At 35.8% G+C, this 60948-nt stretch overlaps 8 protein-coding genes across 9 annotated transcripts; 2 read left to right on the top strand and 6 right to left on the bottom strand.

The window, feature by feature from the left end:
• Positions 1 to 6948: 6948 nt before the first annotated feature.
• Positions 6949 to 13648, top strand: LOC132299073 (glyoxylate/hydroxypyruvate reductase HPR3-like). 2 transcript variants are annotated; one of them, XM_059795523.1, is made up of 2 exons: positions 6949 to 7640; positions 12918 to 13648. In XM_059795523.1, exons 1-2 carry the CDS (start codon positions 7188 to 7190, stop codon positions 13440 to 13442), a joined length of 978 nt encoding a protein of 325 aa, XP_059651506.1. In that variant the 5' UTR covers positions 6949 to 7187; the 3' UTR covers positions 13443 to 13648. The 2 variants fall into 2 exon arrangements, with proteins under 2 accessions (XP_059651506.1, XP_059651505.1); XM_059795522.1 differs by lacking the exon at positions 6949 to 7640 and adding an exon at positions 11392 to 11961.
• Positions 13649 to 15735: 2087 nt separating this feature from the next.
• Positions 15736 to 17993, top strand: LOC132299076 (glyoxylate/hydroxypyruvate reductase HPR3-like). Its single transcript, XM_059795525.1, has 2 exons — positions 15736 to 16638; positions 17296 to 17993. The coding sequence occupies exons 1-2, from the start codon at positions 16117 to 16119 to the stop codon at positions 17818 to 17820; spliced, it is 1047 nt and encodes a 348-aa protein (XP_059651508.1). The 5' UTR covers positions 15736 to 16116; the 3' UTR covers positions 17821 to 17993.
• A 602-nt stretch (positions 17994 to 18595) lies between these two features.
• LOC132299074 (UTP:RNA uridylyltransferase 1) lies at positions 18596 to 26378 on the bottom strand. The gene is made up of 6 exons (XM_059795524.1): positions 25014 to 26378; positions 23410 to 23778; positions 21678 to 21901; positions 21523 to 21586; positions 19114 to 19310; positions 18596 to 18995 (listed from the first exon to the last, which is right to left on the bottom strand). The coding sequence occupies exons 1-6, from the start codon at positions 26160 to 26162 to the stop codon at positions 18785 to 18787; spliced, it is 2214 nt and encodes a 737-aa protein (XP_059651507.1). The 5' UTR covers positions 26163 to 26378; the 3' UTR covers positions 18596 to 18784.
• A 2000-nt stretch (positions 26379 to 28378) lies between these two features.
• Positions 28379 to 29420, bottom strand: LOC132299077 (probable carboxylesterase 9). Its single transcript, XM_059795526.1, has one exon. The coding sequence runs from the start codon at positions 29418 to 29420 to the stop codon at positions 28464 to 28466; it is 957 nt and encodes a 318-aa protein (XP_059651509.1). The 3' UTR covers positions 28379 to 28463.
• Positions 29421 to 30771: 1351 nt separating this feature from the next.
• LOC132299078 (probable carboxylesterase 8) lies at positions 30772 to 32105 on the bottom strand. Its single transcript, XM_059795527.1, has one exon. The coding sequence runs from the start codon at positions 32008 to 32010 to the stop codon at positions 30991 to 30993; it is 1020 nt and encodes a 339-aa protein (XP_059651510.1). The 5' UTR covers positions 32011 to 32105; the 3' UTR covers positions 30772 to 30990.
• Positions 32106 to 35486: 3381 nt separating this feature from the next.
• LOC132299079 (receptor-like serine/threonine-protein kinase At2g45590) lies at positions 35487 to 37881 on the bottom strand. The gene has a single exon (XM_059795528.1). It carries the CDS (start codon positions 37672 to 37674, stop codon positions 35656 to 35658), a length of 2019 nt encoding a protein of 672 aa, XP_059651511.1. The 5' UTR covers positions 37675 to 37881; the 3' UTR covers positions 35487 to 35655.
• A 2977-nt stretch (positions 37882 to 40858) lies between these two features.
• Positions 40859 to 54212, bottom strand: LOC132299080 (calcium-dependent lipid-binding protein). Its single transcript, XM_059795529.1, has 12 exons — positions 53970 to 54212; positions 53764 to 53893; positions 52110 to 52211; positions 51625 to 51675; positions 48462 to 48582; positions 47187 to 47308; positions 46940 to 47038; positions 44125 to 44205; positions 43937 to 44019; positions 43107 to 43332; positions 41567 to 41731; positions 40859 to 41359 (listed from the first exon to the last, which is right to left on the bottom strand). The coding sequence occupies exons 2-12, from the start codon at positions 53866 to 53868 to the stop codon at positions 41003 to 41005; spliced, it is 1512 nt and encodes a 503-aa protein (XP_059651512.1). The 5' UTR covers positions 53869 to 53893; positions 53970 to 54212; the 3' UTR covers positions 40859 to 41002.
• A 2027-nt stretch (positions 54213 to 56239) lies between these two features.
• On the bottom strand, positions 56240 to 58000 carry LOC132299081 (early nodulin-like protein 18). Its single transcript, XM_059795530.1, has 2 exons — positions 57605 to 58000; positions 56240 to 56920 (listed from the first exon to the last, which is right to left on the bottom strand). The coding sequence occupies exons 1-2, from the start codon at positions 57804 to 57806 to the stop codon at positions 56490 to 56492; spliced, it is 633 nt and encodes a 210-aa protein (XP_059651513.1). The 5' UTR covers positions 57807 to 58000; the 3' UTR covers positions 56240 to 56489.
• Between the last annotated feature and the right edge of the window lie 2948 nt (positions 58001 to 60948).

Consider the following 60948-nt stretch of genomic DNA (forward strand, 5'->3'; position numbering starts at 1 on the left):
TCTGGAATGCCAAGAGCCGGCTCCCACCTGTTTAGAGCCGGCTCCAAGGTGGTGGTAGAGCCGGCTCTATGCTGATTTAGAGCCTGCTCTATTTTTCTAGAGCAGGCTCTTTCATTTTTTATGCATATAGTGTGTTTTTTGGCTACTGTTTGGGCACTTGTGGTTCTTGAACAGTTTTAAGAATTTAATGGGCTTTTTAATAAATAATTTATGATGTAATAAAGGTTTGGAATTGCATCAATACCCTCTTTGTAATAGTGGAATTAACAGTGCATTATTTATCAACTTTGCGTACGGTTAACGGCTGGAAGGAAATTTATTGTCTAATTTTGATTTGACAATTTAAGGGGCTATAATATGAATCTAAATTAAATTTTAGATGTATGATGAAGTCTTTTAGTTAATAATTTGAACTTGTGGCTTAGTGTGTGGCGCGGTGCTAAAAGGTAAAACAGAAAATAAATATACAACTTAGTACGCTGTTACCGGATGGAAGGAACTAAATCGCTTAAATTAATTTAACGATTTATTGGACTATAATATTATTATAGAACTGATTTTAAAAAAAAAAACATGATAGGGTCATTGTTATATCAAATTTAAACTACGCATGTTTTGGATGTTAATTGTTAGAATATTAAATTATTCAATGCAGTTACATGGATTAATACTGGATTTTAATTGCTAGATTGTTAAACTTTTTTCTGCAATTATTTGGTTATTAGTTTTGGATTGTAAATTACTAAAATGTTATATATGATGTAATTTATAAGGATATGGAGGATTGTATGTACCGGTATGGGACGGTGACATACTAGGGACGGTTTAGCTCAAAACGCCTAAACCTAACCTAACGGATTAAAGGAATGGGTTTATAAATATTGAATCCTAATTTTGTTTAAGTCATGTCAACTGCAACTAAGTTGAGTGGCTTCCTGGAGTAATGGATTGTAGTTAAGTTATAGCAACTGAATAAGTTGAGTGACTAACTAGTTGGTTTATTGTATGTCAGTTTAATAAATAGTTGAACTATATACCCTGGATGTGGACGGACTTTATATATATGTTTATGGTACCACGAGTTGAGCTTGTGTCTCAGACTCGTTGGTTAGGGTGCGTATATGCAGCGGATGCGTAGCTGGTTATAATAGGTAGAGGTGTACCCTGTTAGGTCTAGGTACTCATGCCCACCTTTGGGTGCGTATTCGCATGTTGCCTTCTATTCAGGTTGAGACCCCTATTATAGACTAGTGAATGTCCCTTAGTGTGGATATATTTATACGTATGGACTAGATAGATATTGTGAGGTGTCTACGGTGTATCTGCGTATCGGGTCACTGTATGGATTGCAATTAGATTAGAACTTGCTCGTGGGTCTGACCCACTCCTTCATTATTCTTTTCAGGTACAAAACGGTTCCAGCCTTAGAGCTTGATCGTGCTTGTCGAGGACAGTCTCACCTTCATCTGATTACGTAGGACTTCTCTCGATGTTTCTAGCATTATCTATTTTCAGTTTTCAGTTTCAGATGAACTTTTGGTTAGGGGTCCATCAGTGGATTCCCAAGTTGTAACCTTGAAGTTTTGGAGGATTGGAGTTTCAATTTTCAGTTATACATGGAGGGTTTTATTATTATTATTTCTTTCAGCTTTATTCTATCTTTATTGTTTCTTTTTGTCATCTGTGTTCGTTTTAAAATACTTTAATTGTTTGATATTTCCTCGGGTTTGGGCCTGGGCCTGATCAACCCGTGTCTCGAATCTGAGGGGTATCACAACAACTCTATCATGCATTTAAATAATTTTTATAATCAAGTTATAGTCCAAACAATCACTACATTAATTTAAGCAATTTAGTTATTTCCATCTGCTAACATGATTCTCCAATAAGATTAAAATACAGAGAATAGGTATAATCCATTATGTAATCCACTATGAGCATATCAATAACATTATTAGAATTAACATGCTCACTTTAAACTATTCCAAGATATTCGGTAAGTTTATAAGACACAATACTGTATATTTAGCAACTAGGTTCCCATTAAGCATAACAGAGCAACTAAGTACCAACAATTGATCATTCATGTCATACATATAAATATCAATTTAAATCCAAGATAGCATAACAGAATATACAGATTCATATGCTTACTATTATACCAAACCAACACTAACTGAAGCAAGTCGTTAAATTATATACGTCAGTTAATCCGTAGCTAGCAGTGATTAGAGTTTAAATATGATTATTCCTACCACTGTTCCATGACTAGTATGGTGTAACCATCCACTATAAATTGCAAATTAAATCATAGGCAATTAAACCTCTACATCTCCAAAAACGGTAACCAGATTTGCATCTAACAATTTATGCATTGTTTTACTATAAACAACAGTGTTTTAATCCACGTTAACCAACCCTTGGAAACTTTAATATGGCCTTAGAACATATTGAAAACCCCAATTATACCTTCTAACAGGATCTGAAATCTCCAAAATCCAACCCTCGTAGCCCAAACGGTCGCCGAAACATCAAAAACTGGAAAAACCTTGAACGAGCAGGCTCCAAACAAGTTGGAGCCACCTCTAAACAAGATTGAGCCGGCTCCAACTCACTTAGAGCCACCTCCAAACAACTTTGAGCCGGCTCCAAAATATTTTGGAGCCGCCTCCTTCTTCCTCTCCCCCGTTCCGCTTGTTTCCTTCAACTGTGTCCTCTCCAGCGACGTCCAGTTCATCCATCCTAAATTACTAAGGCTGCTACTAGTTTAAGTTATGTCTCAGTATGATCCAGAAATAGTTTAATGCCTTAGTCATTCACCGTCAACAATCGGAACAAGAATTATGCAACGAGAGGTTAAAGCGAGCAGTTTATAATTCAAGAACATGCACTGTTCTAAATAATTCAGTCATGTGAACCAGAGTATTATTAAGGCTTCTCAGAGTGTTATAAACTAGTTCAACTCTCTGTACATCAGTTTACATGACTTAGATTAAGAATTTCATAGGAAAGTATGTAAAACAACAATACACAACTTATGTCCACATTCAGTTTAAAAACATCAAAGACATGAACACCAGTTTAAGTTTGATTCTTATTTATTCCTGGAGTTGAATTAGACATGCAAAGAACACAAGTCAACGGGATAGAGTTAGGATTAGAACTTGCCTTTGAGATTTTGGTTCAAAAATCCCAATGTCGTCTTCTAAGTTTCTCCGGCGAACTAGGAAATCCTCCTCTGTTCCTTCTCTGCCTCCACCATCGTGAATAGGGTTCTAAAACCCTAGGCAGAACTCAATACCTATATTTATAGGTTTACATAAGACCTAGGTTCAATTCAAACCCTACACTAAATCCTAGTCGGCCCATAGAAAACCCTATTTAAAATCTACGTTGGCCAACATACGTGACTTTTCAAAGAACCCTAAGTACTGAATGTATTTAAAAAAAACTCATTTAACTTAATTACCTAATTAAACAATTCCTTACAACAGTGAGATTAAAATAAAACAAAATAGTGAGATCAAAATAAAACAAATAAACAAGTAAGCCAATTAAATACAAATTAAACATATAATTAAATTAAACCAACCGATCAATTTACACATCACGTAATTCAAATTTCACACATAGCCACATAAGCACTTAAAAATAATAAAATAACTACTAAAAACAATAAAATAAATAATAAAATTCTAATTATATCCTTTTCAAAACCAGGGGTATTACAACAGGGATCAAGTCATCACGTATTTATTTATTTTTATTAATTTTTTTTTTCTTGGGAGAGTTTAAACTTGTGTCAAAGAGTGTCATTTTTTTTTTTTTTTTTTTGGAGATAGTTTAAACTCGTATCAATGAGTTCTTGATTTTTTTTCCAGATAGACAGTTTAAACTCGTGTCAAGGAGTGTCATTTTTTTTTTTTTTTTTTTTTTTGAGACAGTTTAAAACTCGTATTAAGGAGTTCTTGATTTTTTTTTTTCTTTTCTTTAGGTAAACAGTTTAAACTCGTGTCAAGGAGTGTTATCGACAGTTTAGGCTCGTATCTGGGAGCATTCCAACTTTAATTATTCTTCAACTTTGCAAGAATCAAATGACAATCCAAGCTTATACTGGAGGGCACGGACTATCTCGTTGTCACTTTGAGGATTTTCTTTTTTGTTTCCTTGCCTTAATGCCCCTTTTGATTTTGCACTTTCGGTTGAAGTCATTGTTGTAACATGGTGCGTTTCTTGATGTAAGTTTTTCGAGATGATGCTTATAATGAAAGATGAAGCTATTTCGTTATCCGAGTTAGGAAGTATATTGTCTTCTTCTTCGGACTCACTTTTCTCAACTTTTTTAAGGTTGTCGAATATATCAGGAACATCTTCTCTAGCACCATGATTTTACATGCTAAGCTCCAAATTATGGGCTCGAGTAACAAGCTCTTCAAATGTGCGAGGCTTAATCCCTTGTAGGATGTAAAGAAGCTCCTAGCGCATGCCTTGCATACATGTTTCAACTGCAAAAATTTTAGACAAACGATCCTTACAGTCAAGACTTAGAGCTCGCCAATAGTTGATGTAGTTAACCACAGGTTCACCCTTCATTTATTTTGTGTTTGTAAGCTCTAACATACTTACAATACGATAAGTGCTATAAAAACGGTTGACAAATTCTAGTTCCATCTGCTCCCAATTGTCAATATCTCCAGTTTTGAGGTCTGTGTATCAATCAAATGCATTCCCTTTGAGGGAACGAACGAATTGCTTGACAAGGAGATCTCTGTTTGTATCATCATTGCCGCAAGTTTCTACAAAGTGTGCGACATGTTGCTTGGGATTGCCTTTTTCGTCAAGTTATTGAAACATTGGAGGTTAATACCCAACTGACATTTTTAAGATGTCAATTCTTTCCGTGTAAGGCTTTGAGTACATGCGAGCACTTTGAGAAATGCCACTGTATTGTTCTCTTATGTAATTTACTATCATGTCTTGAAATTGTTAGACAGAAAGTGAGGTGACAGAGGCAGCATCAATTGTTGGATTGGCAGACACGTCATTTTGGTCATCAATTGGAGTGTTCCCTGGCATGGAATTAGAATAAGGAATTCGGCCTTTGCTTGACTCAGCATTGTCGTCACGCAATTTTAACTTTTCTGTCAGTGAGGCAATTTTCAGATCTTGCTCCTTGAGAGAGTGTTGTAATCTTTCAATTGCATGGGCTATAGTCGTCAATTGCTCTTTGTATGAAGTAATACTCATCATTATGACTGGCATAGTGATGGAGTCAGAAAAAATCTTTGGCCTTGAATGGACCAACCTTGAACTTGAACTTATGACTGGAGCAACTTTTGTGGTTGTAAGAACCTTCCTCCTTGCCCCCAGCGAGGTGAAGGCAGTATGAGTTTGAGTTGTTACTTTGACAGATTTAGCATAATCGACTCTCATTGCATCATACTATCTTTTGGCAGGAACAGATGCTTTGACCATGTTCCACATCATTAAACTTACAGAGTTGTTTGTACCACTTGACGAAGTTGCAACCTTCTTGCCACCTTTTGTGGTGGTGATAATGTTACCTGTCATGACTGCGATGTCCTTAGTGTTATTCTTGCTCTTCATCTGAATCTTATTAGAAGTCATAGAATCTGACGATGAATTTGTTGAGGATTTGATATAGGAGAAAGAGATGAGAGGCAGAGGATGTCCCACCGAGCATGCCAGAAATTTGTACACACAAATTTTGTTGTCTACAAACAAATAAGAACAAAATATAGAGCAAATAATAATATTTTATTAATTTATAAAATTGGAGTACAATCCTCTGTAATAATATTATTTACAAAGAATAAGGTTCTCTAATTCGATCTTCTTTTTTGTTGGTTGGATCCAAGGGCTACACGAGCTTGATCTTGAATTACCGTGAAATTTGATGAAGAATGACACGATTTGATGTGCTTGTTGTTGATCACCGTGGAATTTGATAAAGAATGGCACAATTTGATGTGCTTGTTGTTGATCACCGTGGATTTAATGAAGAACAACACGATTTGATGTGCTTGTTGTTGATCACTGTGAAATTTGATGAAGAACGGCATGATTTGATGTGCTTGGTGTTCTTCACTTTTGGGCAGAGTTTCTGTATTTCTATCTGGAATTCTAGATTTCTGGTCCTCTAAATTTCTGGACCTTCTGGATTTCTAAATCTCTGGATTTCTGGACTCTGAATTTGTGTACCCCTTCCTTCTCCTCCAGGCCTCTATTTATAGGCTTCTTGGATCCATAGGATGATCACACGTGTCATCTCCTGATAAGGATAAAATCATAACTGAGTCAGGTATATTATGATAATTATCCTTAAAGACAATTATTCCATCAGGGCTGGACTAATTAAATAATTTAAGTGGACCAAGTTTGGGCCAATTAAGTAACTTAATTAAACATTGACCCATATTTAATGGGTTAATTTGTCAAAATTAAAGCCCACTAAAATTTTAGTGTCTACACACGTCTTGGCAAATGAACCACCACCACCATCTCCATCCTTAAAGCCACCACCAACACGACCATCGTCTCCATCACCGAGCTCCCATTATCGTCCAAAGGGTATCTCTCCCCCGCCATCATCGACGCCACCTCCGACAGTAACATACCCACTTCCAAATCCTACCAAATCAAATTTGGCATTTACAGTATACATATAGATATATGCATATGTATAAAAATGTATATTATATATATTTACATAGAGGTATAATGACTTTATAAGGGTAAATGTGTTATTTAAGAATTTTGATATTTTATAAATTAAATTAATAAAATATTAAAGGGTAATGTGAACTTTTTACGATTTATAGAGATTTTTGGATTCAATTTTTGACAAGGAAATGTCATTTTTAAAAAATAGGACAACTTGCATTTGTCTATACTTGTGTCAAACGGTGTTATTGTACTTTACGCCCCATTTATCGGTGAAATTGAAGCCATAAAGTTTTGCCTCACCTTGACGCTATCAGGTCAAGTGAGAGGCATTTTCTTTGCTTCCTCCGAAGAGGAGCTGGTGTTATTGTACTTTACGCCCCATTTATCGGTGAAATTGAAGCCAAAAAGTTTTGCCTCACCTTGACGCTATCAGGTCAAGTGAGAGGCATTTTCTTTGCTTCCTCCGAAGAGGAGCTGAGCTTTCTCAATCTTCTTCTTCAATGGCTAAACAACATGAAGAACAACTCCCACAAGTTCTGATCCTCCGACCACCACCGGTTTTCACACAATTTCAAGATGAATTCTCCAAAAAGTTCCAAATTCTCAAAGCTTGGGAATCTCCACTCTCCACCCAACTCTTCCTCACCACTCACGCCCAATCCGTCAAGGCCATTCTCTGCTCCGGCCAAAGTTCGGTCACCACCGACGTCCTCCGCCACCTCCCGGAGCTCCGGATCGTCGTTACCGCTAGTGCAGGGGTCAACCACATCGACCTGCCGGAGTGCCGGCGGCGGGGAATCGCCGTCACCAACGCCGGAGCTGTCTTCTCCGAAGACGTGGCTGACATCGCCGTCGGGCTGTTGATCGACGTACTGAGAAGAATCACCGCTGCTGACCGGTTCGTTCGCGGCGGACTTTGGCCTACTGTCAGCGACTATCCTCTTGGTTCCAAGGTCTTCCCTCAACAATATTCCTTACACGTGTCAAATTATTTATGATGTCACATTTTTGTCCAAGTCAAAACCTTTGTTTTTTTTAAAGTAAAAATTTAGGAGTACAAATAGTCAAATTATTAGTGTCACATGTTTTTCCATACTGTTAGTACCCTAAGTATTGCCACCAAGAAAAGTTTTACTTAGATATCTTGATTTTGTGGTTAAATATGGAAAAGTTCATAAATTTTATTATAAAGAGTGTTGTTGATAGCATTACTTTAATATATCATGGTTTAACAATAATTATGTAATTGTTACTAATAAAGTTACTTCAATACTTTATGTTAATCAAGCTACGAATTTCTGCTTTTTATTATTAAAAAAATAATAATAAAAATAAAAAATAACATTTGTCCCCATTGTTACCGACTCTGTCAATCATTGAAATGAACATCCAAAAAGAGAGAGGTCATATCCTTATGTAATACTAAGGATGCGTCGAAGATACATAACAACATCGTCAATATTTGTAACATTACTCTAATCACAATAATACACATACACGAGAAGAATGTACATGTGTGCATGTCTATCGTATATATGTGCACAAACATACATGTATCATTTAGGAAAAAGTACAATAACACTCCCTGAGATTTGGTATAAGGACAGACATATACAAATTATCTTATTTTTTGACGATGCCACCTGCTTAAGTTTGATAAAGTTGACAAAGATATCCCGACAATGATGAATTGACTTTATTATCCTTTGACACATTAAATTCTTAATTTAAACAATGCAACTTTTTTTTATTGACTTAAATACCCTTAGATCAAATAGGTGTAAATGGGTTACCGGGTACAACCCATATGAGAAACCCAATTTTTCTCTCCTCACTCTCTTCTATTTCCTTCCTCAAACCCTAACCCAAACAAGCCGCCATTGCCCCTCCCTCAAACCCACCACCATCGCCAACAATAAAGTTGTCGTCGTACACCTCTTTGCGAATGAACCACCACCACCATCTCTATCCCCAAAACCACCACCAACACCACTATCGTCTCCATCACCGAGCTCCCACTATCATCTAAAGGGTATCTCTCCCCCGCCATCACTGGCGCCACCTTCGACGGCAGTAGACCCACTTCCAAATCCGACCAAATCAAATTTGTGGTTTACAAATATATGCACATGTATACATATCACTTACCTCTTTCGAGGTTAGGTCTAATTACACATAGTACCCCTAACGTTTCAAATATTACACTAACCTCCCTTAAGATTAAGAAAAGCATACTTACTCTCACTCATAGTAATCAAACCCAGATTAAAAAAAATTTAGAGAGAGGAATATAAAATTAAAAAAAATTAAAATTAAAAGGGCTTTCTGGGATTTCATTGTGTGAAGAGCTTGAGGATCACAACATCCCCAAATGGGACTCTCCATCACTGGCGGCAAGCTGTTTTCATGTCCTTTCCCGATGAATTCCAGACATACTGGTAATCAAACAACAGTTAATGCATGCAATCAGTGGAAAACCATTACAAAAAATAATTTCTAAGAAGTAGATCAAGTCGAAGAAAATAGGAGAATAAGAAAAAAAAACAATTTACAGAAAATGTTTAGAGAAGAGGAGAATAAGAAGATCCATGCAAAAATTGAACTCACCGGAAAAGAGGTAGATCCAGTCGAAGAGGTCGCGCAGAGGTCGCTGTTGCTTAGAATCTGGTGAACGATAGTTGAAAGGTGTTGGATTGAGAGGTCGAGATTGGGAGGCGAGAGATTGAGAGGCGAGTGGAAGACAGAGGAGAAGAGTGTCACAGACTCACAGAGGCGAGAGGAGAAGACTAAAAAGAGTGAAAAGAAAAGGAGCGGCTGAAATGAGATTGGAATAATGAATAGGCGAGGCTGAGTTAGGGTTAGGTTAACATTAAAAGAATAATGAAAAAAGAAAGAAAAGAAAAAAAAAATACGGTATATTGTATAATATAAATATATAAATATATTATTTATTTAACGGTTCGGTTCGGATTGACTAACGGTTCGTATTGGCAACGGTTCAGTTCAGATCGGTTAACGGTTTGGATCGATTTTTTCAAGGTCCAATCCGTTAATCGAACCGCGAATACCGAATTGCAAATTTTCTAAACCATCACCGAACCATGAGATCTGAAAATCGAACTAAACCACACGGATCGAATTGATTCGAACCGGATTGACGAATTATTTGCTCACTCCTAATTTAAAAGGTATCTCTCCCCCGCCATCACTGGCACCACCTTCGACGACAGTAGACCCACTTCTAAATCCGACCAAATCAAATTTGTGGCTTACAGTATACATATGCATATGTATACATATCACTTACCTCCTCCGAGGTTAGGTCTAATTACACATAACACCCTTAACGTTTCAAATATTACACTAACCTCCCTTGATATTAGCTCTGTCTTTAACACTTTCCCCCTTCTCGCGAAGGGGTTAATGATAATTTTTAATGATATCAGCCATTTTTAAGCATGAAATGCCACATTTGACCTAAAAAAATTACAAAGACATTTACATCCCTATTTTTATTATTTAAAATTACTTATATACCCTAATTTTATATAACCTCCTCCTTCACCACCTACCTTAATCTTAGCCCTAGATTTAGACACCCATTAACCTCCTCAACAAACCCATCAACCATAAACCCTAGAATGAACATAAACCAAGGAACAATTTCAGAATAGCTCCGCGGCCCACTAGTAAATCCAGTCCTCGCCGTCGCCGTAAAAAATCCATGCATCACCGTCTGCTCAAAGCCCAACAGTTTGTCGCCGGTGTGTTTAAGTCATCTTTTTATCACCATGCGAGAACGAGTTGTAACCCAACTATCGCACTGTGAAACCACGGCGGGATTTACCCATCCATCTAACGAGTCAACAAACATGAAATCGTTCTTCAACTCTTCCGAGTCATAACCCGTTCTCAGACTCGGTAACTCAACTATCTCGCTCAACTCATTCAATGCCGAAAGTTCTTATATAAACGACGTCGATGACGGCGGCAAGGACGGTGGTGGCGGAGGGTTGAGGTGGTCCATTGACGCCGCCTTGGACATCACCTGGAGATTATGAGACGGGCCAGGGAAGCAACTCGGTGAGTTCGGGCCACCATTTCTGGGGTAGCGAAAGTTTCGAGCCAGATCCGTGAGTTCTTTCTAGGCTCGTGTATCTCGAATTTCAATTTGCCCCATGTTTACATTCAAACCCCTCTGTATATTCCATGTTTGCTCTCTCTCCCCTCTTGTTTCGTTTCTGATTTGGGCTCTTTTGGGTCTGAGTTTTGATTCAATTTAGATAGCCCAGATGATGATGAAGGCGAGTTTGGTGGTGGTGACGAGAACGAGTTGGTACTAGACTCGGTCTCTAGTGGATCACGCATTATGGATGGGGTAATCTGAACCCAGACCAATTTAACCTGACTAATTCAGTCATTCTTTGGCTGGAGAGAGAAGTATCAGATGAGTAGAAAATGAAAGAAATGTTGAATAAAGCGAAAAGAGAATAATCCAGTCATTCTTTGCCTAACCTCGAGAGAGGTTAGTGATTTTTTTTCTATTTTTATTTTATTTTATAATTTAAATTAATTAGGACTATCTGGACTCTTTATAATTTGCCTAACCTCGAGAGAGGTTAGTGATTCAATTTTTGACGAGGGTGTTATTGTACTTTACATCACCACCATCGTGGACCCCCACCCACCCACCCCGCCAATCTTTTTTAGTGAAATTAAAACCATAAAGTATTGCCCTACTTTACGCAATCGGGTCAAAGTGAGAGGCATTGTCTTTGTTCCCTCCGAAGAGGAGCTGAGCTTTCTCAATCTTCTTCATCAATGGCTAAACAACAAGAAGAACAACTCCCACAAGTTCTGATCCTCCGACCACCACTGGTTTTCACACAATTTCAAGATGAATTCTCCAAAAAGTTCCATATTCTCAAAGCTTGGGAGTCTCCACTCTCCACCCACCTCTTCCTTACCACTCACGCCCAATCCGTCAAGGCCATTCTCTGCTCCGGCCACAGTGCGGTCACCGACGACGTCCTCTGCCACCTCCCGGAGCTCCGGATCGTCGTTACCGAGAGTGCCGGGGTCAACCACATCGACCTGCCGGAGTGCCGGCGGCGGGGAATCGCCGTCACCAACGCCGGAGCTGTCTTCTCCGAAGACGTGGCTGACATCGCCGTCGGGCTGTTGATCGACGTACTGAGAAGAATCACCTCTGCTGATCGGTTCGTTCGCGGCGGATTTTGGCCTACTGTCGGCGACTATCCTCTTGGTTCCAAGGTCTTCCATCAACAATAGTCAAATTATTTATTGGGTCACATTTTTTTACTTTTTTTTTTTAAAACTTAAAAATTAAGGAGTACAAATAGTCAAATTATTAGTTTCACATGTTTTTCCAGGCCGTTAATATCCAGTAATGCAATCAAGAGAAGTTTCACTAGATATCTGGATGGAGAAATTCTTAAATCCTATTATAAAGAGTGTTGTTGATAGCATTACTTTAATATATCAAGGTTTAACAATAATTATATAATTGTTACTAATAAAGTTACTTCAATACTTTATGTTAATCAAGCTATGAATTTCTGTTTTTTATTATAAAAAAAAAATTAACATCTGTCCCAATTGTTACCGACTTTGTCAATCATTGAAATGAACATCCAAGAGGAGAGAGGTCATATCCTTACGTAAACTAACTGAGGGTGTGTCGAAGATGCACAACAAAATCATCAATATTTGTAGCATTACTCTGATCACAATAATACACAAGAAGACATGTACATGTCTATGGAATATTTGTGCACAAACATACATGTATCATATCAATCTGTATATCTCTAAAGAAAAATGATATATAATTCGACAGTCGGACAAATCCGACTTTAGTCGAATTGTTTGATTCGAGTTGGACTTGACGTTACGATGACATCAACATAATGACATTAGTGATGGAGCTGGCATCTTTCCGACGTCAGGCTTCAACCTCCCACACGCATAAAAACAGTCGGAGATGTCCGACTGCCAAGTCCCATATCGGGACTCATTCCTAAAATGCTAGTTTGGTCTCAATATGCCTTCCAAATAATTATGCATTACTACTATTAATTAAGCAAACTAATTTCTTTATGTTGGCATATTAAGTAGTAAATGTAGGCATGTAGATTTCATTGTAGTGACTAATTAGTGGAACATTTATTTTCCTCATTTGATGACGTGATGATGGTTGATGGTAATAGTTGGGAGGCAAACGAGTTGGGATTGTAGGATTGGGAAGCATTGGCTCAGAAGTTGCAAAAAGGCTTGAGGCCTTTGGCTGCATCATCTCATACAACTCGAGGAAGAAAAAACCCTCTCTCTCGTACCCCTACCACCCTAATGTCTGTGACCTTGCAGCTAACAACAATGTTCTTGTGATTTGTTGTGAACTAAATGATCAAACTCGCCACATGATCAACAAAGAAGTCATGTCAGCGTTGGGAAAAGATGGAGTCATTGTGAACATTGGACGCGGGGCTATCATCGACGAGAAGGAACTGGTTCGATGTTTGGTGCAAGGAGAGATTGGTGGTGCTGGCTTGGATGTGTTTGAGAATGAACCCAATGTTCCTAAAGAGCTCTTTGCACTGGACAATGTTGTGATGTTACCACATAGAGCTGCCTTCACAGAGGAAGCTTTCTACGACGCATTCCAGCTTGTGATGGGCAATTTAGAAGCTTTCTTCTCTAACAGACCTTTACTTTCTCCGGTCATCGATGAATGAATGAACTGAGTCAAGCTATCGTGAGTTAGCTTCCTCATCATGTTCCAAGTGTGTTTTAGCTAGCATATATTTGTTCTTGTGGAAGTCAATTACTGGCAGAAAGTATGTGCTTTTTTATTACAATCTCACCAGACAACATTGTTTTGTGGATTTAGCTACATTTCTTCTTCACTATTGAATGGGAAAAATAGTAGTTCAAAAACAGAGTTTAAAGAGTTTTAGCATATGAGGTTGCAGAGAATGGGTCCATATACCATGTACCCTTTAAATGATGTGATTAATTTCAAGTGTTGGTCTGATAAATCATTAGATCAAGACTTGAGTTTTATAAACTAACTCAACCTCAACAAAGGCCTTATGATATGGGTCAAAAAGGTTCATCCCCATTGCTAAGGGTCTAAAGACTATAGAATGATATTCCTGAAGGGCATTGAGTAGAGAGAGTCCACTAAAAGCTCGTTTGGCTTCTTTACAATTTAAAAGCGTTTTTATTTTTAAAAATTTTATTCAGATGTGTTTGATAATTATTAAAAGCGTTTTTAATAGTTACCAAATTTAGTTTAATAGAGCGTTTAAATTAAACTATAATTTGGAGCTTTTTAAACTGGGTTCGAAATAGAGGTTGAATATTTTAGGTAACTATTTTTCATTAGTCAATTATGTCATTTTTATTTTTTATAAAGAAAATTACAAGCATTCCTTAATAAAATTGTTATCATGAAATATAGTAACATGGTATTAAAGGATATAATTTTAAAATAAGCAATAAAAATGTTTAAAAAATTTTTGTTACAAAATAAATTAAAAAATAATTTAATTATAAAAATTTAATATTTTAATATGTCACCAATCAGATAATATGCTTTGGAAAAAGCTTGCCTTTGACCACATAAGTAGGACTCTCCTTCTTATATTGAGATGGAACAATAACAATATGACATGTGTCAAAAAAATTAAAAAATTAAACCTGAATCATCAGAATCTTTTCACGAGTCATCCAAATAGGAAAATGAATTTTTTTTTTTTTTCTTAGTTGAGTACTCACACACACATGCCTCCACAGAAGTTCAAACCCCTGACCTATCTTTGAGAAGTAGGGGTTTGGTACTGTTAAACCACTGGCATGTTGGTAATAGGAAGATGATTTTCTCTTATACGTGTGTAAGACCTAGTAACGGGCTCACCCTCTCTTTAACTCACGATCCTGTCTCTTCCCACCAACCCGCAACCGACCCCCACTACCTTCACTACTTGCCACCTCCTCCATTCTCAAACCCAAATCTTTTAAATCCAATATTTAGAGATGATTCAAGCTAACACATTCGTTGTCTGCTATCTATGTTGCAACCCCATTTCCAGAATGACTTAAGAGGGCGACCAATTAATAAATACGCATAGTGGCATCCAAAATTTTGAGATTTATCACCACCTGTTGCAATCTGAAGCCAAATTGATTTCCTTAAACTCCATTGATAATTGAAGTCTTACCAGTGTGGTTAATTTATCATGTTTTGGCTATTTGTTTAGCTTCTGCATAAGGAATATATATTCCTTTTGAATGATCCGTAAAAAGATCCAAACAATTTTTATTTATTATTTTAAATTTATTTTGACACATGTTATATTTTTATTGGTCCATGTCAGCATCAGAAATACATTCCTACGTATGCGGCTTGAAGCAAACATTGTTCATATGCTTTTTACTAATAGTAATTTTTAAGAAAAAAGCTTGCCTTAGACCGCATAAGCAGGATTCTCCTGCTTGAGTTCTTATTCCAATAGTAATTCCAAAGTTGCTCTAAAGTCTAAAGAAAGAACTTTCAAATAAGTTATTTCAAGAATAACTTTCTAAAAGCATCTCCAATGCAAAATACTATATTTTCATGTTAAATCTATATTTTGAGAGGAGGTACAGTGTCAAAATATTATATTTTTACAATTCTACTCCAATGGTGCATTTTATCCAAAATACTATTTTTTTGACATAGCAAATCGTTCCATATTTTGAGAGCCCATGGAATACCTTATTTTTATTTTAGTAATTTTTGACAATTTCAAAATATGAGAGGTCTTTTGAGAGTGCTCAATTGAGTGCCTTTTTGTTATATTTTGATTTTGAGACAAATTATGAGAGGTCTTATTTTCATCCACTTGGTATATTTGAAAATACATTTAAAAATCTCAAATTATGAAAAGTCTTTAAAGAAACTATTAAAATACTTTATTTTTATCCACTTATTATATTTTTAGTTTAAAAACCCACTTGAGAGAGGCCATTTGAGATGCTCTGATTTAAGTCTATGACTGACCCAAGGCTTACCTGTCCAAACCTTTTAATCTTCAAGAATGACCTTTGTGTTGAGAGTCTTCATCTTTTACTTTCATTGTCCTTTGACTTAAAAAATATCTTATAATTTAATCTATAACAATTTTCAAATGATATCCACATTGTTTACAATTCATCAACATATTTCTTGTCCCCAAGATTAAAATCTTTGAGTTAGAAATATTAATTTTCTACGTATACATAATTAATATGTATATGTATGTGGTGTGTACATGTATTTATACACCCTAAAATTGGGAGAAAAGTGTGCAGTCCTTTGCCCCAGATTCCCCCTCACAATCAAACCATGACAAAAATTGAATCAAATTCTCAAATATAATTTGATTGATGAATTATACTTCTTCAACACCGGATTGGTTCTCTTCTTCCTGCTTTCAAGTTTCAGTTCTGAGCTCTCAATCTTCATCAATGGCAACACAACTCCCTCAAGTCCTGGTCCTCCGTCCGTCACCGGTTTTCACACAATTTCAAGTGGAATTCTCCAACAAATTCCAACTTCTCAAAGCTTGGGAGTCTCCGCTCCCCACCCACCACTTTCTCACCACTCAGGCGCGCTCCGTCAAGGCCATCCTGTGCTCCGGCAACAGTCCGGTCACAGCCGACGTCCTCCGCCACCTCCCGGCGCTTCGGATAGTCGTCACGGCCAGCGCCGGGGTAAACCACATTGATCTGCCAGAGTGCCGGCGGCGGGGAATCGCCGTCACCAACGGCGGAACTGTATTATCCGAAGACGTGGCTGACATTGCCGTCGGGCTGTTGATCGACGTATTGAGAAGAATCACCGCTGCTGATCGGTTCGTTCGCGGCGGACTTTGGCCAACTGTCGGCGACTATCCTCTTGGTTCCAAGGTCTTCCCTAATCTATCACTCGTATGTACACACTACACACACAGTCACACACACACTAGACATATTTGCGTATTCATATTTCATAAAATGTTGTTTTATACGAAGGTTTAACAAATTTGATAATCATTGCAAAAATAAAAGATATATTTTTTTATGTTTTCTTCAAATATAAGTTTTTATTATTTTAATAATTTTTTAAAATATTTTTCGCTAAAAACTTTAAAAGATATATTGGTTTATGTTTTCTTCTACGCTATGTTTTCAATATTTTGAAAACTTATTTTATGTTTTTCGTGGAACATATTTTTTAAGAAATTTAAATGAATATAAATATAATGACATTACATAATTTCTCACAAATAATTAAATAAAATAAAAAGATGTTACATATTTTTTAACATTTAAATAAGATCCGTCCACAAGAGAGGATCCTGATTAGCTTTCGTGCACCACCATGTCATTGCAGATCCTTTGCTAGCGCACATTACGTAACTCATAGACAGTCATGATCACGTTTGAGTGGTCGTGAACGTCCACTGCAGAGGATCTAGACTTTGGCTAATCATTGTGAGTGTGTAGATTTCATTATATTAGCTAATTAATGTAACATTTGTTTTCCTCATTTGATGAAGTGGTGGTGGTTGATGATGATATTAGTTGGGAGGCAAACGAGTTGGGATTGTAGGATTGGGAAGCATTGGCTCACAAGTTGCGAAAAGGCTTGAGGCCTTTGGCTGCATCATCTCATACAACTCGAGGAAGAAGAAACCCTCTCTCTCATACCCCTACTACCCTAATGTCCGTGACCTTGCAGCTAACAACAATGTTGTTGTGATTTGTTGTGAACTAAATGATCAAACTCACCACATGATTAACAAAGAAGTCATGTCAGCATTGGGGAAAGATGGAGTCATTGTCAATGTCGGACGCGGGGCTATCATCGACGAGAAGGAACTGGTTCAATGTTTGGTGCAAGGAGAGATTGGTGGTGCTGGCTTGGATGTGTTTGAGAATGAACCCAATGTTCCTAAAGAGCTCTTTGCAATGGATAATGTGGTGATGTTACCACATAGAGCTGCCTTCACAGAGGAAGCTTTCTACGACGCATTCCAGCTTGTGATGGGCAATTTAGAAGCTTTCTTCTCTAACAGACCTTTACTTTCTCCGGTCATCGATGAATGAATGAACCGAGTCAAGCTAATCTTGAGTTAGCTTCCTGTTCTAATTGTATTTTAACCAGGTTCTATTTGTTCTTGTGGAAGTCAATTACTGGCAAAAAGTATGTGCTTTTTTATTAAAATCCCACCAGACAACCTCTGGTTGTTTTAACGATTTAGCTCCATTTTTGAAGTCAATTACTGGCAGAAAGTGTGCAACATCTGATTGTTTTATGAATTTAGCTACATTTTATCTTCGCTATTGAATGGGGAAAATATCAGTTCAAAAACAGAGTTTAAAGAGTATTAGTCCATATAACATGAAATCTTTCTACCATCAATTTCACTGCTGATCAGGTAAATCGAAATCAACTTCATTTCGGTGATTGAAATATGTTTACCTAAATAATTAAGAACAAAATAAGGTGAATCTTTTAAGTAGTCAATCACTAGGAAGAATAGCAACAAATATTCATGACAACCTGGTTATTAAGCCATTAACCTTGAGCTAAATATTCAGGGTGGTTAAGCATAGATTAGCCTGTTAGTATTGCTTTTTTTTATTATTATTATTTTTCTTCGGAAAGTAAAAGTATTGCTTATTTTTCGTTACATCTTAACCTTCACATGAAAATTTCCAAATATGAAGGCATCGATTTTGAAATTTTATATGAAGGCATTGAGTTCAAAAGCCTGCTTTCATCTATGTAACAGGGGTATAGGCAAGCAGAGGGTGTTTGCTCTCTAATTTAGTAGCCAAGTCATTGAAGAAGGAAGGAAAAAATAGAATGGCAGTGAAGGATTAAGAACAGCAATACTCTATAAAACAGTTATTTACAACTGCGATATTCAGATTTAAAGTCAAAATCTTTAAATACTATTACAAACAAAGCATAAGCAAGAAAGGTAGTGACAACAAATTTACAAGCTGACAAAAAATACCATAATTACAGCATTATCATGCTCAAGCAAAAAAAAGGCAGGGCAACTCAATTATGAAAATAAGGTTCAAAGAGTGTCACACAAGGATTAGGATCATACTGCATAATTTCAGCAGCCCGTTCAAATTCTTCCCTCAAGACTCTGATGCTAAACTTGTCCACTACTCGACCCAGGTCATGAGATATTTCAAAGGGATCCTCTATGCATATCAAATGGCGCTCATTCCCGATTCTCCTTGTCCAATCTTTGGCTCGCTTGCTTTATATAAACATACACACATTAAGGCTAGTAGTGGATCAAATTAAAGTTTTACACACATCAAATTCATATTTATAATTGAAGAACAATTCATTCTGACGTAAAATGAACATCTTACCTTAGGATGCTTCCTGTTCGAACTGATATAACATCATTTGTATAATCATGAATATATGCCCAATAATTAAAGAATGCCCATACCAATTGAGCAATGCTTTCCCTATTACGGCATCCAAAATTACGAAGTTTCTCAACTTGATCAAAATAAGCACATTCAACATTTTCTACCGTAACAACGTAGGTTCTCTCCATTTCCTGAGAAAATAATAGCAAAGAATGGATCAAAAGGAAAGCCAAGCACAGCCATTGAAAGAAATAATGTACAATACATGTATCTGGGGGAGTATGGTAGCTGTTAGAGATTTCATGGTAAATCATATTTCGTTTAGAGTTGGAATTGGCACTTCAATTAGTCTTTTTAAGGATGCATGATGTCAGGGTCAAACAATATTTCAAAGGTTCACTTAGAATATGTAGAGACTTGAACATTCCCATAAGTGCTACTTTAAGCAGCTTGATTGATAATGATACATGGGTATATCCTCATTCTTCTGCATCTAGGTTGCAGCAGTTGAGGAAATTCACTTTGTCAATCCCGATTCATGGGGGTGAGGATTCTGTTTTGTGGTATAGTGGTGATTTATCTTTTAAGAAGACTGGCTGCTCTGAATAGATCTTATTCTACTGTGCATTGGCTTCCTCTCTGTTGGAATGGCTCTAGACCTAGAGTGGAAATTACTTGCTGTTTAATGTTTCATAACAAACTCCCATCTCTGGCTAATTGAGAAACAGGGGTTTATGCCTTCCCATGTGTGTCACAATTGCTTTGCAGATGCTGATATGAGGGACCATCTATTTGTCTGCTGTGAGTTTGCTGCATGTGTTTGGAGGTGGTTCTCAAATTTATTTACTTGGAATTATTCAGGGTGTTCTACTTTGTTGCAACTGGCTGAGTGGTTTATGAACCTGCAAGGGGCTGCTTCAGCTAGGAAGTTTGCTAGAAGACTTTTTTCAACTACCATTTGGTATATTTGGAATGAGAGAAATCTTAGGATGCATAAAGGAAAATGTAGAGCTACTGAAGAAGTGGCTGAATTGATTTGTTGGGAGGTGCTCAATATTTCTGGTCTATTGTTCCCAGATTTACGTGTTTTGTCTAACATCCACTGAGGTTGGTTTTCTTCTCTTAGTCCAGTTCTGCTTGCTCTAGACTATGTTGGCTTTGTATTAGTAGGGGTATGCCTCTACTTGTTTTCTTGTACACTATTGTTATATTTATTATAAAAAAAATCCACTTCGCCTAGGGGAAAGGAAAAAAAAAAAAAAAAATAGAGGTAATACACCTTTTGAGATTGCTATCATAAAGAAAATCTAAATTAATAAGTCTGACACACCAAAATGGGGAAGAAATAGTGTAGTATGAGCATGTTCTAGATATTCATTATACATGGTATAAAACATTAACCAAACATTTCGGCATGCCAACAGATTTATCAATTTATATATTTGTATATCTTTTATAAGTGAAAGATTATTAAAATATCAATCTGAGCAAGCTAAAATTCAGAGCTCCCAGCATGATTCAAGAGGTTCTCCACCCCTGCATTTGGTGAAACAGATTTGGGATGAAAGATTTTTCCAAAAATTTAATAAACCCCTTTACTTTTCTGTCCCCAGTTTTCATAAACCGACTCAATAACAATAATGAAAATGATTCCTGTAATAATACTAAGATTACAAAAATGAAGTTAAAACTTTTATGGTATGATATTAGTTTCTCTTCAAATACAAAAAAAAAATAATAATAATGGCAAATTTATTAATCAAACTAAAAAAGCTCAGTATAGCTGAGCAAACAAATTATACATCAGTAGTGGAGTTTGTCATTTAAGGATTGTATTAAAAGAATTCGCTAAGTCACTAAACCAAACTAAGAAAAACTTATATTTAAGAGTTTTTTAATACCCAATTGAAGTCCTTCCCAAGGGTAATGCTAGGGGAAGACCAAAACTAGCATGGGTTGAGATAGTCAGGGAAGATATGGTAGCACATTGTCATGCCCCACCTATTTTGTTGTAGGTTCGCCACACAAGGGACACACAAGCATTGAGGACACTACTTGGCTTCTACATGGTACGAGAAGAGTGGAGTTCTAGAGTTTTCCATTAGATTGTGGAGTGTTAGAGATAATTGGAATATTATACAATGTTGGTGAATTGGTAGAACCTATTAGATTGTAGAATATTTTAGAGGAGTAGAGAGTTGTGTAGAGTGTAAATATGTAGGACAATTATGCAGAAGTATCTAGAGAGTAATGGGGAAGTCTATAAATGGGACCATGTGCTCTAACTGAGAACCATTATCATATCCTCACATAATGCATCTCAAGTATTTTATGTAAAAAAACATAAACCATTATCACAAAAAACTGGTCATTTACGGATTTATATAAACAAATGACACACACCTGTAAACATGGAAGGATGGCGGGTTTACACTGTTGTAAGAAATGAATGCACATCAAAACATACCTGAAAGAAATATGTTATTAGTTGAAAAAAATTCATTATAGGTAGGAAAAACAAACATACAAACTTCTCTAAATCAACTTAGCAAACTCACGCATAGCTAGATAGTGTTCCTCGGTAAGTCTCATTCACTGCTCTTGCTTTGGCCCAATGTTTCACAATAAATGCTAACTGTCGCAGCCGCTCATCTATTTGTGCATAATTTTGGAGGAGCTTTGTATTCACAACCGCCAATACATTGTTTATGCATATATCGCAAGATATTCCGGTCACGGGATCCATAAGCTTTACTATGGGTACCCTAGCACGAGTCAGCGCCTGTAGACAAAACTTAAATGATGAATCATAAAAAAAATATTACTTTTTAGAGAGTAACTATTGATATAGAATATCTGAAGAGATCAATAGAACTCCTAAAATTTCATCTCATTCATAATGATTTAATAGCCCTGTTAGACAACTTTATGGGCTCAACCAGATATTACAAGGGTTTTTGGTTTTGGTACTTCATAAGCTACAATTAGTATCTAATGAAACCACTTCGACAAGCAACCAAAAAGAAGAAGTGAATAAATAATCTTTTTTATTGAAATTTGTTTGATAATGTTCCACCAATTTAAGGGTATCATCTTATCATTTAAGTTGGTATGGTCATAATACACTAATTGTTGCATCTCTCCCTTTCTCTAATCATTCTTTTCTAAACTTGGGCAAAAATCAACTCCAACTTGATATGTTTGGTTTCAACAATCATTGTCACATACAAAAGTAAGATTTCCTACTATTATGAATAAAAAGAGTAACTTGATAAACAATGGAAATATGAGGAACAAAATGTTCAACCAGATCCAATTTGAATCAGGCTTATTTTTAGATATGAATAACACTTGTTGCTTTCAACAAATGGGGAGCCTGACGTGTCTGCCTAACACTCAAGCTCATCCATATTCCACACTTGTTTGGAAACTCGTAGAAGAGTACACTTTGTTTAGTTATTCAGTTAGTGAATGGCATTCTTTTTGCCATGCATCACATGCCTCATGTGGATCTAGCTTACAACGTCGAGTGTTCATTAACAAAGATGTCAAAAAGTTGAAAAAAGTGTTTTGTGCCAGACTTATTGTAGAAGTGCTTATTTTCCTTCTGTTGCCCTCCATTGTTCTTTTGTTTAGCACAACAGTCAAACACAAATAAAAGTGTGTTATGTTAAGAAGTAAAAATAATAATATTCATATACCAATAGACCACCTGTAATTGGGGAAGTTTCCATGTCCACACCCTTTGTCTGGGTCAAAAACATGACACCATATTTGTGCACAGCACATTGACCTATCTATGGCTGACTAAACATAATGTTTCCATTATGCTCTCCACAACCCACTTAATAAAAATTAAAGATGAAGGAAAAATCTATAAGAAGAAGAGCTTATGTGTGTTGAGACAGGGCCATAATGACAAAAAGGGAAATGAGCCATGGGAATGATAATTGTGCTGGTTGAGTTGGCGGAGATTTTGCAAGAAACAGTTGCCACAGCCATTATTTGGAGGAAGATATTTTCATCTTTGCACCAAAAGTTCAAGCTGATAAAGATTTCAGTGCTGAAATGTTGAGTGCACTACCCATGGTAAAGTAGGTAAGTTCATAATTTCAGCAAGAAGGCAAGGGCAATCTAATGTATTTCCTGTTTTTAACCACAATGTGAAAAGCACTGCCAGTAGTCAGTGCGATGACATAACACACTTGCAATAGTAAAATTATAGTAACTTAAGGTGACAACTTTCAGAATTTAATACACAGCACTAAATCGGAAGGGAAGATCATGAACCTGAACATTCTGAAGATTATCAGACTGCAGTGCATCTGCCAACTTCAACAAGACGTCAGACTTGTTAATATCTGCATCCTCAATTGCAAGGCAAACATCTATGTCACTTTTCGAAACCCCAAATGAGTTAGCACATGATCCATAAAGATACAACCGAGCTTCAGGCCACTCTTTGTTAACAAGTTTCTCCAACACTGTTAATAATTGTTTTTGCTTTGCCTTTTCTTCCTCGGGTGGTATTAAGGACTCATAAATTGCAAGAAAAGGAGCATTTAGCCTGTGGATGTCAGTACGACATTCAATGAGTCTTTTAAAGTTCCTCGTCCTCTGCCCAAGCATGCGCTGCCCTCTTGTATCTGATCTATAGTCCTAATCACAAATAGCAGAGGTAAATCGTAAGGCAAAAAATTTACACAGCACTTGCATGCACAAACATCCAACCCTTCAAGCACACAAACACACAAACTTTCTAAAGGAAAAAACACTTCCCATAAACTTCAGCTTTAGTAGCAATAGTGAAATAGTTTGTAACAGACACTCAAAAGCTTTTGATATTTTTTCCCCTTATTGGAGGAACCACAGTGTATTTCTAAGAAATTCAAAATTCTAAAACAACATTTGTTTTGTAAAAATCTAAAAACAAAAACTAAATTTTCATTTTTCCTAGAAGAAAACAACTTCTTACTAAGAGAAAGGAAAATTTAGAGTTGTAGCAATATATATAGTCATCTGATTAAATCAAACAACCAATTGTAGGGTGTGCATTACTTGAAAAGAGGCCACCACCCAGTTTTGATCCCCATTAGTCAAGGGTGCTAGGAAGATTACTGAATATTCATGTGTTAATAATCAGAATTAGTTTGAATATCCAAACCAAAAGTAGCCAAACTCAATCTCCATTCACTCTTATCCAGTTTTGTGACAATCAACCTTTATTATTAGACTCTTCCAAACTCCCTGGTAAATTACAACATTCTGGACAAGACAATTCTAACAAGTATAGTAACCGAATATTTTTTTTTGATACGAGTATAGTAACCAAATATGGACTCTCTTTTTTGGAAAAGAGAGAGAATAAATTATAACTAAATCTAATGTTAACCAGTTCAAAAAACTCTCAAGTGAAACTTAAAAAATAAAATTCCTGGAAAATAAGAAGCCAAAAATATGTACATGTCTTTTGAGAAGATATATTTGCAGCAAAAGAAAGACTCCCTCAATTCTTATAAAAAATAAAAACTAAAAATTTCTAACAAGAACATGGGGGAAAAAAAAAAACAAGAATACAAATTAGGACCCATACATTACATCAAAAACCAAAAATTATACCAGCCAGGAAAAGTAATACAGTCTACCGTTAGAGTGGCATTAGGGGAAGGAAAAGACCAAAAGTAACATAGGTTGAGATATTAAGAAAAGATATAACAGAATGTGATTAGCCTAGCAAGAACAGAATAACAAAACAGGAATCAACTTAACCAACCCAAATAGTCGTATTGAAATTCAATTAATTCATAATTGAAAACATTTATGAATTATGAATCACTTTATTTTTAGCTCGTTTATAACCACTTGAAAAATAAAAGTGTGGACAAAGCATTTACCTTGTCTCGAGAATTTTGGTGTTTCCTTTTACCATTTTTGTCATCTGATTCATCTTCCTGTACTAAGGAACCAATAAGTTGTTCACCGTAATCATCTGATTCAAGGCGACCCCGATCATCATCCCTCCTTGTCATGCCCTGACTCTGCCTCCCATACCCAGGTTTCTCCCCAGCTTCACCATGCAATTTCAACATTGATTCTTCAATATCGGACACAGAAACAGAATGAAGATTACTTCCTGCTGGAAGACCTGGGCCCAATCCGTACTCAGGTAACCTCCGTTCTCTCACATCCTTAATATTTGAAGTACCACTAGCATGATTCAGCTCACCAAGCTGACCCCTTTCCTTATTCACATTATGCTCAAAACTACTACTCCTATTACCAGATTCCCAATTCCCTACACCCTTAAGCTTGCTGGCGAAACCAGGTGGCGGTTGCCTCACTTCGGGTGCCATTGACCTATAATTCAAACCATGCTGTTGTTCATGATTCTGAAATTGATGCCCTTGTGGGTTTCGATTAAAATCAAGAGGATTTTGAAACTCAAACTCTAAACCATTCAATCGTTTATTCCTCGAACCCATTTCTCTCTCCTTCGAAATTAAACCCTCGATATTAGCTGAATTGACATTCCAAACATTATCATTGTTTCGAATTTGGCAAGGTAACGAACCAAAAATGAGGTTATGCTCCTGCTGATTAGCTACCATTGGTCTAGGGTTCATACCTGAAAACCCTAGCTTCCGGAGATCATCACCGAATACTTGTTGATTTAGCTGGAGAGGTTGCTGATGATGAGCGTTATTAAACCCGGGCGGAGGTGGAGAAGACCAATTAGGGTTAGGGTTAGGTTTAGGGTTAGGGTTTTGAGCAAGCCCTCTTAGGAAGAAGTTGTGAGGAGGAGGGTAGGGAAGGTCCTGACCGTTGGATTGATATGGCGGGAAGGGTAGGGAGGGGCCCACGGCTGCGACAGCGGGGTCATGGGTGAAAGTCGGGGGCGGAGGCGGAGGTGGAGATGGTGAAGCTCCGGTGGCCGTGGACGGTCTTGGTGGTGGCATTTGGGGTGGATTTCGTAGCAATTGAAGGAGAAAGTCGCCGCCGTTTCCCGGCGTCGACGGCGATGCTTCGCCACCACCTCCCTTCATGGTGGTGGAGGATTGAAAGATAAAACGGTGGGAGACTTAATACATGTACAGAGAGAGAAAAATTGAGAGTGATGAAGAGAGTAAGCTAGGAGGGACTGTAAACTAATGATAAACCTGGTTGATTACTTAGAATTGAAGATTTTTGTTCTTCATCTTTTTAGGTTCGCTTCATTATTAGCAATTGACTTTGAATAAACAAAGTACTAGTAAAGTACAAAACCATCAATATGCTTCCTTAAAATACTAATCCGTAAATGTTTTCACAAATTTTCTATACACATCATATTTTATCTAAATAGTTTTTTTATATAAGTAGTTTTACAAATTTATTATTATTAATTTTTTTTTTTTTAGTAATGCTTATTTTGTCTTTAAAGTATACCAATTGCTTAGCTTGTAGTTGTAAAAATAATTTTTAAAAATTTAAAAAATATAAAACTATCCTCATATAACAATTTTTTATAATTCTTTAAATTTTTAAAAACTGAATCAAGAGAAATTTTTATATTATTTTCTGTTTTTAATTTTTTTAACAAAAAACTATTTTTATAATTATAAATCAAGTAAATTTTTTTTAATTAAATTTAAAAAAAAAAAACAGTTCTCAAACCAATCAATCAAGTAGTTTTTTTATAGTTAATTTTCAAAAAAAAAAAAAAAAAATCATTATAGAAAATAAATAGTTAGTTTATTTAGGTTGTTTTGATTTATAATGACTTTTATTATTAATCTTGATGTTAAACTCAAAATGAGCTATAACAAATCAAATAAGCTCCAGATTGAAAATATTTTTAGGGGTAAAATCACATAACCCCTGTACTATCATTGATGTTGTCCGGTTAATGTAAGGGTGTGTTTGGATAGTATTAGTTATGAGAGAAAAGAAAAGAAAAGAAAGGATAGTATTAGTGAGAAAAGAAAAGAAAGGATAGTAATAATTTTTATTTGTGTTTGGATAGACAGGGGAGAAAAGAAAAGAAGTGATAGTTATTTTTGTTTGGATAAGATAGAGGAGAGAAAAGAAAAGAAAGGATAATAAATCTGTGTATTGATTTGTGGAGGCTAATTTTGGTATTATCAAAATACCACTAAAATCACTATCCTTTCTCTCACTATCTCTCCCTATCTTCTCAATTTTGAGGAGAAAGCAAATAAGAGATAAGGAGGGATAGCTATCCCTCCCTATCTCTCCTTATCCCTCCCTATCCCTCCACTTAAGTTACCCAAACACAAACTTACACTGTCCTCTCTTTTCTTTTCTCTCCCTATCCCTCCAAATCAACCCTACCAAACACAAAAGAGCTTCGACGCCAACCACTGAATCCCCTATTTGAAGCTGGAATTAACTTATAAACCTCTTCACAATTGCAACTGCTTCGAGGATGGCTTGATTCACTGTGAAGTGAGCGAATTTGTGGTATCAACAAGCGAGGTCACTGATAGCGACCATTAATGTCATCACCGAAGACGACCTCCTGTTGCCGTGGTGGCCATTGAATTTGGTTTGAGAGATACAGAATTCTTTTGTTTTGATATTTTCGGTTTCCAAATCAATCTTTATTGTTTCTAACACCTTCTTCGGCCGATCAAAAGCCGTTTCTCAAATTTCTTCTTTCAGCCATCAATAGTCAATCTCGGGGAATTGCGAGGTGGATTGTGTCGACCCGTTATCAGACCATACAAAAGGGACCTTTAGTAAAAGAGGGTGAAAAGAGGAAGAAGACCCAATTAAAAAGGGTATTTTTATAATTTTAAAATTATAATTATTAGTTTTTAATTTAATAGCTTGATAACTTGATAGTTTTTTTTTAGTTCAAAGGGGTGTTTAATTTTAGTAGAGGGGGTTATGTGATTTTATCTTTTAATTTTATTTGAATATTATGTATGTTTTTGGCTCCTCCATCATAACTCTAAATGATATTTCCCATGTTTAGATTCAAAATTTAGTAGAAATAAAATATTGAAGTTCTATTAACTTGATTTTTCAAAATAAATAAATAAAAAGAATAAGGAGGAGATAATCTTATGAAATATGAAGAAAGCATTGAATATTATATATAGTCCAAACTGAATCTTCATTAAACATCCTTAACTTTTTTTCGGTTAATGAATTCCAAATCGATAGATAAAAAATAAAAAATAATTAAAAAAATGGCTTATGATCTCAAAACAATTACTAATACTTTAACATGTTCAAAATGTTCACATGAGCCGACCAAATGATCAAGCTCCTTGATAACCACTAATATTTTCTACATTGCTAAACAATTAATTAATACTAATGGAAGATATTACATATCGTCAAATGAATTCTTTAACGAAGCTCAAAAGAGCAGAGGCTCGTCTCGAGTCTACCAAATCTATTCCATGAAATCCAATGTTATCGAACTGAGCTTCCACAGACACCCCTTGTAACACCAACATTTGAACGAAATCTTGTTGCCTATCAATCATGATATCATCGCCATAACCAATCACCAAACACCTTCCCAGAGATTTAATTTTCTCTCTACAAGGTTTATCCAACATAGGATTAGAATATCTATGGTCTCGGTCCGTCCCTGGTGGCAATGCTAGCTCCCACATGAGATCTAGAGCTGGCAAAGGCAAAATATCGTCCGTTGCATGTTGCAGCTCAGATTTCGTTCTATTTCTCCCACTAAACATGGGTTGGTTCATTATAAGCCCTCCAAACCTTAGAGGCTGTAGTTTGAGATCAAGAGCTCGTAATGCAGCATTGAATGCAATGTTAGCACCATTGCTAGTCCCATACAGGTAGCATCTTGAGAAGTCTCCATAGTCCCTTAGCCATTGCTCACCCTTTTGATCTATAGCTTGTTTCTTCAGCCATTGAATTGCGTCAACCGCGTCATCATACTGGGCCGGAAGCCGACTTTCAGGAGCGAGACGATACGATACAGATATGACGATAGCTGGGATCTCACTAGAGAACAAGTTGCAATTTTCATGGACCATGACAGCGTCAGTCTTGATATCGATCCATCCGCCACCGTGGAAGTAAATTACGACAGGAAGCCTCACCACGGATTTGTCATTCGAGGGTAGTTTGTTTGGACGAAAAATTCTGAGCCAGGTTTTCTTGTTAGCATCAAGAACGATGTCCTTGCTAACGACAGCTTGGCCTGGAGCCTGCTCATCACTAGTTGCTGGCAGCGTCGGAATGTTAAGAAGGCGAGTGAGCGAGCCATCTGAGTTGAGGATGACGTGGAGGTGTTCATAGGCATCAAATTTTGCCATTGTTAATATGGATGATCGATCAATGTTGGGAATTGAAGAAAATGAGCGATGAAATAGTTCTCAATTTAGGGTTTTGGGAGTGCTGTATTTTCATGCAGCCATGCACACGTCCATGTTAAGAAGTTTTTGCCATGTTCCAAGTCAATTGCAATATACTAGTACTTAACGCAATGGGCTACCCTTGACCATCGGGTTTGCAAAGTTTGAGACCATACATGTTTTTAAGTTTACTCTTCATTCAAAATTAAAGGTCCTCCTCATCCGAAGGAGTTGTGGTTTTACCGAAATGTGGTAGATTTGATGGGCAGTTTATTAGCTTATATTGTTATTTGTTGCACCATTGGTTAGGGTCCAACTCCAAAAGAGGACTAAACTTCAACATAAAGCATACCACGCATTGTAGGAAGTCTAGAGAAAAGGAAAAATATCACCAAGTCTAACTAGGCTAGGGGTGCAATTTGGGTGAATCAATATGTGGACAACTCTTTTGTTACTTGGAATCTTAATTTAAAAATGGAGGCAAAGAAGTGAAATATTATTTGATAAAATAATAACAAAGAAAAATTTTATACCATCGTTATTAGACCACCATATAGTATGGACATGAGTACGTGGTGACCCTAAAAAGAAACAAGAACAACGTTTTCATGTAACGAAAAAGAGAATGTTAAGATGGGTGAGTGAAATGATCAGAAGAGATATGATTATTAATGAAAGTGTGAGAGAGAAATTAGTGGTTTGGACTTTAATTGGACACTTGCCTTAAAGACTTAGTGATTCCCAAAAGAGAATGTTAAGGTGGGATGAGTGGAATGATTAGAAGAGATATGATCACTAATGAAACTATGAGAAATTAACTGTACACTTGCATAAAAGATTTAGTGATGTGCTTGTATACGAGAAACAGCAGTTGTAATAGGAGATAATAAACAAAGAGGATCACCAAAATTAAAATGTAATAAAAATATTAAAAATTACTTTAAAAAATTATAAATGATAGGTGAAATGGACATAAAAAATATAAAAAATAGAGAAAGCATTGATATGGCCAATTCTATTATTCATATATGCAACTTATATTATTATTAGTAATATTAACATGATCTAAATCGGAGCTCATCAAAATCATTAAGATTTGAACAAAAAAACTTATATTGTATTTGTTTGACCTTACACAATTAAGTTTGTCTCAATAGCAAATTACATTTATCATTTAACTATTTTGGGTTTTTTAAGAATCAAATTCATATATGACTCGCCCCTTAAGACCTTTTAAATACTCAATCATCCCTGCAGATTATGTGAGTAATACGTTCAAAATGGAGAAAGGTACATGTTAACACAAATAAAGGGACATAAAATATACTTGTATTCCATAATTATGTTGCCAACACAAATAAAGGTACATCAAATTAATACATAAAAATACTTATATATATATATATATATATATGTGTGTGTATATGTATATTAAATGGGATGTTGCATTAACATTCATTTTGATTGTAGCCGTCCATTCATATAAAACCATTATTTGACTAAACCACATGTCCACTGCAGTTTGCAAAAGTTACATTGTTGACTTTGGAGCAACAACATAACTCTCACATGCAGAGTGAACAAAATTCTGGACTTCGTCATATAAAGCTTGAGCTTTGTTTGGATCAAAGAGCTCCACAGCATGGAAGCCTGAATCAACAAACTTGGTAACCACGTGCACCCCACGTGCCTCCAGCATCTTGGCAAACTCCCTCTGCCTGTCAACCAGTGGGTCCCCACCATATCCCCTAACCAAACACCTCGGTAACCGTCCGATCTTCTCACTCTGGGACCCACCAACCATCGGATTACAATACTCGTGATCCCGATCCGCATCCTTCGGCAATGCAAGTGACCACATCAGCTCATTCGCTGCCAGTGGCACGATCTTATCGTTTACCAATCTGATCTCCGATTCCGTCCTCTGGACCCCACCAAAGTAGGGCTGATTGAATATCAGCCCCGCGATCTTCACCGGCGAGAGATCCGCATCCAACCCGCGCAGACCTGCATTGTACGCTATATTTCCCCCCGAACTACTCCCCATCAGAAAACACTGGGAGAAATCAGCTAACTCGCTCAACCAATCATCACAGCCGTTGATTCCCAACGCCTGTGATCTGACCCACATGATGGCGTCCATGGCGTCGTCATACGCCGCCGGAAGACGGTGTTCGGGAGCGAGACGGTATTCAACGGACAGGATTAAAGCTGGGAGGAGATTCGCCATGCGACCGCATGATTCGTGAAAAGGTTGAGAAGTTGCGGAGAAGAGTATGAACCCACCTCCGTGGAAGTAAAAAATGAGTGGGAGCTTAGTGTTCGGAGGGTGGTGGTGGGGCCGGAAGAGGCGGAGGAAGGTGCCGGTGGTGGTGTTGATGGGTAGGTCTTTAGAGAGAGAGTCATTGGGGGAGGTGATTTCTGGTGTTGCGGGTGAAGTGGGAATTGGGGCGACTCTAGTGAGAGAGCCATCTGGGTTCGGGACGATTTTGAGGAACTTGTAGGGATCAAAATTGGAGGGTGTTGCAGTGGAGTTCTGTTGGTCAGCCATGGCGATTTGTCTAGAGAGAGAGAGAGAGGTGTAGTGTAGAGAGAGAGAGGACTTCAACCACAAGTCTACATGAAAGTTGTGTGGTGAGGAGTGGCGTGCGTGCTTCATTATTATATGTAAATGGAGCGTGAACCTAGTTAACTTTGGTGTCCTTAAACTTTCTGTTATTGCTAATTTATTATTATTATTTTTTCACAATTATCCAGCTATATACTTATATTATTAAAATTACACAGTTTCATATCCATCTTATTCCAAACATACTAGCAGAATTAAAATTTGGGAGGTGATTATCTAATTAGGTCAAAAAAAGAATAAACACTCAGCTTACTAAATTATTATTAGAATTTTAAATTTATATTAAATATTAAAGTCAATTTTGTTATTTTTCTTAATTTAGTCAACTTGATAACTTTTTTTTAGTTTGGGTGATTTTAAACATTTTACTGATTTTATGCACAATTTTAATAGTATAAGAGGATTTTGTAATTTTAATTCCATAAAAAATATAGGTAATAGGTTAAAACTTGACCCATGGTGACTCTTTTTTGGGTAAAGTAATTCAATCTTTATTTCATTGCACCAAAATAATTATGGTAGGTGGTTTATTGTAGCTGCTCATAATTTTGGTAGCTGCATAAGATTTTTGGCAATGCCCTTCGCATGTACAGCTACAACTATATAATCAATGGTGTGTAACAATTTTATCTGCCAAAATGAAAAACCTGTGATCAAGAACACACACTCATCATATAGAGAAGATTTGGGGACAAACAAAAAAGGTGGGCTTAGATAATAATTGCAGCTATAAAATGGTCCATAACGTAATACACAACCTTTCTTTAAAGATTTCTTTAGCTATAAAATAAAATGGAATTTTTTTTTTTTTGGAATTTTTATATATATATTTTTTTGGAATTTAAAATAAAGTGGAATTGCTAAAGCATGAAGATATACAAAAGAATAAATTTTTATAACAGGGGTAATATGCAAAAATATTAAAACTCAAGACCCTTTCTTGATATTATAATATTATAGTTCACAGTCATTTCTTACTGCTGAAAATCATTCAAATGAGGCATTCCATTGCATTCATTTCGACTACACCTACTCCTTTTATTGCCTGCGTGCAGCCTGAATTGCAGTTGAGCATTTATGAAACTGGCGGTGGGTAGATTTTTTGAAGGTCTGTTTGTTTTCCTGGAAAATCATAAGCCAGAAAATAGCAATGTACCCAAACAAGTGAGATTTTATTTGGTCCTTACCACATTATTTTAATACCGTTTTCTCAATTTCTGAAATATAAACCTTTTTTTTTTTTTTTTTTGGGATACTTGCGGACAATGCCGGATACTTAGACTAACACTTTCTTGACATTTCAAATCTATCCTAATAGACTTGAAAATAATATAAACACGTTCTAAGGTGTTCAAATTTTTTCTTTTAGAAAAATTTGAATTATACATATCATCACAAGTGAAGTATAAAATGATATTTGTTTATTTAAAACAAAAACACTACTATGACAAAGTAATAGAATAATGGTATACATGATATAAAAATCATTACAATAATGACATAATTTTATTATTCAATAGATATATATATTTTTAAAAATCATATGTATATATAACCATTGTCCATGCCGTGTACCTTTGTCCTACTTAATAAAAATTTGGCACGTCCTATTTTTTAAAAATTTGGCATGTCAGACATATCCGTGTCGTATTGTTTCAGTGTTCATGCAACATGGTAACTTACATTTACACAAATCTAGTTTATAATCACGGAATTTATCCAAATTAGAAATGTTCTTCAAGATCAAGATAATATTTTTAAGCAGCAAACTAATAAGCCTCTGATTTTTTAACCAAAATAATAAAAATAAAAAGGAAAAAACCTCTAGCTTTTGCAGACCATGAGAACACAAAGAAAGCTTATGGATTCAGTAGAACAATATAGAGCCTCTCAATTTCATATGATAAACTGTGACAAATCTTCTCAATTTGAGCTTACTTCAAATAGCACCAAGCTCTGATGAATCAACTAAAAAACAGGCAACTTTTTAAGTTCTGCTGAATCAACTAAGATAAGAAACAAACATCAATGCCCCAACCTAAAGCTCACGAAATTGATTCTGAAGTGATATTGAGATTTGAGACTTATATTTCCCACAAGAGCTGTCACACTCCTGTGTAGAATCACATTTTTTTTCCAGTAAAAGTGAAAAGCATGAGGCATCTGTATCACATTCCATATTTGAGGACCGCAATGATATAGTTTATATATAATTTGCATATTGTAGAGCTCATCACAAAATTAGCTAGTTAGATTCTCTAAACCTGCACTTGCTGCTTCTCTTTCCTCCACTGTAAAGTGTAAACACAAAAGAAAATGGCTTCTACCTTAAGCATCTTTCCTCAAAATGACACCTTTGTTCAAGACCGTGCAAAATGTTAAACATCAAAGTTCTGCTAAAAACATTGCAATCTGTAAGTAGATTACACATCGACTCCATGAGACAGTAATACACTTCAACACGCTATATTCTAAGAAACAATGTGGGTAAAACGATGAGCAATGGATGAGTGTTTTCTGTATCCTACTGAGCGTCTCGAATCATATTCTAACATAGCAGCACAATCAACATATGCAATAGTACTACTCAAATCTATGTTCCGCCATAGAAAGCCCAATAGGATGCTATGAAATTATGAAGACCTTTAACAATCTACAATGGCAAGTTGTAAAGGCGAGCTTGCACTTGCAAGTTGTCCAATAACATCCAGATTCTTTCGTGCTTCTTGGAATCCTATCCTTTATATGGTTTCTAGCCATCATACTGATACCAAGTATCTCAATACTTTTTTTTCTTTTTTATGCATATATAAGAATCTATAAGATGTCAAGTGGTGCCCATTTTTTCTCCCATTTGGTTTCCCAACTTTACTTTGTTTTGCTCTCTCCAGCATGCATTTGTGTGTGTGTGTGTCTGTATAAACACTTCCAATATGTCTCTATAATCATTTCACAAAAGAAAGGGATTGGGACACAGCTCAGTTCTTTTTTCACTGAAATTAAGATTATTCACTTTAGCCTCAAATCAACTTTTCTACTTTTGAAAGTTAGCTGACAATGAAAAAGAAAATATTTTCTGGGGCCCAAAAAGTTCCAAGGCCATGAAAAGCAAGCTCATTCAAGGCACTAAGTATATCTGTTGATTAAGCTGGCCTCACCGCTTAAAAAGCAAAAGCAAATGTCGCAGATTTATACCATTACCATTATGTATACGACTTAAAATTCAATTATTTGTGGGAGCACTGGACAACTTAGTTTGTGCCTAAATTATGACACCAAAAAGGTCAACTTACATGCCAACGGTCAAGAAACCCAATGATATATATATATATATATATATATATATATATATATTTCATTTTTTCTACAACCACCACCACCAAGCATTTTTCCAACTATTTGGGATCCGTAACATGAATCATATGTTTCCATTCCGCTGTATTTAAGGTCATAGCCTTAGTGAATCCACATGCTAAATAAAAACGCCGAAAACAAAATGTGCTAAAAAGTGCACTATACTGTTCATGAAATTAGAGTCAAATTCTGACAAACTCACAGGGATTTTTTTCAGGACTTGAAAGGATAATTGCATGGCGGTGATGGGGAGAATTCAAATGGCAGGTGGGGTGGCTCAGCCTCGCCCGAGAGCATACTAACAATTTCTTTCATAGTAGGCCGTTTGCTGGGTGATCTTTGCAGACATTGGAGTGCAATTGTGATGCAGAGTAGTGCTTGTTCTCGATCCAATGACTGAATAGAAGGGTCAACAAGATCCAAGAGCTTCCCATTGTGGGCAAGCTGCCGTGCCCACGAAACAAGATTTGCCCTCTCGAATTCTGACATTGGAGAGGCCAGAACTTGGAGTGGCCTCCTCCCCGAAACCAGAACCAGCAACAGAACACCAAAGCTATACACATCACATTTCTCAGATAGCTGCCCACAACCACCATACTCAGGGGCAATGTAACAAACAGTTCCTCTCATACTAGGTGTGCTACTAATACCTCCACTCTTGGGGATATCTCCACTAGTCCAATCTTGGCTATTTCTTCTGCCAATTCGAAACTCTCCGCTTAAACCATCCAACCACCAATCAATGCTACTGCTCCTCCTCTTTCTCTTTCTCTCTGGCGCCAAATCCTCATCCCTCTGCCACCACAATTCTTTGCCACTACGCTCACTACCTGATTGAAGCCCTCTTTTCTTCTTCTTCTTCTTTGTCAGTTCCTCACAAAATTCCTCCTTCCACCATTCCCTCGGTTTTCTATTCTTCTTCTTCTCCTTCCGAATTCTTCCCTCATCCAACGAAGCCCACCATTCCAACTTCTTCCGATTCTTCTTTTGCTCCATTTTCATACTCATTGTCTTCGTACCATCTTCCACCAAGCTAGGCATTCCAATCCATTCACTCTTGGGCCTCTCTTTTTTTATCTCACTCCTAATCCACTCCATGACATAGTCCTTCACTCTCCCGGACTCCGACCCTCCACAGCCATTGTCCTGTTTCCACCACCAATCCCTCCCAGAACCACTCTTCTTCCTCCCGATAAGCCTCCTATTACCACTATCAACACTAACCCTGTCCAAACAACCCTCTGAAACACTAGTCTTGTCGAAACCCTCTGACGGCGATGCATCCACCGCACTCATCTCCGGCGACACTGCTCCATCTGCATCCATTACCCCAATACAACTCTCCGGAGACAGATCCACATTCACAACTACTTCCTCTGTAGTCATCAAACTCATCATACTCTCAGTCTCCTCAAGTATTGACCCATTATCTTCACCAATCTCCATTCCCTCTCTCTTCTTGCTCTCCACCAAGCAGCTGTCAACAGTTTCATCTCCGGTGAGCACCCGAGCCAACCCAAAATCGGCGATCTTCGGATTGAAATGTGCATCTAATAGAATATTCGAGGGCTTAACATCTCCATGAATGATTGGTGGATCACATGAGTGGTGAAGATATTGAATTCCTCTGGCAATGTTGTTGGCGATTGTGAATCTCTTCTTCCAATCCATGAGCTCCGGACACTTCCGATGCAACAATGCCTCTTGTAGACTACCATTCGGCATGTACTCGTAGACTAGCATCAGTCTCCGCCGACTGCGACTGCGCTGGTCGGAGGAGAAGCCGAGGATCGACACGACGTGGTCGCAGCTCGCCGTGTCGATCCTGGACGCGAGCGTGAGCTCATTGTGGAACTCTCGCTCGCCTTGGAGAGAGCCGGAGGCGTCCATGAGCTTGACAGCGATCTCCTTCCCGGACGGGAGGGTTCCTCTGTACACAGACCCGAACCCTCCCTGTCCGAGGCGGTTGGCGGAGGAGAACGACGAGGTCGCGCGACGGAGGAGGGAGTAAGGAAAACGGTGCGGCGGCGGTTTCAGATCCGCCGGAGCTGTGCGCTTCCGCGACAGCCTCCGGTAAAACACTGCAAGAAAAATGAGACAGGTTAGGGTTAGGATTCCGGCGACGAAGACTGGGATGAGGTTGGAGTGGTGGTGGCGGTGGTGGTTGGGTGGATCCGGCGGTGGTGGTGTCGCCGGGAAATCTGGGAGTGGTGTTGTGAAACGGGAGGGCATGGTTGTAATAAAATGGAAAAAGATGGGGGGCAAATGTTAGAAATGCATTTGCAGAGAAGAGAGAATATGGAAGGAAAGAGACTAGTTGGAGAAGGAAAACCCAGTGTTTGCTCTGCTTATCCTCTCGTCGTCTTCTTCTTCTTCTTCTTCTTCTCTCTCTAAGCTGCACAACACAACAGAAAGTGATACTCACGAGACTGTCTTATTATTATATTTCCTAATGGGGTTATGTACACACTAGTACTAGACTATTGATGGTATAACAATTATAGCGATTGTTTTGAGGGTAACGTGCATTAAACCCATTGAACTATCGGTCATTTGTAAAAAATTTATCTGGATTATAAAAAAATTTCCTGAACTATAATTTTGTTATAATTTACCTCTTTAAACTATTGGTCATTTGCAAGAAATCCCCCTAAACTATAAAAAAAAACCTCCTGAACTTTGATTTTGTCGCAATTTACCCCCTGAACTATAATTTTGTTGCAATTTACCCCATGACATCAGCTTCCGGCACCAAAAATTTTGAAAGACTAGTTTACCCTTATAACACGCCGCATTGTTTTAACTTATGCACTTCTTACATTTTTTTTCTGTCAAAAGATATTTTTCACCCAACACAACCCAAAACAGAGAGCTAGAGAGAGAGAGAGAAGAGACCAAAGAAATCCGAGGTCGGCGGGATGGCTTGGTCTTGGACTGTGGAGGCGACGGCGAGCTCAAAGGGGCTCGGCGGTGAACTGTGGACGACTGTGTGCTCAAAACACAGACGGCGGTGTGCTCGGCTATGGAGATGGCGAAATGGGCCGACGAGCTTGGAATTGACGGTGGAATGGACCGGCGAGCAAGGTGAGCTGAACGGCGGGCAAGGCAGTGACGGCGATGGGCTGACGCAACGGTGCAGAGAAGTGCAATATATATGGTCGACGGATCTGGCGGGTGGTGCAACGGCTATGATAGAACTATGACAGGAGACCCACCGATCTCAGCAACAGATTTCTTGGCTTATCCAAACACTCCTCAGACAACATCTACCACTCCGATCCCAGCAACAGATTTCTTAGCTTATCCAAACACTCCTCAGACAACATCTACCACTCCGATCCCAGCCACAAATTCCTCTGCTTTATCGTCCCTTTCAGTCAATCAATTCGCGCAGATGGGGTAAATTGTAAAAAAATATATAGTTCAGGGGGGTTTCTTGCACATATCCCAATAGTTCAGGGTTTTTTTTTGCAACTTTTATAGTTCAGGGGAGTTTCTTACACATACACCAATAGTTCAGGGGGGTTTTTTGCAACTTTTATAGTTCAGGAGGATTTCTTACACATACCCTAATAATTCAGGGGGATTTAATGCACTTTACCCTTGTTTTGAAGATGACCAATAAAAAGTTCTTGGCAACAACGACTATATATATATATATATATATATAATTGAATGTGCATATTATTTGACTTGACTAATAAATTCTTCTTGATTATAAGTTTTCATAAAATAATTTTTTTAAATTATTCATTAAGTAAAATTTTATACAATTTTTTTTACTTTAATTTTTCAAAAAAATAAAAAATTATTCTTAAAAAACAGACTAGAGAAACTTTAGAGAGAGTGCTAGCTATACTCCTCCACTATACATTGAATTGATAATAATTATTGATACTTCTTATAATAATTATTAATAAGAATTTAATTTTAGTGTCTCAAAAAGTATCAAGTTTAAAGTTATGTGATTAGAAAAATATCATCTTTATTACCGAATATCTTTTATAAACAACTCAAAGAATATGTAATTTCTTTTAATTTTAATTTTTTTTTAAGGAAATCTCTAAAGAAAACTACACATTATTCCTTCTTCTCCACTACATATTGGAATAGCACAAAAAAATCGTTTAACTATTGTAACATTAATCATCCAAGGACTACGAAATGAAGTAGTGCTATGACAAACAAAATTCTCCAAATAATATAGAGTTATAATTGCTCTGAATGGATTGAGGTCATTCAATTTCATCAAGACACTCATAATATCCATTCATGATGGATTAACAAATTAATGTTATCTTACGCTGTTCCCAGTACTACCTAGTAGTTATATAAAAAACCCATAGAGTGTTTGTTTAAAAGGAGACAAATACTATATTTTGGCTCATGGCAACTAATATATCGGGGACGGAAGGCTCAGCGGAGGCGTGTGCCCCTGGTCCTCCCAATAAAATATATATAATTTTTTTATATTTATTTTTTTTTAAGTATGTACGAAAATTATATATAATGCCCTTAAATTTTTTAATTTCTAAAATTATAACTTTTTTCTTCTTTTATTCCTTAAAATTTCAATTCTTGAAAAAAAAAAATTTAATTTCTCTTTTTGAATCAGACTCTAATTGTTTTTCTTTTAAATTTATTTCAATTTTCTTTCTTTTCTTTTTTCTTCTTAAATTTTTTTTTATTTTTTATTTTTTAACTGTGCCCTTTTGAATTGAAATCATGTGGAACTTTTATTAGAGGTTAATTACTTGCTAGGCATACCTTTTAGCCCACCATATCAAGCATACCTTATCTAATTTTTCATTATTAATATTTGTCATTCACTCATTTGACTTTACCATTTGACTCTTCTCGAAACTCGGTTATTAATTGTTTTGCGTATTAACATCATTGAAGGCGTGTCTATTTAAAGCAGTGTCAATTATTTAAAGCGGTGTCAATTATTTTTCAGAATATACATCAACGATATTTAAATCGTCATTCAAAAAAAAAATTCCCCTCAGTCACATTTCTATAAAGTAAATTAAAAGATAAAAAAGTCCAGTTTTCACTTTCCACATTCTTTTACTTCACATCATACTGCTTTCCCGCACAAACCAAGCATGTAGTAAGAGTTAATTTCCTATGATTGTCTTTCCTTCTTACTTTATGCCAAACTTCATAACATTTGAGAATCTCCACAGTAAAATCTTAATGATTTTATAAAACCATTATTGATTCCAGCGCTTTGAAATGAGACAGCTGTCCTTATCCATATTATTTTAATTGTCCATGTTGAACACCGAACAATTGAAATAACAAAAATAATAGATCGTCGAGTGTAATAGTCCTCCATCCAAAATATTGGGAAAAAAAGTAGGAACATAGAAGCCATACTTTGTTTCATGATGATACAGAAGAGAAACAAATCTTGAGAACTACCATTTTTGAATAAATTTCCAAACTGAAATACTGAAAAATATGAGCAATTTAGTTACTTGTTATCTCAATCGAATTGTACAGCCTAAAATACAATTTCTAATTCAAACAATTCATCAATAGACATGTGTTAACACTAGAGTGGCTTCGCACCACCATTTTCTTGAACAGAATTCACTGGAGTTGAAGTGCCACTCTTCTTGCTGGACTGCCCGGTGATGCTCCTGCCCATGAACTTTCCTGCTTTGCTCAGGCCACTGCCGACAGCGCCAAAGCCACTCCCGACCATCCCGACTCCGGCACCAATGCCACTTCCCACCAGCCCAGCGCCCGCAGTGATACCAGTACCTACCAACCCCACCCCAGAACCAACAGCATCCATCGTACTCCCTATAACTCCTGCCTCTTTCAGTTTCTTTCTCTCTTCTAGGATCCTCTTCTCTGCTTCCAGAGCTTCAAGTTGTTCTTCCTTGTTAAATTCATGATACAGCACCTGAAATTCCGTTTTCCTAGTTAAGCAACAAGAAGTGCATGCTTTCTTGAGATGCACAATATCAAATACAGAAGCGAAGCAATGCCATGAAATTTTAGCACAAGTTTTTCAGCATATAAAAAGCAAGGAGACCCTATGTCATCAAGCAAATAAGATAAAGGAAAGAACAATTGTTGATAAAAAGATACAGGAAAGACCATACTGCACCTTAAGTGTAACAGTTCCTCTATCCTTCTTATCTTTTATTTTAAGCATGTCAAATGACGGTAGCAGTCTTAGTTCAACCTCTTTTAGTTTTTCAGCTTCCAGCTCAATCAAAGGTAATTTCACCATTCCAAGTCGCTTGTCTCCCCCAATGTCTTCATCAAAAACCTGTTTGAAAGATCCGTGAACATGCGCGTATCAGGGTAAAAACAATTAGAACCTTTTGGCAGTTTCAAGGATCAAATGACAATTTCAGTTAAAAACATGAGCAGCTTTTTGAAACTAGTAAGACATGGCCAATGTTTATCTGTGACTCTGCAATACAGAAAATGTTAAAATATCTTGGCCTAAGCCACAAAAAAGAGGGAGAAGGCAAAAAAGAAAAAAATGCAAGCCTCACCACAAGTTTTGAAGAATCAAACAATTTTATCAACACAAATGTAAAACGGTGATAGACAACTGTTTTAGCTCCCCAAGAATATTACCTACATAATTTATGAAAGTGCGGGTCACTCTGTCATTGCAAAAGCTCAGGCTTTAGGCCCAACCATGAGGTTTGACCATGAGAACAGCCCACTCCATGAAAATAATGCTAAAGCTTAGGACTATACCAAGATTATCCATTCCAAAACCCACTGGCGGCACTCACTATGGATAATGGCTTTTACCATACAGAGAATCTATAGCCTGAATGCCATAAATATTTCAACAACTGAAGAAAAAATAGAGAGAGAGAGAGAGAGATTATGTAATCAGAACCTCAAACCATGGCAAGGATTTACAAGGTATGAAAATATTGCAAGGAAGGATACAGAAAACCAACAGTTACAGCTTGTGGGACAGAACTGTAGTCAAAGAAAACATCCCAAAAATAATAAGGATACAGCAAAGGATATTACAAATTATTTTAAAGAACTTCTCTTCCGGGACTTTCACTATAGCAAGGTAATTTTTTAATGATAAGTCAAAATAAACCATATTCAGCAACCTTGCTCATTAATGCTGTGCAACTATCTAAACATTCGAGTCTAAGTCATTGCCACAAAGATCCAAGTCCTGGCTCCAAACCACAAAAGTGCTTTCCATGACATCAGAAACTCTTATCAAAGTTCTTATTTTCAGTGTTAAATTTTCACTACTTAACCCAGCCAAAGTTCTAACCTGTGTGATTGCTCCCACCATCCTTCAGCTCCCCTCAGTTCACAGCAATAAAGTTCTGAGAGGCCTACCTTAGCCAAGGAAGGATTATCAAGTGTAGGTACTTGAATATCATTACGTACAAAAGCCATCATATCTAACTTGCTCTCTGAAATGCAATTCCTATAAGGTTTAATTAATTTATTTTTATATTCGTCCCTTTTTTCACTACTTAAATTTAGCACAATATCAACTACAGAAAATGTAGACAAATAAAAAACACCTGAGACGGAGACACTGAGGCTGTTTTACTTGACAATCAATAGTGAGGCACCATACTTAGAATTGGCAATAGGGAGAATAGAGAGTGTCCAAGCAAAAGAGGAAGGGTATAGTAGAAGAAAACCTCTATAATAAGCGACTGTGTCTCCTTGTCTTCTGCAATCAATTCAAATGTTTGATCCCAAACAGGATTCAGGTTGTTATCAACAACTTTTGTTTTGACCTTGAATAATGGTCGGATGTACACAACCACATAAGGATCAGATTTCCCAATCATTTCCATATTCTTCAGATCATTTGCCTTCACTACTGTTACTGTAAGATTGCCCTGTGGTTTAAGCTCTAATTCACTGCGTGACAGACAAAAAGAAGAGATAGTTAGCTCCATATTCCCATCATGGTGCTGTGAATCACTCCCACGTAAAGAGAATAAAAAAAGTGTTGCTAAAGGAAGGAAGAGAGGGTTCAATTGCTTTTAATACATTTTTGTACATTTTTGCATTTTTTGCAATATTCACTAAATTATTGCTTTAGTTCACTAAATTAGTGCATCGTGGGAGTTATCATGAATGGGAGTGATCGAGTGTATCATGCATGCAGCCACCACATTCTAGTTATATAAATTAAGACTACTAGTAAATATTACTTTAATTCAATCATTTTTAAGGATAAACAAAGACTACAAATTGAATAAGAGAATTAGTGTGATCCAATTAGCATCACATTGAGCTTCATAGTCAATATACCAGATTTTGCTGCTTAGATGAAGTTCCCTTATTTACCAATTTTCTGTTGGAGTAACCACATGGGATTGAAAGAAGAAAACACATATAGTTATATATCAATTTTGTATAATCACATTACTCAACTGATGATGTAAAATAAAAGGAATAATCAGAAACAAGAATCGTCAGGAAACAACAGTTCTTGAATCAAAATAAAGAACACAAATACCTTGTATCAATAGGTCCACCGATTGGAACGACAATCCTGTGGGGCCATTGGAGCATATCTGTAATGATTGAATTTACAGTATCCTAACCAAAGTAACAAAATGAAAACAAATGAGTTTAAGCACCAATAACTAACAGTTCACACAAATAATGACGGTACAGCATTTTGATACCCTAATCAAAACTTACATCAATCATATCTGATATTCCAGGAATGGCAGTTAAACTTCCACCAACAGCCTTCAGAGTATAATCAATTCTAGGCTTCGGCTGATTAAACACAAGAGAATTAGTCCTTTCAATAGTAAATGTGAGTAATAGAAATGCTAACAATTACAATGTAGCTTTGTTTGCTCACTGTATAACAGAGTGCCATCTCACTTCTAATCCGAGATTTACATTCATAAACTTAATATTTGCAAGTTTTAACATCATACTCAATAACACCAACAAGTTACTTGATTATCAGGATAAAGATCAAAATGATAACTTCATTCAGCAAGGAAAAACTTCAAAAGATTTTACTGAAACCATAAAAATGGTCATTTAGCATATATTAAGTGGGAAAAAATCGTAAATCGGTTCTATATCTGAAGTACATTTTTAGAAGGATAATAAATTAGTCAATCATAGCCAAACAACAATCCTATCGCAAAATAAATCCACAAACTTTAGCCTCCATTTGATTGAAGGATTTGAAATAGGTGGATTTAGGTTCTGTTAGGAATTAGAGTCTTTTTTTGGTAAGTAATTATAAATTAGAGTCTTGCGTTGGCGATTTCCTACTGAAGTCTGAAGTGGTAAAATAGTTGTATATTTGAATTTTGAAGTAATATGTTTATGTTTTGTGATAAAACAAATGCTATCTATGACTAAACATATTCCTTTTTCTGTTGCATATGTTCATCTCAATTCCCTCCATTACCAAGATAACACTGTTTAGTGTGCTCATGTGTTTTACAAGATAAACTCCATTGAATCTAAATCTAATGGAAGAAAAGTAAATTAACTACGAAACAACTTAACTCCAAAGATCATTTGAATACTTCTTTCCATATCATTCGCTTGTCTTGTGTATTGTCATCTTAGTTCAGTTATGATATTTAACAACTTAAAGTATTCACATATGCATTAGACTGAGAGTAAAATAAAACAAATACAGTATATATATATATATATATATATATATGTGGGTTTAGTGCAAAAAAAACCCTCACTATATATATTGTTCAATTAAACAAAAGAATGAACATTAATTATCTTAAGCAGCCACACCCTGTAACGTCTCCAAGGTATTCATACTTAGGTATAATAGTTTTGTCAATATGCCTGCCAATTGATTTTCAGTGTGAACTTGTTAACTTTTTCTAAGTTTATTATATTTTGTTCCACACAGTTGACAATAAATTGATGTTATAGACAATAAAATAGTATCAGTGAGTTTACAGAAGAGAAGTGTCGATGCATATCCAACTTTGAAAAGGACTAAAATCACAATAATTATAGAATTTTTTTTTAGAAAGAGCTGGTTGCCCATTAATACGAAATTCGTCAAGGTTTGGAGAAAAAAAAAAAACAGACACAGAGAGATTCAAAAGAGCTAGTTGAAAATTTTACTTGAATTTCTTTCACACGATGATTTGGTCTGAATTCATATTTAGGTATCTTGATAACTATGATAATTTAGTAAAATGAACATTGTCGAGACTCAAATCACTTTAGTTTAAGTTGATTATTAAGTTTACTTTGACATACAAGGAAACAAAATTTAAGATATTTGTAATCGTTAAAAAGTGAATTAAACTTGTCTTGACTTTTATTTTTTAATAAACTTAATTACTACGACTCATATTTTGTAAAGTCGTGTGTTTTTATAAAAGTGTGGTTACGTTATTTGATAACAATAAAGTTTTCTTGTGCATGATAACTAAGTTTGTCTATATTTTTTATATGAAAATATGCTCTAAACAGGTAGACATATGTTTAAGCCAATAGACATATGTTAGAAAGAGCAGGTTGCCCATTAGCGTGAGAGCTGTCAAGATATGGAGAAATCAACCGATTGGATTTCTGAGCAAAAGAATGAACAACTATTGGAGAAGCGCATTTGTGAGGAGCAAGTTAGTTGACGAGCAAACGGACGGTCTGGAGACATGAGTGGAAAGTTTAGCATCAGTCTAAGTCAATAGATAACTAACGGTTCTAGGGTTTGGGAACTGTAAACCTAGTTGTAAAAAATTTCTCATACGGTGGATTGTTTCTAACTAAGCTATGTCCCGTAAAAATTTGGTGTCTCTGCTCTACTTTCCTTTTTATTTGTGCATTATTGTGGATGTAATGAATTAATTTGAAATACGGATACAAACTAAAATTCAAATCCACCCCCCCCCCCCCCAAGGTCTAAGTCACTGCTCATACTCTGTCACATAAGAGCCTTGAGTAAAGATCTCACAGTTTAAGAAGTTCAATTATTAAGAAGTATGCCTTGGATTTAAAAAAAAATTAATTTAGATTTAATTTTTAACAAAATGCACAGATTCACTTGAGAGCCCTATTAATGATCGCATTTAGTTTCATAATATTATAAAATAAAATAAAAAGACCAAAATTTAATTTTTGTATATATAAAAACCTAATTTATTATTTTTTCATTGTAGTGTCTTACCAATACCTGATCCCTTTTTTTCAGATATGCCATATCGCCGTACCCATGTCCTATCTGTATCTGTGCTTCCTAGCATGGAACCATTTATTTGAACCATAAACTCATCATATATGAGTTTTATATATTGGGCATTTATCGTATTTTACCAGATCCATGAAACCCAACTTTTTTGTGAGCTAAAAAAAATGTATATCTAAATCATATTCAACTCTCTGACAATGTAGCATCTTACCATATACATACTGAACTAACTAGCATGTAGTTAATGACAACTGAAAATAACTGAAAGTCTTCACCCACCAAATTGCAAGCACTACAACAAATAAGCTCAAGATATACCTCAGAAAGCAGAGCAACAACGACAGCAGATATGCAAGGAATCTCTTCAGAAAGTTGGAAGATAACACGAACAACAGTGAAAACCTGAAGGTCCTTGAACTACAACCAATAGTGCGATGACATTATAAAAAGCAATATTGTTCTATATAATATGATTTAAGTAGAAAATGATAACAATAAAAAAGCAATGAACCTTAAATAGAGAGAAAAACAATTCAAATAAAAACTAAACAATTAGTAAACCAACCTGAATGGGTATTGAAGCAACAAGTGCAGCTTCAACACCTAATATGATGTTTGGATCACCACCCCATCGGAAGTCAATATCCATAGTGATCTGACCTTTGTTAAGGCTCTGAACACGGATACCTGATTAATTATACAATTAGGCGCACAAAAAATGTCAATAACAAGAAATATACAAAAGCATGGTGAACTCACACAGTGGAAATATTTGAACGGGTCAACAGAGTCATGATGTAATACATTTTGGCTCTAATTCTTAATTATTCTTGCCTCGTGTTTTTATTAAATCTTGAGTTGACATTGATATATATGTAATTTGCCTTCTTCTTTTTTTTTTCCTTTAAAATGAGAATAAGATAAAGCTATATGCAGCATAACTCAATAGCCAAGCTAAACAGGCAGAACAATTTTGTAGGTTGATTTGGTGTGGTTCATAAGAAGTGGGTCCAGTTCAAGGTTAGTTGGACTCACACAAGAAATATACAAAAGCATGGAGAACTAACACAGTGGAAATATTTGAACAGGTCAACAGAGTCGTGATGTAAAAAAATTTTGGATCTAATTCTTAATTATTCTTGCCTCATGTTTTTCTTAAATCTTGAGTTGACATTGATATATATGTAATTTGCCTTCTTTTTATTCCTTTAAAATGAGAATAAGATAAAGCTATATGCAGCACAACTCAATAGCCAAGCTAAACAGGCAGAACCATTTTCTAGGTTGATTTGGTGTAGTTCATTACAAGTGGGTCTAGGTCAAGGTTAGTTGGACTCTTGATTAAAGCCAATCCACACGAACCAAAACAAGCCTCGCCGAAACTGAGAATGCAAAAGCAATTAATCATATGACCTTATGAAGAAGGTATCCAAAGCCCAAGAAATCTTGATACTCCATTAGGCTACATTCTTTACATTAATGACATTCAAGAAGTTAGAAGAATGAAATACATCTTTCTCAAGTGAGACTGACAGAGAACCATCAAAATACTTGCAGCAGGGCCAACCAATGGTGTCAAAAGCATAACCCTGTGATGGAAGATACTAATTACAGGAACTTTTGCCATGCATCATTTACTAAATAAATCTCAAATACCGGTAGCATGAGTTTTTTTTTTTTTTCCTAAATCGGTAGCATGAGTTAAATTTAACTTGCATGAAAATGGTAGATTTGCTGGCCATTCATGGACGTGATGTATGCAAGAGTATAAGGAACCAGGTATTACATATGCTAAGCAAAATATTGTTATGTTGTAAAATGACTGCCTGTTAATACATACCTTCAATTTTGGGTGCCACAGTTCCAAGAGTCAGTTTGCTGAACTTCAAGGAAGTAATCCCTGGAGGTCGATACTCTTCCAACAGAGGTTCAACAGATTCTTTTATTATCGCTGTGGCTGCCTGAAAATGAAGACAACAAACATTCTTAGGATTTCTTTCTGGATTGAGGGGTGGGGTAAGTTAAAATTTGAACCATTGAAGTAAAAACAAGAGGACTGCTGGTAACCCAAAATAAAAATGAAATAGATTACAGCAATGATGCACTAATAGATCTTATGATCTAATCAGATATTAGATGATGGCAGAAAGTTCCTCTAAGCACAAATTTCTTCATCAAATTATCTCTTTATTTACTTATCAAAAAAAAAAAAAATTATCTCTTTGTTTAAACTTTCTACACAAGCACATAGACATTGAAAAATAATGTTACTTACAATAGATTTGCAATGAAATTAAATTCTAGTGCAAGGCATATTGTTGATGTTTATGTTGTTTCCTCTTTTCTCTATTCCTCTAACTTCAAGAATGCAACACCCCCTTAGTGGACAATATCGATTTAGAAAATGAAAGCAACAACCAATATACAGACAATATTACTCTTGCTTTTGGGAATGAAATGATATAGTAGAGGCCACATTCCGGACAAGGGAGGTAAGTGTAATCTCTAAAACATAAAGGAGGTCCATATAACTTCACTTCTCCTCAAAGGAAGTCAGTGTAATTAACTCTTTTGCAGCGTGAAATGGGGGTAGAGGAGGATGAGGTTTTAAGTGAACGAAGGCTATAATGCAGTGCTTTATAGAATGCAGCAACCCCTTAGTGGACAATTTCAATTTAGAAAATGAAAGCAACAACCAATAGACAGACAATATTACTCTTGCTTTTGGGAATGAAATGATATAGTAGAGGCCACATTCCTGACAAGGGAGGTAAGTGTAACTTCTGAAACATAAAGGAGGTCCATGTAACTTCACTTCTCCTCAAAGGAAATCAGTGTAATTTACTCTTTTGCAGCGTGAAATGGGGGTAGAGGAGGATGAGGTTTTCAGTGAATGAAGGCTATAATGCAGTGCTTTAAAGAAGTATAAATAGGTAATATTTATAGAGAAATTTATAAAGAAAGTTTGCAAGAACAATTATAGATCTCATTGAAAGAAGACAAAAATAATGTACAGTTTAAACAGTGTAATAATCTCTAATAACCACAGGAAATACGTTTCTGCTTTAATTATTAGTTATTTGTGTTTTGAGATTGGTGGGTAAGGTGCCACCAGAGAATACCAATCTTCACTAGGACCAGAAGGATCATTCACACTATCCCATTAACATTTCTTAAAGCTAATAAATATCAGGTATCTTATACTTTTTTTTTTTTTTTTTTGATAAGTATCATGTATCTTATACTATTAATTATGTGCATGATAAGCGCTGAATATTTTTGCATATTCGAGCCCTCAAACGTGCACTTGTTAATGCCTTGGTAATACCTATATCTCGGTTCTTATGTTTGTTTTTGTTTATTTGCCATTTGTAGGTCTTTACCCGAAGAGATGGACAATTCTATGGATTTGAAGCTTACACTGGTATTCCCAATGCTTAAGGAGATGTTCCGGACCTTCCAAGTCAATTTAGGATTCAACCGGGAAGATTTGGAGGAAAAAGTGCCCTAAAGCTCGAGCTCAGCTCCCTAATGCTCGAGCATTTCCAAAAGCTTGAGCATTAATTCTCAATACTCGTACACTTGTCAAAGAAAAGGAAAAAAATGGCTAATTGTTCATATGCTCAAGCATTGCCATCAAGAGCTCCAGCACAACCATCCAAAGCTCGAGCACTCTCAAGCTCAAATCCTCCTGGGAAGATAAAAAGACGCCACACAAATCTTGGAAAATGGCTCGAGCACAAGGGTTGAAAGCTCGAGCGCTCTCGAGCATAATTATACCTGGGGAATACCAAAAGACGCCATGTTTTCTCGGATAAAATAGCTCGAGCACAAGAGTCTAATGCTTGAGCATAAACCTCAAAAGCTCGAGCATTGCCTTTCAATGATCGAGCACAAGCCAAAGCTCGAGCACTAAAGATGAAAGTTCGAGTACAAGACACTTAGAAGTTTCCAAAAGTTGCGGGAAAGTTATGATTCTCTTATACTTTGTTTCCTTATGGGTCTAATTATCCCCAAAGGCTGTAAAACCCATCCAATAGGGATTGGGACTTGATCTCCACTATAAAAGAAGATGAGAAGACGCAAAGAGGAGCTCGTTGTCGGCTTAGGGTTTTCAAAGTTCTCAATGAAGATTGAAGAAGACGATCTTAAGAAGAATTGCAATCCATGGAGAAGATTTCTGCAACAACAACGATGCTATCTCTCATCTCTATGAGTAACTAAATCATCTCTTAGGGCATTGATGTAACCCTAGACAAAGTAGCATGGTTTGATTGTCCTTAACTTTGGGGGTTTTCTATGACTTATGTATATTGATTGCATGATTGTGAGCAATTGACTTAGTTGTACTAAGTAATTGGGTTTTTAATGATTAAAATCATTTTTAATGAAATTAATCTCGTCTTAGAATTGATCTCGTTATAATTGAAATCAAACTTCTATTTTATGTGATTATCGGAGTAGTGATCATGCAATGGTACTTAATGAATGTGTGAGTGAATATTTTAATAATCCATGCTAAAAGAAGACCGGTTGTACCACACCATATATTAGAATAGTTAGGTACACAATTCATGCCAACCAGAGATGGGTTATGGTTTAATGTTTATTCATAATTATTCTTTTTAATTGAATTATAACGTGCTTGTAGTCATTCAATTCCCGAATATACAAAAGAGTAAATTCCCCGATAAGTTGAGACAATTGACCATAATACGAGGTTAGCAGTGAAGTCAAGCCCTAAGTCCTTCTTAACTTGATCTTATTCTTTGATAATTTAGTTTAATTTGTTTTCAAAATTGCGTTAGAAATAAAGATATCACAAAATCATCTTTCATTTAAATCAAATAGGGATTAATTTTATACTTGACAATACCATCACGATCCTTGAGGTTCGACACCCTCAATATAGCCCTATCTTACAAGGATTCATTCTATTACAAGTGGTATTGTATAATTGACACACAAAAGTAGATCATATAAAAATAAGCAGAGAAGCTTACATCAGAAACATATGGCCACAGTTTGCTCAACTGCTTATTCAACCATTTCACCTGAAAGAGAGAGCCACAAAAAGAAAACAGGGCATTAACGTGATACATTCACTACCAACAAAATCAATTTAACTTCACGGAATGAACATCTCTTAAACTATTTCATAAAGTAATTCATTTAGGCTTCGCAACATCTTTCACCATTCGTGCTTAAAAACATATACTCTGTGATACTCCAGCTTTAATGAAATTAATAAAGACGATTTGGAGAACTGTACAACACATTCATCACTGTAACAAACCAATATTAGACACTGCAAGGTTCAACAACCAGTAGATCTGATCCGGATCATTATGATTATAGTAGCTAAAATATTGGAGGCAGACTAAATAAAGTAAATGGCCATGATTGTGTAGGAGAAGATAAAAGGAAAGGGGGGAGAATTCCATTCAGAGCTTCAATAGGTAACTGAACAGACAAAAAATATGCTAACCTGTTCATAAACAGGGAAAGATATCCAATCAGGAAAATTATCACCACAAATTTTCTTCAGGTCATCTCTGTTGAGGGACCCAAGGAGTTTTATATCAGCTGCCTGTCAGACAAATGAATAAAATGACGAATTTACACAGTTATAATAAGCAACGGTCATCCAGAAAATGAATGCATATCACAAATAAAGAAGTATTTGCTTAAAAAAGAAGCAACAACAACTAAATCAATTTTGCTAACGTTATATTTGCTAGATAAACTATTAAAAACTACGAAGTATGAACCCATCTAATGTATATGGCCAGAAAACCCTAATCAACAATTCTCTGATAATGGTACTTCCGCAACAGATATGGAGTCAGCAATCAGATAAGAAGGATTGATCAAGCAATATGAACAAGAGAGTCATAACTCATAAGCATAAGTTGCATAACAACTGGTACTAGTCATGGACTGAAGAAAAAAGCAGGTCAGAAAGTCCAATAAAATTCATTCTGTATGCAACTTTCACTAATTTTCCCCACCGTCGCCTAGTCCACTTTTTAATGAGTAATAATTTTTCTGAATTTCTTCTCATAAAAAAGAATTTACTTGTTTTACATTTCAAAGCATACAAAACAAAATCTAATTTTTTTCACTTTTCCCTCCATAAGCAGATATTTTGGGAGAGATTTTATTCAAAATGACTTCATCCTCAAGTTTGAAGCATGTTCCTTCATGAAGTGTTACTGCAACATTCAGAGGTTATTCTTTCCAGTAACTGTTAAATGACAACAATACAATCTAAATTTCCACAGGAAATATATTTTAATCTTCAAAGTGATCATCAGAATCTAATGGCAAATCCCAATTCACAGGACTTCCACTCACTATATTATGACAAAAGAATCCCTCCTCCCTTTTTGATATTGAATTGCTTCCTAGAGATATCATCAAATACTTGAGGTAAATCCAGTCAAAAATAGTTTAAATAGATATTTTATTGTTTACTGCATAAACCTCTTCTCATGGAACAATCCTAAAACAAGTATCCTTTTTAGTTGGCAGATCAACCAGTGCAGCAGCAGTTGGCTTTTTCCTAGTCCAAAATCTATGAGCGTCACATCTATTGCTCAAGTCTTATATTGCAATAACAGTTTAATGTACTGCATACTCTTGTCTAGAAGAATGGCAAGAACTTATGCAGTCAAAACAACAATTAATCCTAACTGAGGTGGTAAAGAAGTCCCATCAACAAAGATTTTTGTCACCCAAAAAAGATCACCTCCGGGGAAAAAATTCAAACACGTTTCTAGGTCCATTTTATTTCCTGACATTCTCTTGGCATACAAAAAATAAAGTAAGTCTTGGCAATCCATCACTATGTATAATTATCAATTTTATCTTTGAAGTAACAGCGACAAATATACTCCTGATATTGAACCATTGCATTGCAAGCAATAGAAATAGAGTACAATTCTCATCACTCACATAGACGACTTAACAGCGAAGGCCAAATATCTCAATTGAACAAGTAAAGAACATCACAAATTGATGAAAATTTGACTAGAAGTAAACAAAATGACAGATTGATAGAAAATTTTGATGAGAGAGAGTAGCGATAGACAATATATATAGATATAGATATAGAGCAAAATCGTCACTGATACTTATACCTTTGCGATTCGTTTGTTGCTTCGATAACCCATCATATGACGCCAACCAGCCATCAACACGATCCCGACGATCGTCCCCATGAAAATTCCAGAAATCAAGCCCATTTTCTAAGATTTTGTATCGATATTTCTGAGAAAAACAAATGAACACGCAAATCAAATCACAAGTCGACATTAAATTGACAGAGAGAGAGCGAGACACTTACACTGAGTTCGAAGAGGAATACAGAGTACACTGACCCAAACGATACGAGCAATTCGGATCGATGTGAGAGAAAACCAAATGGACTAGGCACTCCCTGTCAACCGTTATCAAACCCTCACTTTTGTCTCTCTCCCTCAATAATACCTCCCGAAACGTTACTCTCTCTCTCTAAACGTTACTCTTTCTCTCTCTAAACGTCGCTATCGAATTCGTGTCCTGGGCATTCCCTCCACAAGAATTGTGTAAAAAGGCCTTACAATTAAAGACTGGTAGGCCTTGCCTCCAACTATCAAACTGCATTAAATTTCCGGATTGAAATCCATTGCACGTCCGTTTCGTTTTGCAGTTACACCCCTGACTTTTGTCATAATGATATTATTGTCTCTGTTCACAAGGATAAGAGATTTTTCAAAAGAGGGGTATATAAATTGATTTTTGAGATACGATTGGATTGGGGCTTTTTCACTTTTGGAGTGTGCAGTGAATTAACTTGGGAACTAAAGATAATTTTAGTCTGTTGTGAGCATTTGGGAAAATACTCTAATTGTACCTTTTATGTCTCAAATTAGATAATCACTAATTAATTTGTTTTTAAAAAAAAAATCTTTATATATTTTAACAGTTTCTTGTTGTCGTTGGTTCTATAAAATTTATATTTTAATAAATTTGTTCGAATTCAAATACGAAAAAGCTTACTATATTCTCAGTATTCCTACGTACACAATATCTGCACCAGTGAGTGCAGTGCATTCAAAGATCACAAATTCAAGTATTGTAATTATTTTTTTATTTGTCTTTCATATTCAAAAACCAAATAGAGAAAAGTATGGAAAAAATGTAAAAGGGTTTGCAAGGTAAATGTTTTGCCTCGAAACAATGGGACCGAAATAAAAATAGATTAATTTGTTGAAGATATATTCTTACAAGTATTCTTTCTTCATGTTACTCAATATATATATATATATATATATATATATATATATATATATATATTTTCCTAAAAATAAAATAAAAAGATCTTTTCCTCAATACTAGCACCTATAAGTATTAGTTCAAATGATATAGTCTTTTCTTTTTAAAGAAAAAATTGAGTGTTGGAGTCTTTATTAAGATAATCCCGTAAGTGTTGGAGTCTTTATTAGGAATAGCCGGGCATCTTACCATTTGAGACATCATTTTTTAAAACTAGTGGATAACAGCTTGTGCCTTGTGCAAGTATGGAATATGTTTTATCACCATTGAAGGAATCAGCTGGAGTCCTTGTGAAGGTAAAAGTCACACATACAGCCATTGACAAGCTTCACATATTCACATATTAGGCTCTTGCAAACTTGAAATTTAAGTCAAAGAATCAATTATATATTTTTCGAATGGCTCAACAAAACAAAAACGAAAGAACTATAAAGAGGCCTTAATTTTCACTTTATAATTACTAATAGAACTTTATGAAAGTGAGAAATTCTTTGTACTTACTCTCAACTTCCAATTGTGTCCGCTGTTGTCCAAATGGCTTTTGTTTCACGCGTTTTGTTTGGGCTTTTAAAGTAGTTGGAAACAAAATGGCATTTTGATTTATTACATTGTCATTCTCAACCAAAAATAATAATAAATTAAATTAAAAGTCTGAGTCTTGCATTTCTACACCAACCCAATACATAAATCGTGAATGTGAACACGAGGCCACCTAACACTAGAACGAGAAATATGTATAAAGTGAGTGGGACGAAAATGCAATTGTAAATGTTGAGATAGTTGTTCAAATAATAAATATTATAAAAATTATGTAATAAAATACAATGCAACTAGTAACTACAATATTTTTGCATCGTACTTTAGGCTTTTGGGATAAGCCAATAAAAAGAATCTAATCACAAAAATTACATGATTAATAAAAAATTATAGACTAACAGTAACATACATGATTAACATACATAATTAATAAAAAATTATAGACTAATGGTAACATATTTACCTAGTGTGACTCAGTAGTATTTTTTCAAAATAAATGATGAGAATTTAAGTCCTTAAAAGGGCAAAAAAATGAATGTATGAGTGCGTGTAAGTATTGGGGCGATTTTAAGTGAGTTTATCTACCCGATCAAAAATTCTTGTTCTTGCCCGATACCGATTTAAACAGGACGGGTACTTGCGGGACAAAAATATATATTAATCCCTAGAAAAAAATACTCAATGCCCAAATTTAATGCAAACTAATATGGTTTTTAGTTTCGATGGGGAGAAAGCAATTTAATACACGAGTGCACCAAGAAATTGAGAAAACCATTAAGCATGAGGTATATCATTTCCATTGGTTTTTTTTCCCTGGTAAAAATATATATCTTCTAGTGAAAAAAACAAGAAAATCAATCGTGAGAAATATCACATTATCTCCGCAACCAAACATACCCACAAATCCAAACAACTTTGACTATATCTCCCTGTCTGACCAGCCGACACATGTACTTAAATTATAAAGTTGCCCACCAAATCACCAAAATGACAGGGTCTACTTTTTCTACCTTCACACTAACAAAAAAGCACCTCCGTATAACAGAACAAAAACAACCCAGCGCACGTTAGCACCACTACCACCATTCGGCTGGTTGCCGACAACCGTGATAGGCGGCGATAGAGCATCATTCGACGACGGAGGCTCCACGTAGGGCGGAGGCGGAGGTTGGTTGAGGCTCGGTGGGAGGCCGAGCCCCTGGTTCACCGTGATCTCGAAAGCCATGCCCTTCTGGCACTGCACGCCGTCGTCGGCGTCGGAGAAGTAGTAGTTCGGACCTTTGATGGTCAACGGCACGGCGATGGCCAATGCCTGGCTGAACTGGTTGCTCCCTCCGTTGTACTGGAACGTGTCGGTATCCAATGAATCGTCGATACTGCAGCTTCGGTAGGTCGTCTCGTTGTAGGTTTGGATCACCGTTAGATTCGTATTCGTGTTGAATACTACACATCACGAGGAAAAAGATTAAAAAAAAAAAGTCACGATTAAGTAATTTATTGTTTGGTTGTTGAGAAAATTAACCAATTCATAATTGACTTGTGATTTGAATTGGTCTTGATACAGCTAGCAAAGAAAGGTATCAATAATAAAGTACAAATTTCAACTGGTTCTACAATGTGTGTGTATTTTATTCGAAAAACTGCATATGACACGGAGAGAGTTGCTCTGTTTGGTTCAAGAATTTGGGAGGAGGAAATAAGACTCATCTGATATCCAGTTTAAAATCCAAGAAAATAGAAAGATTAATCGCGAGAAGGAATGAAGCATTTATACTGAGCTAAATTTACGTTTTCCCTTTCCCCTCAATTTTCTTTGCAACCAAACAGGGGTAAATTAAGTTCGACTTTAATTGAAAATATTAAGAAATAAAAATTGATGCTTGGATTAGCTAATCAAAAGTTACTTTCTGTTCTCTTCATTCCTTGCATTTTCTCGGTTACCAAACAATGAACACTCACGCTTAATCTTCGACCGAGCACATGGCGAAAATATACTATATTTGATTTTCGACCACCACATCAGAAGCTGGTTTTTTTTTTCCCCCTTTTTTTCCCCTCCATTTTCTTGGTAACCAAACGAACAGTTTATGAAAGAGAAAAGTGTGCTATGAGTTTGAATTTACTTACTCAGAAAGTCCCCGAGATTGAAGGTTTGATTGGCGGCCCAAGAAGAGTAATTGGTGGCGGAGGAGTTGGCGGAGAGGTTGAAGAACCACCCGGCTGTGCCACCAACAGTGTGGTTGGTGTATGCGGTTGCAGGGGTGTCCGATGCAACTGCAGTGATCAAAAGAGCCATGACCGTCAGATACGCCGTCGTCGCCGATGCCATGGCCGGTTAGCTGAGATTTGGATCGTTTGATCTGAAATCGGAGGTGGGTGATGATTGTGATTACTGATTCGACGCGTTTTATCAAACCGGGGGTAAGGTATTAATAAGGGACGGTGTGTACTGAATAATGGATGTTACGAAGCCCCAGGAAGGTGAGTGTGCCGTTTTTTGTGTTTGGGCACATGGCATCATAGGTCTGATCCTATTTTTATTTTTTGTTTTTGTTTCGAAAATTAATTTTAGCATAAATTGGATAAACAAAAAATCGTAATTAAGCGGGCTTAAACGGACTACAGGGGTGATGTGAGACAATTTTTAACAAATCCAATATAGATTAAAGGGTATTTAGTATTATTAAATAAATAAATATATATATATATATGTTTATTATATTGTATGTTATATTAATTATTTATTGAATTAGATTAAATATAATAATTATTTATTATGTAATTTATTTAGCGCACCATTTAATATATTAACAATCCTTCATCTCAAATAATTAGATTTATTTTAATCTAAATTTAAATAATTACCATATGTATTAAAACATTAAATCTGATAATTTAGAAATTTTATAAATTATAATTAATTTGATACGATGCAATCTGTCACACCCCACATTTTAACACAAGATAAAAATCTAAGGTATAACTTTCATCAATTCTCAACATACATTTTCCATAATAGAACTACGGTGAATCCCATCATTCAATTTAATAAACATGAGAGTCTGACAAATTTTATACAAATCCATAAATAAAGGTGCAATTCCCTCTAGTAAAACAAAACATCTATGACCACTGAATCAACTCGATAAAATTTCATAAAACATTAACTTGATTACAATAATCATAATAAAGGAAAACCGAGCTAAACTAAATCAATGCACAACGAGCTAAAATCCGTTCCCGTCACGTGTCACCATCACGTTCCTACTCTACGAGCACCTGAAATGTGATAATGGAGTGAGCTCAGCAAGAAATGCTAAACACAATCATCGTTCAGCAAGCTAACCTTACCTTGTATTCCCATATATATAAGCAACTCAATAAATTCATTAATTAAATATGTATATTCTAGTTAATTATAAACTCAATAAATAACCATCATTTATTTTAAGTAAATTGTCCAATAAAGTGATGTAATTCGTATAGTCCCTGACTACCGAAAACACACGTGTGGCTGGATTGTACGTCTACTCCCCAGATGATTCATGATCACGTCCACACAATAAGGGCTCATTCGACCCATTGCCATAATAAAAGGGTAGTGCACTCCCAAATAAGTAGGTCCCTGACCATACCCAAAAGTCATCATAGGGTCAACCCTGACTACCCATTCGACTAATCCAAACTCATCCATTAATTATTAATTATGATAAATTACGAAATATATTATCAATTAATAATTTAAATTAATAAGTAATACACCCAAACACACTTAATATTTTTAGAATAAGAATACTATTTTTCCTTATTTCCTTTAGTTTAAAAATCAATTGAAAAGAATAATAATAAAATATAAAGAAATAGTATTTTATTTTATTTCCTTTAATCAAATTGTATTTTATTTCAATTTATTTTCAATATCAATGAAATATGAAAAATAAGAGTAACTTGCAATCTAACCCAGCCATCACGTGCGTACAAGTCACTGTAATTATGGGCTAAACTCAGATGTATAAAATATCAAATAAACATATGTATAAACAAATGCCATTGATGCACGCATTATCCAGTCCTGCTACGTGATTGACATGAACCAAAGTAATCATGTATACAATGCAATACTCTCTATATATATCAATCACAAACAGACAGTCTCTAAACTCAATTTTCGCAAGTTATATATATATATATATATATATATATATATATATATAGGTAAGAATGACCAAAAAGTAAGAGTATTCAAATTGGTTAATATTAAATCATATAAAAATCCTAATCAAGTTGCAATACTACTGCCAACTATAATCCGATGCATACAATCACTTAAGAATTCTAAAGGCATACTAGATTAAATTTAAGAAAAATTCAAAGTTACACCCTAACCATTCCATCCCAATTAGACTCATAATGTACCAGCAATCCAATCAATATCTTAAGAAATTTATCTATCAACCTGTATCATCAGTAACCTAAATTATGGGACTTTGATTCGGATCATCAACTATTTTATATAACAAGATTAGGATCGTACAATTTCGGTTCAATCAAAAAAAATGCAGACAAGGCTTCAATTCCTAATTCACATGTTCGTTTCTAATCATATATACATATATCCATATAAAGATGCTTGCTTTCATCTACATGCCTACATGAATTATACATACATGTATATATATAGATCCAAAGTTAACATACATAATAGACAATTTATAATTCTATGATCCAGTCCTCGAACCATATCTCATAGACTACATCAGACAAATTGTTCATAACAATAACTAAATATTAATAATCATTCTGATTATTTTGGTGAGATCAATATATCGTAACATGTAGACTTATATTTCAATTTACTAATATAATAGTAACATAACCAATCTTTACAAATTTAAAGAAACCAATAACCAAAGTTCCTGTAATTAAATTTTATCTAATCTTTAATAATAAATAAATCTCGTCCAATTAAATTCAAGACAACAACCTATACAACTATATTATCCTAATCGTCACTGTCCTTAAGAATATTTTTTTCCTACTATTTATTAAAACATACAAGATTCATCAAAAGCAAGTTACAAATATCTATAAGAGTACAATGCAAGATTAACTTGCCTCAAATTTCGTTTCACCTTCCTTTCCAGACAATCGACTATTGAAATATAATTTCTCCTTCTTCTCTAGGCAATTTCTCGGTCACCATCTTTCCTTCTGACTACTACAGACGTCAATATCACTCTCTATATCTCACGCTACTACAGACGTCAATATCACTCTCTATATCTCACGCTTCTCTCTTCATTTCTTTCTTTTTTTTGTTTTACAAAATGATATCTCTGTAGAACTGATACAGCGTGAGTTATAAAAGATAATTATAACTGTAGTTTAGATAGTTTAGGATTCCTTTTTGAAATTTAAATTTTTAAAAAAACTCTAATATCTCTAATATAACATTTAAATACTAAATAAAA

This window comes from Cornus florida, unplaced genomic scaffold (genome assembly GCF_030987335.1).
Source record: "Cornus florida cultivar Cherokee Brave unplaced genomic scaffold, ASM3098733v1 CherokeeBrave_3.0.0_Hap2_Chr03, whole genome shotgun sequence".
Lineage (NCBI taxonomy): Eukaryota > Viridiplantae > Streptophyta > Magnoliopsida > Cornales > Cornaceae > Cornus > Cornus florida.

Bases quoted from the DNA above. Each gene is read 5' to 3' on its own strand.
- LOC132299073 (XM_059795523.1), top strand. From the start codon at position 7,188: ATGGCTAAACAACATGAAGAACAACTCCCACAAGTTCTGATCCTCCGA. The intron at 7,641-12,917 runs GTCTTCCCTCAA...TGATGGTAATAG, and splicing joins ACTATCCTCTTGGTTCCAAG to TTGGGAGGCAAACGAGTTGG.
- LOC132299076 (XM_059795525.1), top strand. From the start codon at position 16,117: ATGAATTATACTTCTTCAACACCGGATTGGTTCTCTTCTTCCTGCTTT. The intron at 16,639-17,295 runs GTCTTCCCTAAT...TGATGATATTAG, and splicing joins ACTATCCTCTTGGTTCCAAG to TTGGGAGGCAAACGAGTTGG.
- LOC132299074 (XM_059795524.1), bottom strand. From the start codon at position 26,162: ATGAAGGGAGGTGGTGGCGAAGCATCGCCGTCGACGCCGGGAAACGGC. The intron at 21,587-21,677 runs GTGAGTTTGCTA...TATTTCTTTCAG, and splicing joins GGAACACTATCTAGCTATGC to GTATGTTTTGATGTGCATTC. The intron at 18,996-19,113 runs GTAAGATGTTCA...GTTTATATAAAG, and splicing joins CGAACAGGAAGCATCCTAAG to CAAGCGAGCCAAAGATTGGA.
- LOC132299077 (XM_059795526.1), bottom strand. From the start codon at position 29,420: ATGGCAAAATTTGATGCCTATGAACACCTCCACGTCATCCTCAACTCA.
- LOC132299078 (XM_059795527.1), bottom strand. From the start codon at position 32,010: ATGGCTGACCAACAGAACTCCACTGCAACACCCTCCAATTTTGATCCC.
- LOC132299079 (XM_059795528.1), bottom strand. From the start codon at position 37,674: ATGCCCTCCCGTTTCACAACACCACTCCCAGATTTCCCGGCGACACCA.
- LOC132299080 (XM_059795529.1), bottom strand. From the start codon at position 53,868: ATGGGCTTGATTTCTGGAATTTTCATGGGGACGATCGTCGGGATCGTG. The intron at 48,583-51,624 runs GTAAGCTTCTCT...CTTCATTTTCAG, and splicing joins TGTGGCCATATGTTTCTGAT to GCAGCCACAGCGATAATAAA. The intron at 41,732-43,106 runs GTTTTCTTCTAC...TCTTTCAAACAG, and splicing joins CACAGTCGCTTATTATAGAG to GTTTTTGATGAAGACATTGG.
- LOC132299081 (XM_059795530.1), bottom strand. From the start codon at position 57,806: ATGGCATCGGCGACGACGGCGTATCTGACGGTCATGGCTCTTTTGATC. The intron at 56,921-57,604 runs GTAAGTAAATTC...CGTGATGTGTAG, and splicing joins CAATCTCGGGGACTTTCTGA to TATTCAACACGAATACGAAT.